The 72,089-nt window shown below is 42.1% G+C and overlaps 2 protein-coding genes and 2 long non-coding RNA genes across 5 annotated transcripts; 3 read left to right on the top strand and 1 right to left on the bottom strand.

Moving 5' to 3' along the window:
* Positions 1-7,678: 7,678 nt before the first annotated feature.
* On the bottom strand, positions 7,679-8,470 carry LOC124168737 (proline-rich receptor-like protein kinase PERK10). The gene has a single exon (XM_046547004.1). The coding sequence runs from the start codon at positions 8,468-8,470 to the stop codon at positions 7,679-7,681; it is 792 nt and encodes a 263-aa protein (XP_046402960.1).
* A 142-nt stretch (positions 8,471-8,612) lies between these two features.
* LOC124169702 lies at positions 8,613-9,033 on the top strand. The gene is made up of 2 exons (XR_006867208.1): positions 8,613-8,655; positions 8,762-9,033. It is a non-coding gene; the product is annotated as an uncharacterized LOC124169702 (long non-coding RNA).
* A 4,622-nt stretch (positions 9,034-13,655) lies between these two features.
* On the top strand, positions 13,656-14,447 carry LOC124168738 (proline-rich receptor-like protein kinase PERK10). The gene has a single exon (XM_046547005.1). It carries the CDS (start codon positions 13,656-13,658, stop codon positions 14,445-14,447), a length of 792 nt encoding a protein of 263 aa, XP_046402961.1.
* Positions 14,448-25,268: 10,821 nt separating this feature from the next.
* On the top strand, positions 25,269-36,632 carry LOC124169402. 2 transcript variants are annotated; one of them, XR_006867118.1, is made up of 3 exons: positions 25,269-25,358; positions 25,495-25,543; positions 36,543-36,632. It is a non-coding gene; the product is annotated as an uncharacterized LOC124169402 (long non-coding RNA). The 2 variants fall into 2 exon arrangements; XR_006867119.1 differs by having other exon boundaries at positions 36,560-36,632.
* Positions 36,633-72,089: the final 35,457 nt, after the last annotated feature.

The following is a 72,089-nucleotide window of genomic DNA, read 5'->3' on the forward strand; positions in this document are numbered from 1 at the left end:
TTAAAAACAGTGTTGCGTCATTTATGATCTGTACAGATTCATACAGTGATCTCCAATCCATATCTCTTTATTCTCCTTGTCACCCCATTGTTCAGGACATACAAAGCACTCTGTTATCCCTGAGTAAAAAAGGGACCACTATAAGCTTCGCTTGGATCCCTGGACATGTGGGCATACCAGGGAATGAGAAAGCAGATTCTGCAGCCAAAGATGCGCTCAGGTCTCCGGATACAGATTTTCAGTTAATGCCAGCGGAAGATTTAGGGAATGCCATTAGGGGTATGATTAGACAAAATTGGAAGACGCAATGGCTCGAAATCCAAAATAACAAACTTCGGGAAATTAAGCCCGTAATAACTGCGTGGCAGACCTCTATAAGAAATGTCCGCAGGGAGGAAGTGGTTTTAACACGCTTAAGATTTGGTCACTGCTTATTAACCCATTCATACCTCTTCACCGAAGAGAGAATACAGCCCCAATGCTTAAATTGCGATTGTCCACTAACAGTGCGACATATCCTGACGGATTGTGCAAGATATCGTACTGCACGGGTGAATCACAACCTCGGAGTCAACCTAGCTGAGGTACTAGGAGACACTCCCGAAAACATTTCCCGACTGATAGCATTCCTACACTCAACTCGACTTTTCAATAAAATATAAATGATACCTCTTGTAAATTATTGACACGTTAATTTCAGAACGGGCTAAATCCCCTTTATCAATACCAGTCAGTGAGTGGTGCAAGATGGCCTTAGCCGCCGACGCACTCAATAAAAGAAACACTACTACTACTACAAACAAATAATTTTTCATTCAGGTGATTCAGGGTATGCCTTGCAGCCATATTTATTGAATTCCATTAGACAGGCTGCCCCTAACTCCCCTGAAGAACGGTACACCAACTACCACTGCCAAACACGGAACTGTGTGGAGCGTTTGTTCGGGGTATTAAAAATATGTGGCGATGCTTACATAGGGAGAGAGTGCTCCATTACACCCCCGAAGCGGCTGCGAGAATCATTATCTCTTGTGCTGTCCTTCACAGCCTTATGATAACTCACAGACAAGAATTACCTCCGTATGAGGATCAAGATATGGAATTCATAGAGGAAAGACAACCAAATGTGAATGAGGATGAGTTTGCTGGGGAAAACGCCAGAAGATTTGTGATCCAGCAATTCTTCACATTTTGAATTGCTAACAAATGAATGCTATCATCTACAAAAAGTTGCAAAGAATGCTATCATCTACAAAACCTTTATGTTTAGTTCTTACAATAATGTGAAATCCTTTTAATTTGTCAACATGCCTTAGATTTTAGTTTTTTTTTCTTGCCATCAAGGAAACTTTCATTATTTATGTGCTTTTTACCTTACCTCTGACAGCAGTTTCTTATTTAAATTGCTGATATTAAAGAACATATCTCAAATGATGTTGCACCACAATTATGATCATGTTAATCCACATGTAATGCTTCATAATCCAAAAAATAAATTATTTATATCTACTTATTGCCTGCAACCCATGCTAGATGTTCTCCACCGCATAAGATACTTAAACAGTAGCAGTTAAACCGCTTATATGACCTCTTATCTCCTAACAATGTCTTGGGATAAATCCATGATTAATATTTACAGCTGAAAAAAATTGACTTTGCATTAAAGAACCGAACTAAATTTTATACTCACCTTGTTGGCCACAAAAACATTATCTTCAGTAAAATTTAATTGCCAATGAAGTGACATGAAGTCAAGTGAAAAAATATATCTTTAATTAAAAAAAATGCAATTATGGAAATACATATATCAGAACCCTTTCACATATACTAACTTTGATATGGAAGTAAACAAATAAATACAACTAAAAACAAAGAAATGATATATATTATTAAATAAGGAAATTCATGCTGCCTCACTTGCTTCACTTATATTTTTAGTGGCAAAACCTGTCTTCTTATCTGCTGCAGCTGCCCTTCGCTCTTCCGCAGCAGCTTTTCTTTCAGCTGCTGCAGCCCTCCTCTCCGCAGCAACTGCCTGGCGCGCTAAGGATTGGGCAATGAGCTCCAGGGCATTAACTTTCCTCATCATTAGACTTTCTTTTTCTGAGGCAGAGTATAGTGGAAAAAAGTATGATTATCTGTGAATGTCATATTTGAGGAAATAGAATTCGATTGATTGAACAGGTTTATGACTCATTACCTCAAATGGCTTCATGTGGTCCAAAATCATCTCTGTAACCCTCTGAAGGTCACCTTCATTCTTTTCTGAGGAGATAAAATTTTAATTTACTATTTTACCCAATTTTTTTGACCTCTTATTTCACAATTACCATGCAGTGCCATCTCATTCAATTGACAAAAGCAAGAATTGATGAAATGTATACATTCTTGAATATATGTCACAGCCAGTCCCAATTTTTAAAGGCAAAATAGTAAAATAAGAACTGAAATGCCACTCACGTTTGCCACTCCCCATATCCTCCTTCGGGAACAAATCTTCTACGGTTATTTCCATCTAATTAAAAAGAAATTAGAGTTAAGGCTAAGCATATGAATACAGAAAGTGTATTAATATGATATTTATGGGAACATGAAAAATTATAGTTACATGCTGCAGTGCCTCTGGAGGATTTGATGGCGTCTCCTCATCATCTTGTTCCTGACATACGAGAGAAGAAAACACCTCTAAGTATAAGCAATACCTACTGATATATTACTTGATTTCCACGCCAGCAATATTTTACATATATATGCAATGTTTCACACTGCTTTCGTACCCACCCTGGTTGTCTCCAACTCCTCAGCAAATGAACTAGAAAAATTGGCTGAGGTGGATGGGGCTGATGTTGAAGCAGCAGACGTGGAGGCAGTCTGTGAAAAAGGAAGTAATGGGGAGGGTCAGGAGGAAAGAGAGCATTAGTAAGACTATAGCATGTTTACATATTACTGCTGTCATCATGTAACTTAGCTTAATAATATATAATTTGATACTCACTGGAATACTCTCACAGAACTCAGGAATTGGCCAGCCAACTCCTTACAAGGCACTTCTCCTCCATCTCTGTTAGCATCTCTGCCACAGGCTTGTTGCCTGTCTCTCGACAGGCAGCATTGACTCCTGCAGCTTTTGCTCTAACATTCCTTTTCATGTCTCGCCAAGTCTGCTTATGACATTGTCTGATTAGTCTAAGAGGTAAATTATTAAAAAAAAGTTATCTTTAATATCTTTGCGTTACTAACCTTTTTCCGCTGCTCAATTTCTTTAAACCCCCCCAGCTCATTCAGCATCGCTGAGAGGGTCTGCCAATGGCCCTGAGTTTTTTCAAACCCGAGAGGTCCAGTAAACCTTCCGGCAGCAAAGCTGCTGTGGCTGGACATGTAATCCACGAGCAGCTTCAATTGCCGTTCGTTAGCGCGCCCTACTCGGACATTTTTCTTCCTGCAAATATAATGTCAACGTAAATGTCATCTCATGACAAAACTATAACATAAGTAAGAAAACAATTACCTTAAGCTTTCCTAATTATAGCAATAAAGGGTACCTAATGTCAATAAATTAACCGAAAAAGTAATCCTGATCATTTTCTTAAATCAAATTAAGGTAGAAAACTACAATCAATGCATCTAAATATCATATCTCTAGTGCCGCATTGTTTACTGGTCGAACATATATGAAGGACTTGGTGCTTTTCCATTGGATTAAGTATATGACATATTATCGATAAATATTTTTGACTAATTAATAGACGCTAAAAATCCCAAGAACATTTCACCTATCATTTACATATCGGCTCAACCTCATTTAATAACATAGCTCATGTCACCATCGAGATATATCGCACCTTAAGCTTCGCCAAAGAAGTTTTAAACAATTATTGATTAAGTAGCAGCTAATTTACACGTAATTAACTTCCTCCTTAAAAGTGTAATCATGGAAGAAGTCTTCCATGATTCTATTAAAAACTTCAAGTGATTCAATGATAAATTTACACCGTAATATTCTATTTGGAAATATTTCATACATATGAAGCAACCGTTGACCGCCAATTAGCATACTATCAACGCTGGATGATCTATGTAACTTCCACTTATAGTACTATTTCTTTACAGACGCTCTGCAGTAAAAGGTTATATCAGACAATTATTTTTAATGATCGAATGGATGTCACACCCGCAGAAACTCCCAGGCGGCACGATAATATTATAAAAAGCACGTGAACACACCCGAAAAAACTATTTCATTCATTAGATTAAAAACATGAATATTGTACATACGCTTGTGGTGTATCCATTTTGATGTTATTCGTGATTGTGCTGTTCAAAATACCGCAACCAACCCAACGGTAGTATTTGTCAAGGATTTTCATTGGCTCTTTAGATCTTCCACTGCTACCAACCTCCAAAAAAGTAGCGATGAGAGGGGAATTCGCATCTGTGAGTGTGACGTCACACCACGACAGTGATAGCGGTGACAGCCTTGGAGACGGTCCCTTACATGATCGGGCGTTGACTGAAAACGTGATAGTAGACCATCATCGCCATCGCTCGCCGTCGTCGCTGTCACATTTACATAATCAGGGTGCAGGAAAGGGGAAGACGAGACTACGACGATCGTAGTCGACCGTATAAGGAGTTTTTAATACATTTATCTCTTTTTATTAATCATGAATGTTATGTTTAAAACCTTACAGTGGAACTGTAACGGTATTTACCGACACAAGGAGGAGCTGTATGCTCTAATTAAGGATTCCAACCCATCCTGCGTACGTCTGCAGGAAACCCATCTCAAACCATCTGACAGAATGCCAATACAGGGCTATAGCGTTTACCGGGTTGATGATGCTAGTGGCAATAGAGCCCAGGGAGGGGTTGCAATAGCTGTCCGGGAGAGCATTTACTCTTCCCAGATCACGTTAAGAACCCCCCTACAGGCAATTGCAGTCTCTGTAGCTACCCCAGAGTTAGTTACTTTTTGTAACGTGAACTTGCCCCAGTGGGCACCAGTAAACAAGAATGCCCTTGAGTCGCTAGACGCTCAGCTTCCAAAACCACACGTGCTGTTGGGGGATTTTAATGCTCATGACTCCCTTTGGGGAAGCAACAGAGCACAAGCTAATAGTAGAGGAAAGCTAATAGCTAATTTTATTAATGATTTTAATTTTATTTTACTCAACAACGGCGAACACACTCGTTTCAATAGTCATAATGGAGAGTTCTCGGTTATTGACTTGTGTTTTTATAGTTGTAGCTTAGGAGCTAGATTACAGCTGTTAGTACATAACGACCTCTGCGGGAGCGACCATTTCCCGATTTTTATTTCAAAACCGAGTAGACGAATTTGCGATTTTAATGGACCCCGTACTTGGACGATTAAAAAAGGGGACTGGCCGCTTTTTAGAAATCTTTTCAATTTTAAATTTACTGACGACCGCAATGGAGCTGAAAATGTTTTAACCCTTACCAAAGCTATGTTGGATGCTGCCGAAGCTAGCGTCCCAAGGACATCGATAGCTGCAAGGCGTCCACCCGTCCCATGGTGGAACAACAAGTGCGCAGGATCTATTGCCGCAAGGAAAAGAGCGCTTAAGATCTTTCAAAAATACCCAACGACAATGAACCTGGCAGCTTTCCATCGACTCCGGGCCAAAGCTAGGCGAATAATCAAGGAAGCCAAAAAGGCTTCGTGGATTTCTTATGCGTCCCAAATAAACTGTCGGACTCCTATATCGAAGGTATGGGAAAAGGTGAATAAAGTCACAGGAAGCCGATCGTCCACTGCTATCGCTGGCCTAAAAGCGGGACCCAAAATTGTAAAGTAGTGGAAAAATGGGGATACTGGGCAAGTCGCCATCTTGGATTTTCCGCCATCCTGAATTTTTTGTCGAAGGTGCTGCCATCTGGTAAAACAAATGAATATCGAAAATGAAAAACGTCTCGTGGATGAACTGAGGATACTGGGACAGCCACCATCTTGGTGATGATGGTCTGAGGGTGTAGAGGTCAAGTGATAAATTAAAAGAATGGATAGCAATAATTATTTATTTTCAGAATATCAATAAAATTCACAAGTCTGCGTTGCAAAATCTCTCACATCCTTAAAAATTTTATTTCCCCCTAAAACTTCTTGCTAATTTTTCGTCGAAGGTGCTGCCATCTGGTAAAACAAATGAATATCGAAAATGAAAAACGTCTCGTGGATGAACTGAGGATACTCGGACAGCCACCATCTTGGTGATGATGGTCTGAGGGTGTAGAGGTCAAGTGATAAATTATAAGAATGGATAGCAATAATTATTTATTTTCAGAATATCAATAAAATTCACAAGTCTGCGTTTCAAAATCTCTCACATCCTTAACAATTTTATTTCCCCCTAAAACTTCTTGCTGCGTTGGCCATTCTCGCACATTTGGAACACTTAATTTTTTATGCACCACTCGCGACTTTTTAGAGGATGAGTAAATGTAGTGGCATTCGTTTTGAGGGTATCTGCTGTATTCTCCGGTCTGGGAATAATTATTCATGGAAAAAGTATGTATGGAATGCGTTTCCCACAGGCTTACGTAGTACGAGACTTGAATTGGCAGACAACAGAATTGAACAGATATCTGTGGTGAACCTTCTTGAGTAAACAGTTTAATGAAATTATGGGGAATCTGCTCATCAATAAAACGGGATGGGATAGGGAGGGATCGACAAAGGTTTCTCAGTTATGAATATTCTACTGGGTGAACTTCATAAATGTAATGCACAAGAGACTTAATCGAAAGCATTTTCAAACTCAGTGGGGTAAACTTCACTTTTGCCGGCCTGCACTCTGTGAGTATCTTGCTCACAACTGCGTTGAATTTCTGAAATAAGCGAGGAAAGAGAAATGAATTAAATTGTTTTTCAAACTTTTATTTCTCCATATTCCCACTTATTTTCCTCTTTTTCCGATGGGGATACTGGGAAAGCCACCATCTTGGTGATGATGGTCTGAGGGTGTAGAGGTTAAGTGATAAAAGAATGGATAACAATAATTATTTATTTTCATAATATCAATACAATTCTTCAGTCTGCGTTGTGGCATCTCTCACATCCTTATGTATTTTATTTTCCCACAAAATTTCATGCGGTGTTGTCCATGGTGGTACTTTTTGGAAAATTGTATATTTATGCGCGTTTCTTTGATTCCTCGACAATTTATAACAGACGAGGCATTCTTAATGGGGATAAACGTCTAGACCGGTCTGCGAATAATTATACATGGAAAAATTGTAAATGAAATAACTTTCCCACAAGTGTTGGTAATATGAGAAACTCATTGGAAGGCAACAGTATTGTACCAATATTTGCGGAGGACCATCTTGAGAATACAGAGACATGAGTATTTGGGAAAATTTTTTGTCAAAAAATCTGAAGGGGATGGGAAGGATTTGGCAAAGGTTCTCTATCCTTGGTAATGAATCTTCTTCGCGAACTTTATGAATGCGTCGCACAACACAGTTGACCGAAAGCAACTGCAAATTGAGTGGGCTAAACTTCACCATAGCTGGCCTGCACAATGTGGTCGTCGTATTCACAAATGTGTTCAATTTCTGAAATAATCAACGGAAAGAGAGGAATATGAGTAGGAATTTGAAGAAATAAAAGTTCAACAAAAAAAGATTGAATTTATTATATATTTTTCAAGAAAAATTATGAAAAAAGAGGAGGCTCCGAGGACGCACGCGAATGTGCGGGTGACGATGGGATCCACTGCACATCGTCCTCCGATGATATCGGTGACTGTATAACAATGGAAGGAGATCTCGGCGGTGGATTTTTAGGCTCTGGGGATGATGGAGGTGATGGTGAGCAAAGACCTTCGGTATCAGGTGGTGGCGATGCGGGCGACTCAACTTCAAGCTGTGGTGCTACAGCAAGAGGTTGAGTATCCGGCATCGGAGATGTGGGTGAATGTGCTCCAGGCAGGGATGGAGACGTCAACGGTTGCGAGGTAGGCTGCGGTGCTGGTGATGTGGGGGGTTGCGCCGCAAGCAGGGATGGTGATGTCGCCGGCTGAGTTGTAGGGTGTGGTGGTGATGGATGAGTTGTGGATGGTCTGCTCAGGCGAGATATGGGCGGTGGTGGTGTTGAAAGCCCCGATGCTGCTGATGCTGTGGACGGTAGAGATGATGTCTCCTCGTCGTAAGACCGCCCCATCCGCGAAATGGGGATAAGTGGAGGCGGTGGAGAATGTGATGACGATCTCCGCGTTAAATCAAGTGCCTCCACCCGCCCAATCTGCGGAATGGGGATAAGCGGAGGCGGTGGAGAATGTGATGGCAATCTCCGCGCTATATCAAGCGCCTCCGCCTCATTAAACAGCACCGAAACGAGGTCGTCAAATGACATATCACTCGGCGAATCATCCTCTGCATACCCCCAGTAGTATGGAGCTAAACAGAAGTTAACTTCGCTCCGCGATCCATTCCACACCTCAGCCATAGGCCTACACGTGGAGCACCTATGCGCCGGCTGATCAACAGTAATTAGAGGTCCATCACACAGATCGCAAACAAAGCGTGGAATACGTAGGCGCGACGAATAAATTGTGTGCCTAGTTTCCCTTCTATAGATATTTCAACCGATTTCCAACACCAGCAGTTACCCTCACAATTCTCAACGAAAGCGTGAGTAAAATCATATCATTAGTTTTTAAATGTATAAAAATTCAAGTCCTATGGGGATTTAGCTAGAAAAAACAGCTAAAATGCTCATTTATTCTACCTACTTCAGATGGACGCTCTGAAGATCAAGTTACTTACGCAGCAGGAGGGAAAATTCTTGAAAAAGGAGGAGCTTAAGGAGGGTCTGGCATATGAGGTGGAGAAACTTTCTCCCACTATTACAAAATATAGGAGCAGCATTATAGCGGAAATAATATATGAAAGTGCAAAGAGGAAAATATTCCTCCCCAAGCATTTCATCCTCACTCTTGACGAAATCGAGGCCTTTAATGCCAACGCATGGGGCATTGGGTTAAAAATATCCAGAAAGGATAATGCAATTGTTTTATTGTAAAAAAATTAAAGTAATACAGGTCTTTGCTTATAAATGACCATACTGAATAATCCTGTTTCATTTAAAATAACCCTCAAATATTCGTTAGGTTACTTATGTATAAAGCCTAATTCTCATATCATGAATTTCATTTCCACTGCAAAAACCAACCAGACGATAATGGAAGAGATGGTGCTATGCCCGGTATACTACGTCTATTACCACCCAAGGTACATAGACGGTCATGAGATGTCGGAGGTTGATCACCGCCATGCAATCAGACAAGTTGGAAGAGGCGCTGACGCTTCTTCAATTGTAGAGATTGAATCAGCGGTAAAAGGACGGCTTAAAACCTTTTGGGTGAGTGCAGGTGGGGAGCATACAGACCTGGTAATTTTTTTAAACAGCAAAAAGGATTTACTTTTAGAGAAAATTAGAATTTATCTCGAAGATACAGCATTAAAAATAAACATACTGGTGAAAGCTAAATTTCATAATGATAAGAATGAAGAAAGAGTTGAAACACAGGAAAGATGGTTTAAAACAAAAAATGTTAAAGTTTTTGAAGCAGATGATGTGAATGAAATTTTAGAAATGCTATTTGCGAAATTGTTGAAAGAAAAATCAGAAAGCTCATCTAAGGGATCAGGCTGGTCACTAAGTGAAATAATCGGCCTCGAATTACGGATAAATAGATACATCCCGCTAAGAGGGTCATCTTTCATTGACCTTCCTGCTAAAATTAAACTCACCCACTCAGTTATCAACGTAAAGAATGAGGATGTCTTCTGCATTAAGTACGCCATATGGGGGAAGAAAATAAAGTGTCATCCCGAACGCCTTTCAAAATATACTAATATAGAGTTTTATCAAGGATACAATTGGGATTGCATTGATCATCCAGTAGAATTATCAAAAATTTCAAAGTTTGAGCAAGAAAATTCAATTTCAATAAATTTTTTCGGTCTTGATGAAAAAAATAATGTATACCCAATTAAAGTTGTTGATCAGGAGTTAGATGACCACCGCGATCTTCTCTACCTTGTTGAGAAGGACAAGACGCTTTTCTGCTGGATCAAAAATTTCGGTAGATTGATTCGATCACAAATGTCAAAACATAAAAGTGCGTTACACGTATGCAAACGCTGTTTTAAACCTTGCTATTCGAGTGATACTCTCAGAGAACATAATATTGATTGCTGCAGAAATTCTCCAACAAAAATAATAGTTCCAACTGCTGATGACAACATCTTGAAATTCAAAATCTTCTCACATTCCGTCAGAATTCCCTATGTTGTATACGCTGATTTTGAATGTATCCTTAGTAAACATTTGAGTTGCTCTCCAAATGAAGAGCATTCATATACAAATAAGCAGCACCAGCATGAAGTCATGTCCTACAGCATGCTTATGGTATCAGATACTGGAGAAGTATTTGAACCATTTCTTTACCGAGGTAAAGGTGCGGTAGATATTTTTCTTGAAAAGCTGAAGCAAATGGCTCTCTTTGCACGAAATAAGTATAAAAATATAATACCTATTGATACTTTGACCGAGAGTGAGAATGTTGCTTTCATTTCAGCACAAATATGTCATATACGTCAAAATGAGCTCGGTTCGGATAGAGTGAAAGATCATGATCATTTAACGGGTAAATTTCGTCGGGCGGCTCATAAGAGTTGTAACGTGAATTTCCAAGTGCCTGACTACCTGCCTGTTTTCATTCATAATCTTTCAAATTATGATGCTCATTTGATTGTCCCATATCTCGGCTGTGATGAGATGAAAATATCATGCATCCCTAATAATGAAGAGAAGTACATTTCGTTTGGAAAAAATGTAGATAAGACTTTTTCATATCGTGTCATTGATAGCTTTAGGTTTTTAGGGACATCCCTATCTAAATTGGTTAGCTCGATCCCAAAAGATAAATTTACGAGATTATCCAAGAATTTTGGTGATAAAAGTGATCTCGTGATGCGTTACGGTATCTTCCCCTATGAGTATGTGGATTCGTGGGAAAAGCTTAGTGAGGATAGATTACCTAATATTGATGAATTTTACAGCACCCTTACCCAGGAAACTATTGGTTCAGATGACTATGAATTTGCTCAGACGGTTTGGAACGAATTCCAGTGTAAATCTCTGGGGGAATATTCTGACCTATATTTGCTAACAGACGTTTTGTTATTAGCAGATGTATTTGAAAATTGTAGAGACGTATGTTTATCTACATATGAGTTAGATCCCGGTTGGTATTACACCGCACCAGGACTGTCTTTTGATGCGATGTTGAAGCACACAGGGGTGGTTCTTCATCTTTTAACAGATTATGATATGATACTTATGATGGAGAAGGGAATTCGTGGCGGTATTAGCCAGTGTTAAAAGGTACTCCGAAGCTAATAATAAACATATGAAGGAATTCAACCCTAATTTAGATTCCAGATATATTGCATACGTAGATGCTAACAATTTATATGGTTGGGCGTTGTCAGAACCTCTCCCAAAGTCTAACTTTCAATGGATATACCATGTAGATGTCATGAATGTACCAGACAATTCCAACAAGGGATATATTCTAGAGGTGGATTTGGAATATCCTAGCGAACTGCATGACTTGCACTCTGATTTGCCCTTCTGTCCTGAGAAGAAAATTCCACCAACTGGAAAACATCAAAAGTTAATGACTACGCTTGATCATAGAGCGATATGTGATTCACTATAGAGCGCTGAAGCAAGCGCTTTCTTTTGGTCTGAAGCTTAAAAAGATACATCGGGTCATTGAATTTGAACAATCACCTTGGATGAAGATCTTTATTGATATTAATTCACAAAAACGCAAATTGGCCAACAATGACTTTGATAGATATTTTTTACAAATTAATGAACAATGCCGTTTTTGGAAAAACAATGGAAAATGTTAGAAAAAGGATTGACCTTGAACTTGTTTGCAATCCCAAAAGACTTGATAAAGTGATATCTAGTTCACTCTTCATTGATCGCACAATTTATTCAGAGAATTTAGTCGCGATTCATAAAAGGAAAAATTTTGTTAAAATGTATAAACCGTTGTATATAGGACATGCTGTTCTGGATCTTTCAAAAACACTTATGTACCAATTTTTTTTACGAAAATCTTACACCAAAGTATGGGAATAACGTACATCTCATGTACATGGATACAGATAGTTATATTGTTGAAGTAATGTCTGATGATTTTTATGCCGATTTGGTCAAAGACTTATCTTCCTATGATACTTCCAATTATCCTAGAGATCATCCATGCTATTCAGCTAACAACGCTAAAGTCACTGGTAAGATGAAGGATGAATGTGGAGGAAAGATAATGACTCATTTTGTAGGACTGAGAAGTAAATTATATTCCTACCGTGTTCAAGGTGATGTGGAAGGAAAGTGTGCCAAAGGTATTAAGAAGAATGTAATCGATAAATCCTTATCATTTGATGACTATGTCACATGTTTGAAAGAAAAATTTCAATTATATAGGAAAATGACACTAATAAGATCGCAGAAACATCTAATACACACCGTTGAAATAAATAAAACTGCTTTGTGTGCAAACGATGATAAGAGATTCGACTGTGAGGATGGAATAAACACCCTCCCTTGGGGTCATTATAAAGTAGACCGCAAAAGATCATATGGAGAGGCCTTTCCAGATTCTTGATAGGCAGCAAGAATTTTTTTTGTCTTTATCGCTGCTGAAATACTCGATGCTTGTTTTTTTCGCAACTCACAAAAAAATATGACCTTGTGAAGTTGCTATAAATACTGAACTCTCAGCGGGATACTCATTTACAATCATGAACAGCAACCGCTTTGATGGTGTTGGAAACCTACCAATTGATGGTGAGTTGGCTGATGAGAGAGCTAAAGCGAAGGTCTTCGAAACATTCTTGATGGAATTTTTTTTGGGAAAAATCATGCGGATATCCCACCATTATTGGATGAAAAGAAAATTTCAGAGGAAATGGCGAGATTTAGATTCAAAAGAAATATCGAATGTGGGAAATGCGAGTGTAAGCTGAATAATCCCCCTATTTTTAAAAAACCGGATAATGAAGAAGATATTTATAAATTAGTACAGTATAAACCAAAGCGTGCAAGCTCAGAAGTCGCTGAAAATGAGACAAAATGTCCTTTGAAACGTTCACATCCATCTACCCCCATGAGCAGCAACTATACGAGTAAGGCAGCAAACCCTTCAACCGAAGAGATTTTTAGCCAAGTGGATTCCACAATTAAGAAATTCTTGAAGTATCCTTGCGTTTCAAGATAACTGACGTTGAGATTGCCCATCTTCCTCCATCGCTGGTGTTAAAAATACCTCCAAGTCAAATGACGCGATTAATGGAAAGACGGGGTATAAGGGATTGGAGATATGAAAAATGTACGTAACATTATAACAAGGCAAGAACGCAAATAGATGGTGCACCACCTTTGCGAATGGATTGCTTAACTTATCGGTTGAAATATCTATAGAAGGGAAACTAGGCACACAATTTATTCGTCGCGCCTACGTATTCCACGCTTTGTTTGCGATCTGTGTGATGGACCTGTAATTACTGTTGATCAGCCGGCGCATAGGTGCTCCACGTGTAGGCCTATGGCTGAGGTGTGGAATGGATCGCGGAGCGAAGTTAACTTCTGTTTAGCTCCATACTACTGGGGGTATGCAGAGGATGATTCGCCGAGTGATATGTCATTTGACGACCTCGTTTCGGTGCTGTTTAATGAGGCGGAGGCGCTTGATATAGCGCGGAGATTGCCATCACATTCTCCACCGCCTCCGCTTATCCCCATTCCGCAGATTGGGCGGGTGGAGGCACTTGATTTAACGCGGAGATCGTCATCACATTCTCCACCGCCTCCACTTATCCCCATTTCGCGGATGGGGCGGTCTTACGACGAGGAGACATCATCTCTACCGTCCACAGCATCAGCAGCATCGGGGCTTTCAACACCACCACCGCCCATATCTCGCCTGAGCAGACCATCCACAACTCATCCATCACCACCACACCCTACAACTCAGCCGGCGACATCACCATCCCTGCTTGCGGCGCAACCCCCCACATCACCAGCACCGCAGCCTACCTCGCAACCGTTGACGTCTCCATCCCTGCCTGGAGCACATTCACCCACATCTCCGATGCCGGATACTCAACCTCTTGCTGTAGCACCACAGCTTGAAGTTGAGTCGCCCGCATCGCCACCACCTGATACCGAAGGTCTTTGCTCACCATCACCTCCATCATCCCCAGAGCCTAAAAATCCACCGCCGAGATCTCCTTCCATTGTTATACAGTCACCGATATCATCGGAGGACGATGTGCAGTGGATCCCATCGTCACCCGCACATTCGCGTGCGTCCTCGGAGCCTCCTCTTTTTTCATAATTTTTCTTGAAAAATATATAATAAATTCAATCTTTTTTTGTTGAACTTTTATTTCTTCAAATTCCTACTCATATTCCTCTCTTTCCGTTGATTATTTCAGAAATTGAACACATTTGTGAATACGACGACCACATTGTGCAGGCCAGCTATGGTGAAGTTTAGCCCACTCAATTTGCAGTTGCTTTCGGTCAACTGTGTTGTGCGACGCATTCATAAAGTTCGCGAAGAAGATTCATTACCAAGGATAGAGAACCTTTGCCAAATCCTTCCCATCCCCTTCAGATTTTTTGACAAAAATATTCCCAAATACTCATGTCTCTGTATTCTCAAGATGGTCCTCCGCAAATATTGGTACAATACTGTTGCCTTCCAATGAGTTTCTCATATTACCAACACTTGTGGGAAAGTTTCTTCATTTACACTTTTTCCATGAATAATTATTCGCAGACCGTTCAAAACGTATATCCTCAAGGTGAAACCCTACGCTGTTATTCATACTCCAGGAAGCAACGAATATTGCGTGAATACGCAATTTTCGAAAAGGTACCACCATGGCCAACGTCTCAAGAAATTTTGTGGGAAAATAAAATACATAAGGATATGAGAGATGTCACAACGCGGACTGAAGATTTGTATTGATATTATGAAAATAAATAATTATTGTAATCAATTCTTTTAATTTATCACTTTGTAACGCCATAATGTACCCATCTAACAACTACCAATGCTAAATCTCAGAACCCAAAAGACGAGGGTAGTACCGCGTTACATAAATTTACTCGCGACTATCTAGCAGTGGAGAAATCATTTAATTAAAACTAAAAGAACCACGAGGATTCGTCCGGGACACCTCACGCAAGGGATCAATAAACCAAAAGAAAAGATAATCACTTCTATAAAACAAATCGTACCACAACTTGGGCATTTATTTAACAATTGCTCCTTTTGAGTTTTCTACAAAATGACAGTTCCATTAAACAAAATAAGATTTTCCCTGATCCACACTAACGACTCCAATCCACTGACATCACAATTACCCCTGCACTCGACGAACCTCACACACGAATAAATAAATTGGAGACAAATGTCCACTGAATAGTCCCAAATATGGGTTCCCCCAAAATTACAACAATAAATTGATCTTTCCCCTTAAACCAAAATAAAACCAACAGCCACATACCTTACGCTAACACACACACAATCATACAACCCACATACTCCGAAGTCCATGCTTCATCACTGAGAATTACTTCAAGTCAGGAGAGTTCAAGTTAGGTGCGTCCAGCGGGAAGGTTGCAGAGCGAGAGAGCGGTTTCCTTCGCCACGCTGACTACCTAGCACCCACAGTGTTGCCGTTTTTCCCAACACCGCGTAGCAGACGACACAATTTGTCATCTGTTCGGCCCGCGCGCGCTCTTCTCCTTACGCGCGGGTCTTTAAACTGGCATCGCAGTTGGACCGCTGGCCGCCCGTCGCCCAAGTTACTCCGCCGTGGTCAGCCGCGGAAGTAAAGTGGCGATCTTCTTCAAGACTGCCCTCAGAGAGGACCAATCTCTTCGCTGCAGTCCTGCGGCATGCCTGTAAACTTCCAATTTATCTCCCTCTCCTCTCAACATTCATGCTCCACAAACACATAAAAGAAAACAAAGAAAACACATTAACACACATCACACACGTAACGTAAGTGGCTATCTGGCCTCAATGCTCCCCCCTTTTGGGACACGCGAGACGATACCGAAGAACAAAAGAAACAAGTGTAATGATTAATTACATAATGAAAGTAAAGTGGATTGAAGTCCCAAAAAGAACATACATATTCATAGTTTCAATTAATAATCTCTTTACATTATTTCCATACATAATATATACATATTTTTTTTATACATTAACTACTCCCACCTGCTCTTCGACCTCCAACCGCCCCGGACGCACTTTACACATTACAAATCCCCCCTTACTTAACAAAAAAAAATTATGTGTTAGGGCTCAGGTATGGCTTCAAATCTTTTACATGCCATTTTCCAATACTTTGACGTTGATCTGCCTCCAATTCATACACATTGCGAGAGATTGATCTTAAAATGCGATAGGGTCCTACAAACTTAGGCGAAAATTTAGACGAAAAGTTTTGTGCGGCTGAAGACAAAACGAAGTTTCGCTTCAGTACTAAATCACCAGGGAAATATTCGCGATCTCTACGGCGTAAATTATAATATTTACCCTGCCGACAGTAGGCCTCCGTTAGATTACTCTGCACCAAATCGTGCAACTCCTTTAAATTCCTTAAACGCCCAACCCACTCTTTAACTGGACGTACTACAACAGCATCCGTTACTTCTCGGGTACTCCTTTCCGACCTGCAAATGTGCAATTCTCGCCCAAAATTTAATAATGCGGAGGAATATCCTGTGGAAGAATGAACCGCCGAATTTATTGCATAACAAAAATCATTCAATTGTATATCCCACTTCTCGTGATTTTCTTTAACAAAAGACGATATCATCGTTTTTAAAACTATTAACCCGCTCAACGGGATTGGCTTGCGGGTGATATGGGGGAGTAAATGATAATAAAATGCCATGATCTTCCGCCAGCTGCGACATAATACTATTAACATATTGCGGACCATTGTCCGAAACTAAAAATTTGGGTGCTCCCCAACGCAAAATCACTAACTCTCGAAACGCAGCCTTGACTGTTTCAGCCGTAGCATGCCTAACTGCCCTTAACTCCACCCACTTAGTAAATAAATCCTGAAAAACGGTAATATACTGATTTCCCTTTGACGAACGAACTAAAGGCCCCATAATATCTGTAGCTACCACTAGCCAAGGTTCCTGAACCTCCCTGGTTCCCATCTTACCCGCGGGTCTTCGTTGTTCCACCTTGCATCTTTGACATATGTCACACCTACGGACATAACGAGCAACATCCAACACCAACCCGGGCCAGTAATAAAGTTGTTTAATCCGTGAACAAGTCTTTTCTACCCCTTGATGACCTGCTTGCGTTGTATCGTGATTTTCTTTCAATACTCCTCCGACTCTCTCTTTTGGTATACACAATTTCCACGGACAACTACTTCCCTCTAACAAATGATCTATAGCCTGTGCACGGTGGACATATAACTCCCCGTTTTCAATTTTCCAGTCGGGATAATTGGCTGGATTATTCTGCACTTGCCTAAAACGCTTATTATACCATGGGTCCGCACTAAGTGACTCCACAGCCCCTGAATTAACTAAATCGATACACTCCGGTATGCGCGATAACGCATCCGGTACCACATGCTCGGATCCTTTTCTATGTCGGACCTCAAAGTCATACCCCTGAAGAGATAATGACCAGCGCGCAAGACGGCCATTGGGATTATTCAACTTATGTAGCCACCTTAAGCTACTATGATCCGTTATAACCACAAAATGATAGCCTTCCAGATGCACGAAATTTTTCTATGCTCCATAGAACGCTTAAACATTCTTTCTCTGTCACCGAATATTTTTGCTCTTGCGCTGACAATGAGCGACTCGCGTACGCGATAACCCGCTCGGCTCCATCTAAAAATTGGGTTAACACAGCCCCTAAACCAACAGAGCTGGCATCTGTTTGCAAATAAAAAGTTTCTTTAAAGTCTGGACTAGCCAAAACAGGCGTGGTAGTCAGGTACTCTTTTATTTTCTCAAATGAACGTTGCTGTTCCTGACCCCACCTCCACTTCACTCCCTTCTTCAGTAATTGACGCAATGGCGCGATTATCGAAGAAAAGTTACCCACAAAGCGCCGATACCATGAAGCCATTCCTAAAAATCTGCACAACTGTTGTATATTTCGCGGGACGGGATAATTTACCACCGGACCCACCTTTTCCGGATCAACGGACAAACCATGTTCATTGATGATGAAGCCTAAATATCTAATTTGTGGACAGCTTCATTCGCATTTGTCCCTATTTATCTGCAATCCCGCGATCCTCAATTTCTGAAAAACTTCGCTTAACAACCTAAGGTGATGTTCGAAAGTTTCCGTGACTAATATTATGTCATCTAAATATGCAAAACAATGGGGTTCCATCTTCGGACCTATTAGTCTGTCTAATCTTTGAAAGGTTGCCGGTGCACCCGTAAGACCAAAAGGCATCCGTTTAAATTGGAACAACCCTCTTCCCGGAACGGTAAACGCTGTAATCTCTTTATTTGCCTCATCCAAGGGAATTTGAAAGTAAGCCTGATGCAAATCAATTTTCGTGAGATATTTCGCACTTCGCAATTTATCTAGAATAGCTGACATATAAGGTAAGGGATAGGCATCTTTTTTTGAAACCGCATTCACTTTTCTAAAATCAAGGCAAAAACGATACTTCCCGTCTCCCTTGCGTACTTCTACTACGGGACTAGACCAAGAACTTTGCGAAGGTTCAATAATGTCTTCCCTCAACAATCGGTCAACCTCCTGATTTATCACTTCCTGCATTCGGGGATTAACGGGATAATACCTTTGCTTTATCGGAATATTAGTGCCAACATCAATATGATGTGATACCAAATTAGTGCAACCCGAAATTGGATCAAACGACTTGAATTCCTTATCCAAAAATTGTTTTAATATTTCCTTTTCCCATTCATTCAATGCAAATACCCCCTGAATTCGCTCCGTCATTTTACTCTCCCTTTCAAAGGTATAGCGCACGCCAGGATCTGAACTAAAACTCCACGCGTTATCTCTCGTATCTATCAGAAGAGCAAATCGCGTAAGAAAATCCTTGCCAGCTATGCATGGCACCGATAAACATGGCAAAATATAGACTTTCATCACCTTCGTCTTTCCTTTTAAATTAATAGCCAAGTCCACTGACCCTAGAACACGCGCTGTAGTGCCATTCGCTACCGTTACCTTCGTATCATGCACCAAGTTGATTGATAACCCCAAATTTTTCATAAGGCTCAAACCTCCAAGACCCAAATACGTTTTTCCGGAACCCGTATCTACCAAGGCCCTTAACCTATTGGATCCTATAACTAAATCCAGATACCATCTACCATCACTCGAAACAGACGAATTGGAAAATTGACGAGCCTTGCGAAAGTCGGTATTAATTATTTTTTTTCTTTGTGATGACGCGAAGGGACACCACGGGTTGGAGCTCCTAATTCCCTTCCTATCGAAACTCCTTTCCCATTTCCCGACTGACAATCTCTACAAGAAGCTTTCGTAACGTCGCGACGACCGCAACCAAAACAGAAACGATTGAGAGGTAAAGAACACCGAGAAAATCTATGACCAACTCGACCGCAGTTCCAACATAGCAGCCGGTTAGACTCTAATGTGGCCGAAGACGTCGAGCCTCCCAACCCCTCCGTGGAGTTAGCCCTCACTAGCGATCGCTGCCTGGTCAAATCCTGATTCACGGCCGGACTTGCCCTATTCAAAGCGACTGCCTCAATAGCATGGCTATCATGCTTACTCTGAAAGGTTTTCTCGACCTCTCGCACCGACGAAGCACTTTTCCTCACAGTGGGAGGTTTATAAGCGGCCTCCGGAACCACAGACTGAGAAGCATTCGGTGGGGAACGAAAAGTGCTTTTCAACTTCTGAATGTATTCATATTCCTTCCCCAAACAAGATAGCTCCTCTAGTGTATTGAAGTCACCCCGCCTTATGAATAGCTTATACTCGGGTTTCATATTACGATACGCCCACTTCAACTGCTGCGCCTCGCTGGGCGTGTGCTCCAACCTATTTAACAGTGTACAAAGCCCTGTCAAATAATCTGCTAATGCTTCACTTGGCCCCTGAGTCCTTTCCCTTATCTCGCGTTCTAACTGCTCTTGGAAATCATAATCGGTAAACCGATCTTTCAACGCGAACTCAAACTCGGACCAGGAAATGAATTTGGATCTATTCAAACGAAACCAATAAAGAGCCGTATCTTTCAAAAGTTCTGGTAAACCCCTCAATAACTGATCCTGCGATACTCCATAACCTTCCCGCAATTCTTGCACTCTGATAAGAAAGTTTCCAACACTATCCCCTTTTACCCCAGAAAACTTCACATTCCAACGCCTAACAATATCCATAACGTGTCGGTTCTGACTCACGATTTCATTTGAGGGACTATTTGCTCCATACGACCTTACTCCACCCTCAGTCTCACCCAACTCTCCCCTCACATGAGCAATAAGACGAGCCCTCAATTCTGGCACGTTTCCGGTTGTAACTAAATTCCTTTCCAACAATTCCGCTACTAACCCACTTTTACGCTGGTGATACACCCAACTAACTTGAGGAATTGGGCCTACTTGGGCCGACGCACGCCCTTCTAAATCAATCAACTCCTCAACGCCACCCTCCGACATTACGCCAACAATTCGTAGCACGCAGAAATATAACAACTCCAAACGACGAAACAATAGCAAAGCTCCACTCTACAAAAAAATCAAATTCGAGACCCTCGGGCCCCTAAGGACCCCTGAGGCCCCACGTTGGGCGCCATATGTAACTCCATAATGTACCCATCTAACAACTACCAATGCTAAATCTCAGAACCCAAAAGACGAGGGTAGTACCGCGTTACATAAATTTGCTCGCGACTATCTAGCAGTGGAGAAATCATTTAATTAAAACTAAAAGAACCACGAGGATTCGTCCGGGACACCTCACGCAAGGGATCAATAAACCAAAAGAAAAGATAATCACTTCTATAAAACAAATCGTACCACAACTTGGGCATTTATTTAACAATTGCTCCTTTTGAGTTTTCTACAAAATGACAGTTCCATTAAACAAAATAAGATTTTCCCTGATCCACACTAACGACTCCAATCCACTGACATCACAATTACCCCTGCACTCGACGAACCTCACACACGAATAAATAAATTGGAGACAAATGTCCACTGAATAGTCCCAAATATGGGTTCCCCCAAAATTACAACAATAAATTGATCTTTCCCCTTAAACCAAAATAAAACCAACAGCCACATACCTTACGCTAACACACACACAATCATACAACCCACATACTCCGAAGTCCATGCTTCATCACTGAGAATTACTTCAAGTCAGGAGAGTTCAAGTTAGGTGCGTCCAGCGGGAAGGTTGCAGAGCGAGAGAGCGGTTTCCTTCGCCACGCTGACTACCTAGCACCCACAGTGTTGCCGTTTTTCCCAACACCGCGTAGCAGACGACACAATTTGTCATCTGTTCGGCCCGCGCGCGCTCTTCTCCTTACGCGCGGGTCTTTAAACTGGCATCGCAGTTGGACCGCTGGCCGCCCGTCGCCCAAGTTACTCCGCCGTGGTCAGCCGCGGAAGTAAAGTGGCGATCTTCTTCAAGACTGCCCTCAGAGAGGACCAATCTCTTCGCTGCAGTCCTGCGGCATGCCTGTAAACTTCCAATTTATCTCCCTCTCCTCTCAACATTCATGCTCCACAAACACATAAAAGAAAACAAAGAAAACACATTAACACACATCACACACGTAACGTAAGTGGCTATCTGGCCTCAATGCTCCCCCCTTTTGGGACACGCGAGACGATACCGAAGAACAAAAGAAACAAGTGTAATGATTAATTACATAATGAAAGTAAAGTGGATTGAAGTCCCAAAAAGAACATACATATTCATAGTTTCAATTAATAATCTCTTTACATTATTTCCATACATAATATATACATTTTTTTTATACCTTAACTTCTCCCACCTGCTCTTCGACCTCCAACCTTCCCGGACGCACTTTACACATTACAACTTAACCTCTACACCCTCAGACCATCATCACCAAGATGGTGGCTGTCCCAATATCCTCAGTTCATCCACGAGACGTTTTGATTTTCGATATTAATTTGTTTTACCAGATGGCTGCACCATCGACGAAAAATTCAAGATGGCGGAAAATCCAAGATGGGGACTGTCCCAGTATCCCCATTTTTCCTCTACTTTGTAACTTCCAGACAGGAAGTCGCAGAAGCATTTGTGGAGCACTTCGCTGAAGTAAGCTCTTCCAAAAATTATGACCAGGCATTCATATCAATGAGACGGATAGCTGAGGCAGCCCCTATGAATTTTGGCAATAAAGCAGAATTTCCATACAATGAGCCCTTTAGTCTATGGGAACTCGAAGCTGCAATCGCATGCTCGAAGAATACAGCTCCAGGTGGCGATAACATCCACTATGCCCTCATACGGAATCTCCCCGTTAAGGCTTTTGCTGATATATTGTCAACATTCAACCAGATCTGATATGATGGATCTTTCCCGGATGCATGGCGGGAATCTATAGTCATCCCTGTCCTTAATTAGGGTAAGGATCGCAGCGATACTGGGAGCTACCGCCCCATATCACTAACAAGTAGCCTCTGTAAAATAATGGAGAGAATGGTTAACCGACGCCTGGTTTGGTATCTGGAAAGCCGAGACCTTCTCTCCAAAATTCAATGTGGTTTTCGCCGCAACCGATCGACAACGGATCATCTCGTTAGAAGCACCAACTTCATACACGAAGTCTTTATGCTCGACAGCACGTCATAGCAGTATTTTTCGATATAGAAAAAGCTTATGAGCGATAATGGCGACACAGTTTTAAAAACTCTGCATGATTGGGGTTTTAGGGGCAACTTTTTAATTTTTATCAGGAATTTCCTAGAACGGGTCTTTAGAGTTTAGAGGGTCCACAACATCCTGTCAAGCTCCCGCACCCAAGAAAATGGGGTTCCTCAAGGTTGTATTTTAAGCGTCACGCTTTTTGCTATCGCAATTAACAGAATTGAGGAATGCATAATACCTTCGGGAATTGGATCCTTATTCGTCGATGACTTGGCAGTTTTTTGCCGGTCATCCACGCTCCATTCCGCTACGAGGCAAATTCAGATGACCCTCAGTCGGATCGAGAAGTGGTCCAACTGCAATGGTCTTCGATTCTCGACTGAAAAGACAAAATGCATGCACTTTTACCGAATACGTGGAATATTCCCTATACCATCCCTGTTCCTCGGCAGAAAGAAGCTACCTTTTGTGCAGACAACTCGTTTTTTAGGCCTGACATTTGACTTTCGGTTGAATTGGCGCGACCACATTTCTATTGGCTGGGACAAATGTTTTAAAAATTTGAACGTAATGAGAGTTTTAGCAAGTACGACATGGGGTGCTGACCGAACCACGATGCTCATGTTGTATAGAGCTTTGGTGAGGTCTAAACTTGAGTAGGGATCGGTTGCCTACTCTTCGACCCGAGAGTCCTATTTAAGACCTTTGACGACAGTACACAATGCTGGCCTCCGGCTGGCCACTGGTGCGTTCAGGACCAGCCCGATTACTAGTATTTACGCTGACTGTGGAGAACCACCGTTGTACATCCGGAGAAATATTTTAATGTGCAATTATGCTGCCAAAATTTTATCATTAAAAATCACCCTTGTTTTAATGCAATTTTTAAACCTAGATTTGTGGATGTTTTTAACCCTAGGACAAGATCTACGAAGCCTTTAGGCGTGAGATTTCGTAATTTTATGAATGAAGCTGAATTTCGGCTACCCGAGATCATCCTCCAAGGATGCTCAGCTAACCCGCCGTGGGTCATTCCACGACCAGATGTTATTTTTTCTTTAGCGCGGGGAGCTAAGTCCTTCACTTTGGATTTGGAGTACAAGCTCCTTTTTAAAGAAGTTCTCGACGGCAAACCGCGGCTTATACCCATTTATACTGATGGTTCAAAATCCGAATCAGCTTGTGCCTGCGCCGTCATTCCTTATTATGGCGGCACGATCCAAGCTAAACTCAACCCGCTCTGCAGTATATACAACGCAGAACTTCTTGCCATAAAATATGCTCTGGAAAATATATCTTTACGTAAGTCCTATTTAATCTGATCGGACTCCTTAAGTGCACTCCGTGCCATTTCAGATTACTACCCCTCTCATCCCTTGGTGCAGTCCATAAGATACCCTTTACTCTTTGAGCAGGAAGGGCATTACAATTTCTTTCATGTGGATCCCGGGGCAAGTCGGTATTCGAGGCAATGAGATAGTGGATGCAGCAGCGAAGAAGGCACTTAGTAAAACCAACATCGATTTTGATAGGATCCCCTCCGACGATCTGAGAGCCGCACTGAAGAGAAAGTGCATGGAGCAATGGCAAGAGGTGTGGAATAATATCGCCGGCAATAAACTAAGAAACATCAAAGTAGAGACGACCGCTTGGTCCACCTCAGCCAGGAATAGTCGTAGGGAAGAGGTCGCCCTCACTAGGCTTAAAATTGGTCATACCGCGCTCACACATGCATACCTCTTCACCGAAGAGAAACAACCTCCCCGCTGTTATAGCTGTGATTGCCTCCTTACTGTGAGACACGTTCTGGAGGAATGTACAAAATACTCTCATGAACGTAGGGAACTAGTTGGAAACCAAGATATACGATCCGTTCTGGGTAATAATCTGGATAATGTTAATAATGTAATGCAATATATCATCAACACAGGCATAATTAAACTCTTGTGACTTCATACAATGGGTACCCCTTTTTGTTGACAGCGCTTAATAGAACTCAATAAGCTTCCTTAATGTAAAGGAACTATGAGCGGTGCAAATGACCTTGCTGTCGACGCGCCCCTAAAAACTCATCTCTACTACTACTAAGAGCTTAGTTCTCGGAACCCATCTCTTATAATATCGATAATATTGATACCAATCCACTCGGGCAACGTCAAAAATTTTTCCGTCCACTACTGTTATCGCGGGTAATAAAAGTGATAAAAGCTGAAAGCAAAGTTTGGGTGAGGTTATCGGAGTGATTTTGACTGGCTAGATAGTTGATACGCAAACCGTTCACTGAAAACGTAGGTTTTTACGGATACGATATTCCACGCCGTTGTGTCCACGCGTTTCAATCGCGGAATACTACATTCATCTTCTCTTATTGTGATTGCTGTGACATTTTGTGGTCAATTAAAATACGGATTTGCTTTATGGGAGTGACGTTATTTTCATGTATAGCTTAACACATGTAATTTTTATTCTTTTCTCGATCGCCGCCTCTGCATTGGAACGTGGATAGCCGAGAAGCAAGCAACTTCCTGCCTCAGCCCGACTGCCTATCCTATTGGGTAAGTAGTTCCAGTAGGCTATAATACATGGTTGCCTTTAAATGAAGCATTGTGTTTGTCATTGTTAGTTACTTTTTTAGTAATATGCGTCATCTCGTATAATTTGGAAATAGAGATTTCCTTAGAATATTCTTTATGAACAATTACGGTCTAATATTAGGTTTAGAAAGACCTTAACAGTATTTATTTACTCAAAACAAGCAAATAAATGCATAATAACAGTGCGTATCAACAGATTTAATTTTTCAAATAGTTTTCAGCATGCTACGTGAAAGAAGAAAAGCCGAAGAGAAGGGTGCATGCTGATTATTCATACATATCAACCTGATTATTTAACCGATTGAGTTACGATTACTTTTAATTAGCATGCTTTTTTATTGATACGCTTTTGTATTAAGCCTAAGTTTATAGTAATGAGGTTTGTGAGATGGTCCTCAGTGTCCTAGAATCTTCCTTGGGAGAATCTACGAGTTCAATTAATGGGAAATAAGGGCTTACAAATTTTGGCGCGTGAAAACCTTAAAAAATAATTGGAGCCTATATACTTCAAGTAGAACCACATGATAACTTCAGCAATTTGGTACGAATTTGTCTGTCAATGTTATGCAAATTAATTCATCCCCAGCAGGGGATAGAGTTGTTCATCCAATCATAAAGTTTACAATTTATGTTAAACGGTTAATTGGTGGGGAACACGAGCTTTTTGTATTGTATAAAAGGAAAAAGTGATGTTTCAACCTTAGAAACAAGGCAAATTAAGTTGGCCTTCAAAGACTCATCTGTTTGAAATTATAGATGAAACTGACTCAATATTGGGAATGACTACTAAGGAGAAACAGAAAACGTACAATCCGGAAGATTTGTAATTACGATAGCGGCCATTATTTTGGGTGTGTACTTTCTATTAGGACATAATGAATTTCATTTAAATCACTTCATTTTTTCTTTTCCCTTTAATATCAAGTTCTCCATATATTATCCACTATCTTATTTACTTTGTGCGTACACTCCTCAGAAGTTATCTCCAGATAACGAAAGTATCGGTCTCTTATTTTTTGATACATTTCGGATTCATAATAAGCGCAGCGGGGCACAGGCTTCGGCGGTCACTTGCACATAAATCTATTTAGTAAATTATAAATAAATTAATTTATGATTCTAGGAGCCTGAACTCCTTTACAATATAGTATTAAATTACAAGGTATGCGTTCATAATGGTCATACGGATTAAAAAGGAATCAAACAACAGTGTTTAAAAAACTGAAGTTCTTCTTCTGACACTAAAAGGACATTAAACCTTTTCACTAATAAATCAAATAACTCAGTTGACTATGGACTTATGGCTAATTAACAAATCTTACAACAATACGAAAAAGAGGGGGGGGGACCTAGAATCCTTTCTAGGGGACCATCCTACCAATTTAAATAATAACCTTCGGTTCCTCTAGGAAGCAAGTATTTTTAATGAAATTTAAGTTTATACTCACCCATTTTAGGAAGCCAAAATTTACAGTGGCATATTTTTATTCTATATCCATCGAAATATCGGAATTTAATGATATTAAATGAGTGTTGCAAAGTGAGCTAGCCGCCGACGCACCCTAAATCGCAATACTACTGATATGAAAAGGCTGAATTTCTTCTTCTAGTGGGTCACTGGAAAGTGAAGAAGTGACGGTCTTTCTTTTAAACATTTTAAGTGAAGCTCTGCCTTTTGTCTGTTTAGGCAAATTGTTCCTCAGTTTTGAGGCAACAATTGTAGAAAAAAAATTTCGAACGATATGAATGATGATACGACGAATTCCATGAAAAATCAAAAGGGAATTCCCCGCACGGGGGGAAGAGAGTAATCTCTTCCTTTGGGGAGTCGCGCCCCCACGGACCCGAGCCCACCGGGGAGACAACCTCGTCAAAAAACCCTTCGTACGCTAGGATAGCGTCCAGACAGCATGTGACTCTGCTGTGCTGAGTAGCCGAAACATCTGGCGTCCAGATTCACCCACGTGTTTGCCGTGCGTGGAGACCCGTACAAGGGGGAGAAGGGGATCCTGGTGGGTGAGTTCTCCGGCACCCAGCTGGGCGTCGGAAACCCGGTATGGGCCGGAGTTCAACACCCCACTTCGGCCCTGGATTCCCCGAAAAACGGGCGGCCGAGAAGAGCCCAGCTCGGTCAATCGGCTCCTGGCGGCTGGGGAGCTTGGCGGCTCCTTCCGAGCGTACGCCAGGACGGGTTAGTGCTGGAGATATGGGGATCTCCGGAGGGCGGCCGAAGGTGCGTGGGTTCGGAGGGCCCCCGCGCTGGAGGTTCTAACCCAAAAGAGATCCCCTATCTAAGGTTCCTATATCCCTCGGGTAGCCCTGGCGACCACACCGGATCTCGGTGTGGCGTCCCGAATGTGTGGCTCCGTGGTGGGTGGGGAGCCCAGGGGATGAATTTCTGTTTTGAGTCCATGGATAACAACTTTCTTCCTCCAACGAAAAGACCCCGTCCGGAAGTGGGCGGGGGAGAAAGTAAGTCTACCGCATGTCGGAAATTCCTTGTTATGAGATGTGCTAATGATGGTGAGACCCTGACAAAGGTATCTCCCTTTCTAATAAGACGAGTTCTGTCGGCAGCGATACCCGGTGACTTAGAATCGGCCAAAAAATTAAGGGATGAATCACTGTTAATTAAAACCAGCAACGAAACACAAAGCGAAAAGTTATTGAAAATGACAAAATTTAACGAAATACCGGTTAAGGTCCAGGTGCACCAAACACTCAATACATGTCGGGGAGTCATTTCGCATTACGACCTACTCTACGTCTCTGAAGATGAGATAAAGAGTGAGATGGCGTCTCAGGGTGTAATAGACTGCCGCCGTCTAAAGACAAAGAGGAACGGTGAGCTGACCAACAGCACGTCCGTCATCCTCACTTTCTGTCGTGACAAACTTCCTGACAAGGTCTATGTGGGATACGAATCTGTTTCCGTAAGGCCATTCATTCCTAGCCCCATGCGGTGTTTTCAATGCCAGCGTTTCGGCCACATCGCTACCAGATGTGAGGGCAAGGCCACCTGCCCGCGCTGTGGCAAAGATAAACACGAAGGTGACGCGTGCACCTCTGCACCAACCTGTGTGAATTGCGAGGGATCACATCCGGTTTATTCTCGAGATTGCCCCAAGATGAGAGAAGAGAAAAAAATAATGGAGATAAAGACCGTGGAAAAGCTGCCATATCAAGAAGCACGAAAGAAATACAGAACACTCATCGCGCCTACGTTCTCCCGTTCGTATGCTGCCGTAGTAGATAGTGAGAGAAATAACAATACTGACACGCAAGAGAAAAATAAGGACGAACATACTATTAAGAATGCAAAGCAAGCCAAGCCGGATAAGGCTACCAAGCCGGCAACGAAGAAGGGCACACCGCCGGAAAAAAACGATGCTAGTCAGGGCTCTTCAAAGAAGAACCCAACCACAACACCCACCGTGGCCACGCAAAGCAGGCGTGGAAAATCTCAGTCCCCGGGACCATCTGGTTCGCCTACACGTAGCCAACCAGAGTCTATGGAAGAAGACGAATATATATCCGAGTCAGAAATCATCCGAGCGAAGGCTAAGGAGAGAAGACGCATTAAGCGTTGACTCTCCCTTTGGCAGTTTTAAATTAATTTATCTATTTATTTATTTATTTATTTTTTATCAATTTTTAATGGCTTTTATCATACAGTGGAACTGTAACGGTTTTTATCGGCATAAGGAGGAGCTAGACATTTTAATCAGAGATTTTAACCCGTCCTGTATATGTTTGCAGGAAACACATTTTAAGGACACGGACAAGGGATATTTAAAACATTTTAACGCTTTTAGATTGGACGATACCAGCGGCCAACGAGCCCATGGTGGAGTGGCGGTTTTTGTTCGGGAGGCACTTTACACCTCCAGAATAAATCTTAACACACCGTTCCAAGCGGTAGCGATGACGGTGCACGCTCCCGAGGCGATAACGGTGTGCAACGTTTACCTGCCGGAGGGTGCACCCGTCACACGTTTTAATCTAGAATCCCTTGTTCACCAGCTACCTCAGCCTTTTATTTTACTCGGAGATTTTAATGCTCACGATCGGCTACGGGGAAGCACCCCGGGACAGTGCAACCGTAGGGGACGTATTTTATCAAGTTTTATTAGTGATTTTAACCTAATTTTGCTCAATAACGGCGAGAAAACCCGTTTTAACTCTTGTAGCGGCGATTCTTCCTCCATTGACTTGGGTATTGTATCGACTAGTTTGGTCAATAAAATCAAACTCTCTGTGCATAAGGATCTTAGTGGGAGCGATCACTTTCCCCTTTTAATCAAAAGGGAGCGAAATTTAAACCCCGATTTTATTAGACCAGGCTGTTGGATTGTCCGGAAAGCTGATTGGCATCTTTTTAACTCAAATTTTAACTACGTGTGGGATAAAAACAACGACTGTGTAACAAACGTAAATCTTTTGACATCCAGCATCATTCAAGCCGCCGAAATTAGCATACCACGATCTCGAAGCATCCTTCCAAGAAATGCTGTGCCATGGTGGAATGAAACCTGCGCAGAAGCCATTAAAAAACGTAAGAAAGCTCTCCGAATTTTCAACAAGTATCCTACAGCAAATAATCTCTCCGCTTTTCGGCGACTAAGAGCGAAAGCGCGTCAGGTAATAAAGGACGCAAAGAGGATTTCTTGGATGAATTTTGTCTCCGGTGTCAACCACAGGACTCCACTTGCACAGGTATGGCGTAAGGTGAGGAGCATATCGGGTAGCAGCCAGCATCTAGGTATATCCTTCCTAGAAGTCGAAGGAAAGGTTATCACTTCTCCAGCTGCGATAGGGAACGTATTCGCCCAATTACTCGCCAAAGTGAGCAGCGACGAATGCTATGAACCTTCTTTTACGATCCTCAAGAAAAGGCTCGAGAACGTCCCTATATCCTTTATGGAGCCTAAAACAACGGCAGACTACAATATGCCATTTACCATTTGGGAGCTGAAATCTGCCATCCATGACTCCCACGACACGTCCCCAGGACCCGACGAGATCCACAATGCCTTCCTCCGAAATCTATCGGAATCGGCGTTGCTGGAAATCCTTGAAACTTTTAATCAGCTCTGGGCCAATGGGGATTTTCCTCCGTCCTGGCGGGAGTCCGTCATTGTTCCCATCCCAAAACATGGAAAAGACCGAGCTGATCCGAATTCTTACCGGCCGATTTCTCTCACCAGCTGCCTGTGCAAGTTAATGGAGCGAATGGTAAATCGACGTCTCATTTGGTGGCTGGAGCGTCGAAAACTCCTCTCTAGGATACAATGCGGATTCAGACGGAACCGTTCCACAATGGACCACTTGGTTAGAATTGAAAATTTCATCCAAGAAGCCTTCCTTCTCCGCCAACACGTAGTCGGTGTATTTTTCGACTTAGAGAAGGCTTACGACCGGGTCTGGCGACGTAAGATTCTACGCGTATTACGCGAGTGGGGTTTTAGAGGCTGTTTGCCCATTTTTATACAAAATTTTTTAACCAACCGTGTTTTTAAAGTAAGGACGGGACAGTTGTTGTCAAATTTTTACCCTCTTGACAACGGAGTTCCCCAAGGCTCCGTTCTGAGCGTGACGTTGTTCGCTATTGCGATCAACGACATAGCTCACTGCATTAAGGAGCCAGTGTTAGGGTCACTGTTTGTGGATGATCTCGCGATTTTCTGCAGATCATCTAGGGTCGTGAATGCATCGCGTATGGCGCAACTCACCATCAATAAACTTCACAAATGGACCCAAAATAACGGCTTCCTTTTCTCTTTGGAGAAAACAAAGTGCGTTCACTTTTCTCGCACTCGGGGCGTCCATGTAAATCCCACGTTACACCTAGGTGGTAGAAACCTCCCATTTGTGGAATCAGTCCGTTTTCTGGGGATGACCCTCGACCACAAACTCAACTGGAAGGAGCACATTAATTCTGTCAAGGTAAACTGTTTGAAGTCTTTGAACATTTTAAAGTTTTTAAGCCACGCATCTTGGGGAGCAGACCGCACCACCTTAATTTTACTTTACCGCACACTGGTGCGGTCGAAATTAGACTACGGCTCATTCGTGTATGCGTCAGCTCGCGAGACGTATTTGAAAGCACTTAATTCAGTGCACAACGCAGGTCTGCGACTATGCACTGGGGCGTTTAGGACCAGCCCGATTCCCAGTATATATACCGACGCAGGCGAGCCTCCTCTATGCTACCGAAGGACCTGGCTTCTTTGTAGCTACGTTTCCAAAATTTTAGCAATGACGAGTCACCCATGTTATAGTTTACTTTTTAAACCCCGTTTTATTAATGTTTTTAACCAAAGGACTAAAGCAACCAGACCAGTAAGCGTTCGTTTTAACGATTTTATTCGCGGATGCGAATTCACGCTACCTGAAGTGTATCCTGTTTCATTCTCGGAACACCCCCCTTGGATCACTCCCACTCCGGTGGTGAATATTCTTTCACGATCTCGACCGAAGTCTTCCACAACTCCCTCGGAGTACCAGCGTTTGTTTGCCATGTTCCGATGGAATCACCCTAACCTTACCCCCGTTTACACTGACGGTTCGAAAGATAACTCTGCTTGTGCATGTGCAGTGTTCTCCCCTATCCAGGGAAACATCAGAGCAAAGCTTCACCCGATGTGCAGTGTGTACACGGCGGAGCTTTATGCCATAAGGACAGCTCTAGAAGCCCTAGGTGACCACGGTGGCTCCTTTGTCATATGCACTGACTCCAGGAGCTCGCTACAAGCCATCTCTGGCTTCTCACCCGTGCACCCGATCGTGCAAGAAATACACTCTCTCCTGCTGACCCTTTCGAGAAAGGGTTTGAATATCCATTTTCTGTGGGTACCGGGACATGAGGGGATAGCCGGGAATGAGATAGCAGACGCTATGGCCAAGGAAGCTCTGAATAACGAAGTTCTTGTCTCAACGCTGGTTCCCCACGAGGACTTACGAGCATCTCTAAGAAACGTGGTATTTGGAAAATGGAGGGAGTCATGGAGGATTCTAAATAATAACAAGCTCCGTGGCATCAAGGACATGGTAGCAGCGTGGCCCTCCTCAGCTCGTAGTAATCGGAGAGAGGAAGTAGTACTTACACGATTGAGGATAGGGCACAGCCCCCTGACCCATGCGTATCTCTTTACTGAAGAGAAGGAACCTCCCCAATGTGGGGATTGTAAATGTCCATTAAGTATTAGACACATCATGCTAGATTGTGTTAAGTACCGCGAAGCGCGAAGACGAAATAATCTAGGGGGAGACCTAAAAACCCTTTTAGGAGACTACCCTACCAACTTAATCTGTACATTTCGGTTTCTCAGAGAAATAAACATTTTTAATAAAGTCTAATTATGTACACTTTCAACGAAGACATCAGATGCAGTAGATTACTTTATACATAACTTTTGTAATTAAATAGCACAGTAGTGGTGCAAAATGACCTTGCCGTCGACGCACCCTAAATCCAAATACTACAACTACAAAAGGGAATTTGACGGCGTAACCAAGGTTTCGAGGGGATCGGGTTGGTGTGGTGGCTATAATAATAATAATGTTATTTGCCAGCCGACACAATACACTGATATGAACAGGGCAAGTATATAAGGCACGTCAAGAAAAAACTTAAAGTACAAACCCAATCACTTATAATCACAGAGGTTCATTTCAATTTGTTGTAAAACACAGATATTCGTCTATCCTATAGAAACATTGATCAATGAGAAATGAAAATACTGCTTTTTTAAATTGAGGCAGTCTACTTTCATTCTTAATAATCAAGGGTAAGTTAGAGATTTTTGTACACATTACCCTGGGTCCACTTAGTGTCAAAGATAAGTTAGATGGTTGGACATGCGCATCATTACGCTTCAGAGGGTAAACTTTTAAACAGGTGCAACTTAGTTACATGGAATGATTTATAAGTTTTAGATAGTCTACAGTAGGGAACATTTAGAGTCTCCCTGTTCCTGGTGAAATGCTGGTGGACATTTCCTCTTGTCTCCAAGAAGTTTTGATTGATCTTTACATCAAAAAGACACTTCTAATAAAAAGTCAACCATTTGCTTATTAAAATATACTACACAATAATGTAAATACACACATGGAATTGGAAGTATCTTTAAGTCTTTAAAAAGTGGTCGGCAATGAGCTCGATAGTGTTGATTACACATGGTCCTTATCATTGTCTTCTGCATTCGAAAAACACTTATTAGTGAGGATGAAGATCCCCTTATAAGGAAGTTTTCCATAAGTTATTCTAGAGTAAAATAGACCAAAATATAAGGTTTTTAAGACAGTAAAGCTTGGTATATGTTTTAGAACAGATAAAACTTAAAATACAGAATTCAGTTTTTTACACAAGTGAGAAATATGCACATCCCACTTTAGGTGGGAGTCAAAGTAGATACCTAGGAATTTATGTTGATCTACTAACATGAAATCATTATGTATAAGCTGAATGGAACTAATGTCAGAAGAGTTGGTCTTTGTTGAGTAAATTGCTGTTTGCGTTTTCTCTCTATTCAAAATCAGGTCATTACCGTTACACCAATTTGACATAAGTTGAATTATAAGTTTTCCTAGATCTGGTAAACTGCACAAGAAATTGCTAGATGTCAACATACTCGCATCATCTGCAAACATAATACATTTGTTTACATTATCCATGAACTTATTCGGAAGATCATTTATAAATATCAAAAACTGTACTGGTCCCAGCACTGACCCCTGTGGCACTCCTTTACTTACTACTTGGGATGAAGAGAGGTAGATTTTGCCATTCTTACGAAAGGCCACTCTCTGGTGTCTGTTTGCAAGATTTGTTTTTGTAACCAATGGAATGCAACTCATCTGATACCCAATAGTTCACATTTTGAAAATAATTTATCATGTTAACCAGCATCAAAGGCTCTGCTCAAATCAAAGAATAAGTCCATTACCCTGTGCTTTATATTTATCTCTTGAATATTATAATCCACGGCTTCAAAGAGAGCTTGTTCAGTCGACCTTCCTCGGCGGAAGCCATACTGAAAATTAGTTAACAGGTTTTGACTTTCGGGGAAGTCTAAGAGGTATAAGTCGTTTGCAGTTCACATATTCGAATATTTTACCAAATTGAGGATTTATTGAAATTGGCCTATAATTGCAAAGATTGTTTCTGTTTTTATACACTGGTACAACCTTAGACATTTTCAGGGCATCAGTGTAAACACCATAAATCAGGGACTGATTAACCAATGACAAGAGATGGGCTAATATACAGTCTCTGCAGTCATTGATTATATTGTGTTATAGTGTTGGCTTCCCACCTCGTCGGCTCGGGTTCAAATCCCGGCGGTGGCAGAGAATTTACAGTGACTGCCCTATCCCTGCCTGAATGCTATGTGGAGGACATTTCAGGCGCAACACTCCGTCCGTCGGATGGGACGTTAAGCCGTGGTCCCCTTGGCGCCTTTCGTTAAGAGCAAGCTAATGCCGAAGCCGGGTTACTCTCCACCATTCCTTACCTACCCTTTCATCATGGCGCAAATGACCTCAGCTGTCGGTCGCCTCCTCCAAATACCATACCATACCCAAGGTTTCGAGGCATAAGGGGGAGCTAAGAGCGGCAGCGACTCTATACTAAATATAATATTCTGGAAGCGGTCCTTCACCAATCAATTTCCTACTGATCCATGGGTTTCCAAGTGGTATGAGGTTGGCTGTGTTTAATACTAATAATAATAATAGTTGCCTTTATATGCATTCAATTCTTGTACCTACTAAGCTATGATAAGGATTGTCAGAAGGTTCCATTTATTCTACACAGTGGCATATTGCAAGCACTAAATTTATGTAACATTTAAAATTTCGAATTGTTGAAAAAATACCACAGCAATTGACGCTAAAATTTTAAGTAACTTTGAAACAAAAATAGGGGAATTTAATATTATTTCATATTATGTAAAGGTTCACAGTTTCGCTAATTATCCATTGTTACACTTTTCTTTTAATTTCGGGCAAGTTTACATCATCTTCTTTAATCTTGGTAACGAAAACTATTTATTTTCTGCAATTAATAAGGAATAGATCTAGTTTCCTTATGTTAAAATTGCTTGCTATCGAAACAAAATCCTAGGGAATACCCAGCACTCAAAATTGGGCCAAGCTATTTCTCGCGAAAAAAAGCGGTTTCTTTCTTGAGAAAAAACAAGCATCAGAAAATACCGCGCAAAGGATTTTTTCAGGTATGCGATAAAGAGTAAAAAGTCCGATGGATGCTTTTTTCCCATTGAAGTGGCTGCGCTAGTGCTCCTTAAACTCAAGTGTATTGCATTTTTACCGACGCTAGTTTACAACTGGAGATTCCTCTATTGTTATGTTTTATCCGTGGCTGTTACCATGCTTACAAAGGCGTAGTAAGTACCAACTAACGAAATCCCGCCTGTAACGTGGTGAGTTTCAGCTCCCTTGGACTTTCCTTTGGCCGCCAATGTTAATTTCCCCGCAAGTAACGAGTTCGGTTGATAGGAAATCTCACTAATACGAACTATTCTTTGGTTCGTTGGGGAATTATTGAATTGATCTTAAAATCCTTCCCGTTACAGGCGTTCGATGGAAATGGTGGGACGATGATTAATTGTTACGGATCTGCTGCTTAACTAAAGACGATTTACGGAATATTCATCGGCAATCCTGAGATGTATAGGAAAAAAAAGACTTTATTATTGATGTAAAGAAATAAAATAATGGATACCAAAACACCGTTTGTTACAAATTAGAACGATAGTCCCATGTTATTCATTACAAGCGAGTTTTACTGTGGTTCCTACGTAATAAATAGAATTATTTATATCCCCAGTTTCACTACATTTTTATGTCTGTCATTTTATAGTAGTAATTTCAGTTACTGTTGAAGTAATATCGCGTTCTTTTTCTCTTTTATTTTTTGCAACCAACATTCGTCAATTAGCTCACACGACGAGATAGTTCGTCGATACAGCCCGACGGCTTTTCATCGGGACGACTACTGGACTCCATTTGGCTGAACCCATCACGCGCATTGAACGTAGGTTTTCGCAGCGAGGGGCATCGTTGATAATGGCTTCCGGGTGCAGCTGCGTGTTGCGCTTTGTCGTGCAAGCTTTCGCGACCGTTGCAGGACGCATCATCAGGCGATGAATGAAATTACGGAAATCGGTGGTCAATTAATATACTCGTCCACCTCCCCCATCCACCGGAGTAGTGGGGGAGGGGGGCGGAGTTGACGTCAGCAGAACTCTCACCCCTGTCCTTGAGCGACGAGCGGACTCTTCTTGTCTAGCGCATAACCTTGTTGGTAACATATTCGTCGTCTTCTCTTTCGGAAAATCGTTTTCCACGTCTGGCTGAGTTTAACGCCGTCCACTCTGTTGAAATTTTGGGGGCATTTTTCAATTTCAATAGCCTCCCGAATTAGTCGTCGATGATAAAATTTTTCTTGGGCTAACACCTGCGTCTCGTCGATTAAAATTCGATGTCCATCTTCTGAGTAGGCATGCTCCGCTATCGCCGATTTCTCCGTGTCACGATGTAATATCGCACGGCTGTGTTCTTTGAGACGAGAAGTCACGGAGCGCCCTGTCTGCCCGACGTAAGATTTCCCGCATGAGCACGGGATTCTATAAACGCCTTCCACGTTGAGGGGATGTAGTCGGTCCTTGGCAGATGGAAACAAGTCGCTCATCTTCTTTAATGCTCTGTGGCGTGTCACGATGCCTGCTTTTCTCAGCACACGCGAAATTCTCTCAGACGTTCCAGCGACGTATGGGATGGTGGCATAGGCCACTGGCCTGTTTTTCTCTCTTCTCTCCGCGCAATCAGGTAGGCGTTTATTCGGAATTCTTGCCTGGCGATGGATGAAGGCTTCCGAATATCCATTCTGTCTGAAGGTTTCTTTCACGCGATCCTCTTCTTTCTTCAGAGCGCCATCGTCAGAAACCACTCTGGCCCTATGAAGGAGTGTTTTCATAACAGAAAGCATCGGTCATGAAAACACTCCTTCATAGGGCCAGAGTGGTTTCTGACGATGGCGCTCTGAAGAAAGAAGAGGATCGCGTGAAAGAAACCTTCAGACAGAATGGATATTCGGAAGCCTTCATCCATCGCCAGGCAAGAATTCCGAATAAACGCCTACCTGAAGATTGCGCGGAGAGAAGAGAGAAAAACAGGCCAGTGGCCTATGCCACCATCCCATACGTCGCTGGAACGTCTGAGAGAATTTCGCGTGTGCTGAGAAAAGCAGACATCGTGACACGCCACAGAGCATTAAAGAAGATGAGCGACTTGTTTCCATCTGCCAAGGACCGACTACATCCCCTCAACGTGGAAGGCGTTTATAGAATCCCGTGCTCATGCGGGAAATCTTACGTCGGGCAGACAGGGCGCTCCGTGACTTCTCGTCTCAAAGAACACAGCCGTGCGATATTACATCGTGACACGGAGAAATCGGCGATAGCGGAGCATGCCTACTCAGAAGATGGACATCGAATTTTAATCGACGAGACGCAGGTGTTAGCCCAAGAAAAATTTTATCATCGACGACTAATTCGGGAGGCTATTGAAATTGAAAAATGCCCCCAAAATTTCAACAGAGTGGACGGCGTTAAACTCAGCCAGACGTGGAAAACGATTTTCCGAAAGAGAAGACGACGAATATGTTACCAACAAGGTTATGCGCTAGACAAGAAGAGTCCGCTCGTCGCTCAAGGACAGGGGTGAGAGTTCTGCTGACGTCAACTCCGCCCCCCTCCCCCACTACTCCGGTGGATGGGGGAGGTGGACGAGTATATTAATTGACCACCGATTCCCGTAATTTCATTCATCGCCTGATGATGCGTCCTGCAACGGTCGCGAAAGCTTGCACGACAAAGCGCAACACGCAGCTGCACCCGGAAGCCATTATCAACCATCACGCGCACTTTTAAAAATTATTTCATTGTTTCGCAACAATGGTGAGCGACGTAACCACTCCCGGTGCCGTGGGGTCTGTTGTAGAGAGGCTCCTTGCTGGAATGAAGGCTGATCCTGTGCTCCAGTACAAAGAGCTCCTGGATACGCTGGAAGACGTGGACTCGAGGTTGGCGAATCGGAGAACGCTGCTGCACGTCGCGGTCAATCTCGGGAAAGCGGATTGGGTGAAGGAGCTCTTGTCGAGAGGCGCGGACCCAGACCTCAAGGATGACAGCGACGTGACCGCACTGACTTCGGCGATTATCTTGCTACGACGGAATCGTGGAGATTCCGATCGCAGCCTAGTGTATCGGTTGATAATGTTGGAACGCCGAAGGAACTATGTGACACCTACTGGCCTCGAAACATCTTCCGATGGGAGGAATTTCTATGAAATATCCCTGGCTGAGACAGAGCAGGACGTGAGAGCTTACAAGTCATCCAAGAGTGCCGTGGGGAGTAAGATGAAGTCTCTGTTGACGATTTGTTCAGTCAAGTGAGCCCTACGGATGATTTAATTTGTTTACCCGGCCACGATGAGGCCACATTCCGGCCCCTTCTTCGTCTGGGACAGAGTTCTATTTTTACCAAAGTTATACATACGGCAGTAAAAGAATACAGGCATCAGACAAAAATAAATTTGTTGATATGTTTACAATTTCATGTATTAAGGCCACGCTGTAATTTTGTGCTTGCTATAGGATCATCTTCGTCCTTGACCAGCCGCGTCTCTGGTCATCCGACATGGCGTTAAATGAGCGGGCAATAGTGGGTCATTCTCCTATGATCGTAAAAAATTATGTTCACGGACTCCCATAGAAAAACTAAGAATATTAAAACAAAAATAAACTGGCTTTTATTTTCAGTACCTTTTTACTTCTTCTAGTGACAAATTAGTTAAGATAAAAAATTATATTTCCCAAATTTAAAGTCCTCAAACTATGATTGGTCATGTCCGTGGACAGTCCCACTTATATTTTCGGAAAGGTTGTTGTTTTTTTAACACTTTACTAAATTATTTAATATAAAATCTAATCTCTCCTCCCTCTCCATCCCTAATCTCACTACCCATTGGAACACATCTGACTTAAAACTTATTTGTAAGATTCTCAATTCCACCATTGACTGCCCTGAATTTCGCTCTTTTATCAATGTTAAAGTGTAGCCCCGCCCCACCCGTTCTTATCCCCTATACCACTTGCCCATTCCCAGGCTTTCACATACTAAATGTTCGTTTTTCTACCGTATTAATTCCCTATTGAACTCACTCCCTCCGCACACTGACCCCTCTGCAATACAAGCCTTTCTCTATCCTATCTGTCACCGAAGTAGCCTGCACATGCAGATTCATGTTGTCTTTTTTGTAAATCGAATTCTTGTTTCTTCTTGTTATTCTGCTTGTTTGTCCTCTAATTAATGCATTGTTACCTGGCCACTATAAAATGGCAACTGTACGCTGCTGTATGAGGTTCTCTTTATTTAAATTGAAAATTAATCAGGCTACTTTCCTGCGTTCTCGAATCTAAAAATATTTCGTCACTTCTCTAAAAGTTGGTGACATCGATTTGTTTAACGCCGACGAGGAGCCAAATAAAGGACAAGTCGTCTCACTACGCATCCTTTCATACCTTCTACCATCTTCCGATTTATATTATCAGAGATGAACGCCCTCCTAGCAGCACACGCGGGATGAATTGTGCTGCATTCGAGGCGTGGGAGTGGGAGAAGCGAGCGTAGAGGGGACGGGATCGGCCTGCCGCTCTTGCATCCGCGACGCTGCGTGGGCGTTGGAATGTTTTCTTCGCGGACGCTGACTCAAATGTGGCATTTTGTGGCTAAACGATGGCAGAGGAGTCAAAATGCACGAAATATTTGTTTCAGAAGGGCAGTAACTCGGCAAATCTTGAGGTAATGACCATAAAATATTATATTTTTCGAATTTTCACCCTCCCCCCACCTAAATTGTGGTTGAGCGAGGGTCCGGGGTTCACGTAGAGGTCTCAAATTTTTCAAACGTTATTTTTCATCGGCCCCACAACTTTTTTCATTGGGCCTGATGGATTAGAAAAAAAATCAATTTTCCGATCCGCCCTAGTGTGGGATTTTGGAAAATGGCAACAGTACTCCAGAAGGATTAAGTTATCGGGCTATTTGAGTGAGCTTCGAGCATGATTTGGCTTACTTAAGCTGTTTATTGCCCCGCCGAGGCTTCGACTATTTTACTGGAGAAGTTGAGTTACGAGCGCAGATTTAAAATTGACATTCTTGTTTTCGGTGATTGATGGATTTGTATTGGATATATTATCTCGTTCCCAGGAACGAAAGGTAGAAACGAAAAGAAAAGGAGTTAAACCCGGGGAGATAAACTCAGAGTCGAAACGAAATCGGAGTCAACACTACTTCGGGACGAAACTAAAATTCTTGGACGAAACGAAACACGAATTATGTTCCGCACCGGAGGGACCACGTGATTCACCTGCGAACGATTTAGTTTGGACCAACACACCGAGTACTGATTTTTGATTTCTCTGACGCAGTTATTCACTTTTTCGTGCTGTGACCTTTCTTAAGGTACACTCTGTGCAATAGGATCTCTGCATTCCCATGATATCCTGAGTTAGGCTGTCACAATTTTTTTTAAATTTTAAAATCGTCAATCGGATTTCGATGACCGTCGGGTATACAATGATAGGCAAAAAAAGATTTTGGAAAAATTTTGAAGAATTAGTTAGAGAGAGGCGCCTAAATACCAACACCCTCAATTTGTCGTACGATTTCACAAAAACTGCCATTGTAAGGGTAATCAGGATAAGTTATGATCTGCTGGAAAAATTTCGTCGGTTTTTGTGTATCTTTCACCGCTTAAGCTTTGCGGCCGGCGCAGCCTGGCGCCGAGAGTGGCGCTAAGCGATGCGGCTCGCGCGACACGGCGCAACAGACGACTGAGGCCGTCCCCCTCCCGTCCCCATCCTCCTCACCTACGGTCGCCAGCCATGCTCACATGCTTCTGTGACTCTCTTTCTCTCCGAAATTCAACTCGTTTCGTAGACCAAATATTGTCGACACGTATATTGGTATCCCACCCCTGACTCGCCCGGATACCAAAATAGAACTGGGGGAGATTTCGCACAAAAACAAAAGAAAATATATAAATCCGCGTGGATCCCTCCCGCATGGGACCTACGGGACAAACCTATGCCACTTTCTTCGTACAATTCACATAAATTAAAAATATTCCCCTTTGGAAATAATTGCGGGTGGGGGGTTCCCGATTCAACCTGATGGGTAACGTTCGGGCGCTTATGCACTCTTCCAACACGCATTCACGGAAAGAAAAACGAACGGGGCGAAAGGAATGGCGAGGGATATTTTTCCTTAAGATGACCCGTGAAGTAATTAAAACAAAGCACTTACTCAGCACTTTCAGCGGAACAAAATATAATTCAAACAATAAGGTTGCATATGACAAAACAAAAGAAACCCTCTTATACACTAGTGAAGTATGAATTGGTGAGAGCAATTTATGAAACATCAATGATTTAAAAAAAAAACACAACAATATAACTTGATTTTCAAGATGAAAATCAGAATAGCAAATGATAACAACAAAATATAGTTCGGTTATGAACACGTAAATAATGATACACTTTTCAATTATTTCTTGACGGGGGAGGTTAATGAAAGTCCATCCCAACGAATGTTAATTTTACTCTGGTGATTAATTTCACTTTCACTGAGTAACGGGTGCGTTTCGTGACTTTCCGTCTGGACACTTGGCAGAAGACAAGAGGGGGCTTTTGGGTGGGGGATAGTTGCGATCTTACTTTATCGTTGTCCGAGGTTAGACCAGGTTGGATCCAACAAACTCTCGTTCCATTTACTGCACTCCTTTCTCCCTTGTTGGAGGAAGCTGCATCCGGAACGGAGGTAATGCGTCCTCTTCAGGTGGTCCTTGCTCCTTCGGACAGGGGGAGGGTCTCTTATTTCAGACCAATCAGTCTCGTGATCTGTTAGGCCCCTCGTCTTCTCTGCCGTGTGTCGCACCCAAATTCGGGCATGGGCTCCGCCCGACATTCACTTAAAAATTATCTGCTTCTTCTACGCGCACCACCTTTTTATTATTCCCCAACTTGGGGTGGGGTAACGCACAAGGAAAAGGGAGGAGGAACACGCCATTCATGGGAAAAACCCGAGTTCCCCTCCTCCCACACACACTCACACACAACCTTACATAATCGGCATAACCACATTCATCCCCACTTACACATTCACGCTTTCCTCCACGGGCCGTGGTCTTGGAGGGGTTTGGGAAAGTTCTGTGGAATGGAGCGGTAATTGGTAGGGAATAAATGCGCCGAGTAAAATGCACTTCGTAATGGGGTCTGAACCATTACAGTATGGTAAACAATCTTTACTTTATTTTGGACACCAATAAAAATTTATTAACCTACTGAGTAAATAATTATTTAACAAACCCAGGTTTCAGCTGATTAAGCTCTTTCTTCGTGCCCTCATGCATAATTTTCCGAAATTGCGAAACAATCTGCAACAAATAGTACTGTTTTTCTTCGTCGTTCGTTATTATGTTATTGAATTCTGGCCACCCCCCTCTCGGCCACATTTTTCACCACCTTCAACTGTTTCATGTGCTTCCGAGCTGCTTGGAAGCTTTATATCCTTTCCCACCCATAAGGATCTTTCTTGAGAAATTCATGCGGTAGCTCAAGATATTTTTAAAAAATCATGGAACTTGATGACACAAAAAATGATAAGTCTTTACTGTGAACGTTTTTAGGCACGGTCACTCTTTTCAGACACTGTTTGGAATCATTTTCACGTCCAAACATTCGTTTCACCATTTTTCTATTTATGTGAAAAGGTACCCTAGCATCAAAAAATGACAAGCGCATTAGCTCCTCGCTTAAGTACTACAAATGGTTAGAGAATTTTTCTTTAGCAATGTTGAGTAACTCCTTGAATTTCGGCCTCTCATTAATGACACTCTGAGACTTGAGAAATATCAAGTCATTAAGTGGAGCCATAACCGCCACTGGTGTTGTAAACCAATATCGCAAGTACACTTTCACTATAAATGCGCATAAGAATTTCAGCTCCATCTTGTTTTCTGGTTGAACGTGCAGGAATTGCCTGCCAAACGTGAACATTAAAAGAGCGTATATTGTGCGGTTCATCCTCCGAGCTTCGAGGGTGGGAGGCGGGACTGTGAACTTGATGCCCGGAACTCCGCCAAGGAAGATGTTGGTAATATTTAACAAATATTTGTAGTCCCCTCGAGGTTGATATTCCTGTTTGAAAGGGAAAAAAATCTTTTAAGAAGCTTGCTCCAGATATTCGAAGTCTATTCGTCCGAAAAAAATACCTGCAGCTGAGATGAACAAAATTGGATTATGCTTTGAGATTCGCGGTCACACTTATTGTCCCTGCCGATGGCGCGTCGGTAAACACTGTACCGGCGAGTCAACCTCACTTCAACCAGTCAGACGGAATCACAATTTTACAGGTGTCGTGCGCCTATGTTCTTTTGTTGTTTGAAGTGTTGTTTGTGTGAAGAGGAAACTTAAAAACTAAAATAGTACATTTGCAAAGAGAGATTAATACAATAAATTGAATTCTTTTTATTTATTTATATTTTTATTGTTATATATTTTTCATTATCTTAATTTCATTATTTAATTGTTCTGTAATAACAATCGATAATCTTTTTTAATTTTTAATTGGATTTTTTTGCGCAATAAGCACTTGCCATTGCATTGATATCTTTTTATTTATATTTTTTTGATTTTTATATGGCAAGTCAACAATAAAGAAAAATAAGGAAGTGAATTTACATAACATTTCAAATGACCCTGTGATTTGAAGAAGGAAAAGGCGTAGAAAAAACTCGTGGACGAGTGATTTCTTGAGGGAGTGCATATGTTGTTAGGACACTTGGGTCCTAGTCCCGTGAATCTATAATTGGTGTATTACCTGTGCCCTTCAGCCTGGACTTAAAATTACTAATTAGGTAGGTGATGAAGTATCCGATGATACGCCTTATATATACCCACATAGCACAAAATATCTTCTAGATGTCTACAAAATATCTAAAACGTCTTGAGCTAATGTCTAGAAAATATCTTATAATATCTTCTAGACATCTTCTAGATATTTTGTAGATATCTGAATGTCCGCTTTTCTGATATCTACAAGATATCTTTGAGAAGATATTTTCTAGACATTCATATTCAAATTCAATATATTGGAAAAAATCAGGATAAATGAGTAAAATACAATATTTTCCGGTATAACAACAGTTCATTTTCAACTGACTGCCTACTGGTGGAGCATGAGTTGATATGGTAGGATGCCTTCTGGGGATTCTTCCTGAATATTGGGAATATGGAACCTCTGGCATTCACTTCTTTCTAATAGGGGCTTCCTCCTCTGATTCCAAATTTGAAGTTAGCAAAGCAGCTTACAATTTCCTTTTAGATTTCTCAAAGGAGTCTGCAACATTATCAATTAATGTTGATTCAGTGTCTTGCAATATAAGTCTTGAAGAATTTTTAATGCAAGTTTTTGCCAACGTATTTAAACATCATCAGGGCTATGAATGAATGATATTTATATGAATGAGTACATATCTGTGATACGTAAAAGGTTATGGCAATATTTGTTAGGATAGTAAAAAAATAGTAGTAAATCAATTATAATTAGCATATACTAGAATATTGACATGCCTTTTATTCCGTTGAATTGGATTTGTTTACTGATGGTAACTAAGCTGAGACATTTCATAGTTACCTATCAATTTTGACTACACTGGACATATAGAAAAAGAGTCCCCACTCAAAAAGACGTATGCTTGACATCTAGTAGATTTTTATAATATCCACTTAATTGAAAACATTTTCTAGACTTCTAGTAGATATTTAAAATATCCAAGACATGGAAGATATTTTCTAGACATCTAGAAGATATTTAAGATATCCAAGACATTGAAGATATTTTGTAGATATCTAGAAGATATTTTGTGCTATGTGGGTATGGATCAGAAATTCCTGTGTCAGCTAATTCCTGTGTACACGGACGGGTCGAAAACATACTCGGCATGTGTATGCGCCGTGGTTTCAAGCCACCACGGAGTAATAAAACGAAAGCTCAGCCCTTTGTCCGGTATTTTTACGGCCGAATTGATTGCCTTACGTACGACCCTGCAGGGGATCCGACACGATGACGTGTCCGCTATCATGTGCACTGACTCAATGAGCACTCTCCAGTCCATCAACCGTTTTTCTCCGTCTCATCCCATTGTACAGGAAATCCATGCATCCCTAAGCTCCCTCCACATGACGGGTGTAAAAATAATTTTTATGTGGGTACCAGGGCATATGGGAATAGGTACGAGGAAATGAAAGAGCAGACAGAGCGGCGAAAGAGGCCCTATCCGATTTAGAACCTGACACATTGCTGGTACCTGCCGAAGATCTGAAGGTAGCATGGAAAAACGTCGTTCTAAATTAGTGGAAAGAACACTGGAATTCCCAAACAAGGAACAAACTATAGCGTGAAACCTGACGTGTCAGGGTGGGCCTCATCTGTCAGGGGTACGCGGAGAGAGGAGGTTGTCATTACACGGTTGAGGATGGGACACTGCGCCATGACTCACTCTTATCTATTCACGGAAGATAAAATCCCGCCTCAGTGTAATGTATGTGACTCCATTATCAGTGTAAGACATTTCTTGACAGAGTGTGATCCATACCGGGTTTGGCGAAATAGAATGGACCTTGTCGGAGGATTAAAGGACATGCTCCGTGACGACCCTGAGCAACTTAGCCAGGTAATAAATTTTTTTTAAGTAACTGGCCTTTTCCACAAAGTTTAGCATAAATCCACCAACTTTTTAACATGAGATGTGGTGTGGTGAAAAAAACCTCAGATGTCGACGCACCCTTCAAACAACATTACTACTACTAATTCCTGTGTCGAAATCCTGATGATCGAGGCTGGGCCATTTCTTGAGGAACAAATAGGAAATTGACACCTCCGCAGATTTTCAGCGCCCAAACAGTATTCGAACACTGCCTTCAGCACGATTTCTGCCCCATGGTGGCGACAGGCCAAGGGTAGTAACGTTATTTTCAGTAAACGTTCAAGGCAAGCCTCAGCGCCGTTATGAATACCAGTATTTACGGACGTGGTATCAAAAACTGCGCCCCTTGTCATCGACGTAGGTTAGGTTCCACGTTGACAGGAGGTTGAAGATAGCCTCAGCCTCCAGTTTCCCAGTCTCAGGTAAAACTTAAGGTACAGCCAGCAGTTTTTCACTTCCACCTGCGGAAAAAAACGAAATGTCCTACGTAATTACCTTTTGAAGTGCAGAATGAGGTTGAATAATTTAAGTACTCATTAATTACCTCCTGATACAAGAACGGCGGCTCTGTCAACCTTTCCTTCCCCTGTGAGGTCTGGCAGTATTTTTCAGTCAAAGGGAACAATCAGAGGTGTGTCCTATTTCATATTCTCCTTTATTTTGTCACAAATATCGGAGCGCGCCTTGTTGCGAGCTCGATGCACCGTCGACCGACTCAGTGCACAATCCTCAGGGTTCTCTCCGTTGGAAATAAGGGTAGTTGCCACAAGAGTAACGACCTTCCTAACGCTCACCTTGACATAATCAAGCGATGCAGCTACAAGAGGCGTTATCACTTCATTTTTCTTCGTGCGTGCACTTACTGTAGGCTTGAATTCATCGTCCTCACCATCGGAAGAAGTGTCCGATTCGTCATCAGGGTCGACTACTGTAGCCGTTTCCTTTTCTGCGCGTTGCTTCTCCTCGTATTTCTTGGCTTTGGCCTGGAAATAGCCTCTTTCTTGGCCAGCACCTTATCGAGAACTGAAACGTAGCCGATGCGCTCTGGAAGGGAAAAATCAGCATAAGCTGCTTCATAATTTCTTGATTAAATAATTTTTTTTATTCAGACAAACACCTAATTGTTAATAACTTACCTGGAAGCATTTGATGTCGCACGAAAGCCTTGTCTTCATCAATTTTGATCAACTAGTCCCAATCATGATGCCATAGTGGTAACGTATTGTCCAGGGCGCCAAGAAAATCACAAACTTTCTTGTCATGATTAGCACTAGTTCCTGGCTTCGTTGTTTTTAGTTTGTTCCAATGTTCGAACTGCCTCTTGAGACTTCGGATCGCATTCCACTTGTCCATGGTTGGTATCCGAGCTCTAGCGTAAATCATGAGAGCGGTAGTTACCACTTCTATAGCACTGACGCTTATGGTGTGCTTCAACTTTCTCATTCGGAATAATAACACTAATAGTAGATCACGCAATGTCGGTAGGCTCTTGGTGTCCGAGAATTCAGATATCTCTTTTATTCCGAGGGCGAAGATATCACGGGCCCTCCCTGACCGCCTTCTTGGCGCCATTTTCACAGCTCACACGCAAACCACTCTGTCCCTAATATACACGCGCTTGTGCACTCTTGATAACTATCAGCCGCTGACTCGCTGATATCGATTCCCTCAAAACAGTGTCCTGTTTTTGGAATTTTGGCCCAACAAAGTAGAGCAGATTCTCCAGCTCTGCAGCAGACATCCTGATGAAATTCCTAAACTGTTGAGTCCTCCATTTGTAACTCATTTACTAAAGTCGTGAAAGCTCTCAAATGTTGCCTTCTATCAATCCATTCCTTAACCCTGATAATCCTCTTCCTTTTTTTCTGTTTATGTACTCTATGCCAATAATCAAGTAACACTAGTGTAGCGGCAGTTTGCGCACGTCTACTCCGTGGCATTGTAAAAAGCTACTGACCACGTCACGGGAGGGACCACCTCCGCGAGTTGAAATTGCACCGAATGCTGTCACTTGTAAACGGAATTCATACCAACTGTCGAAACCAACAGTGACAATGGATCGCGCGAGAGCTCGCAAATAACTCGCGCTCAACTCTCGGGAAAAATTGCATCTGTGAGTTTACACTGTGTGACATCACTCAAGCAACTGATGTCGCAACTTTTCTCGCAGGTGTAAACCTAGTTTAACAAAGAAGGTGGAGCTGCAAGTGTTAAGGACGTATTGCAGCACAGAACAAGAGCAGAGCGCACGGAATAACGGAGCGCACGAATCAGTAAACCCGAAGCTGCCCCCACAGCGAACGGACTTCGCAATTTGCAATGAAGGGCCGAAAGAGGCGGGTGGTGAGAAAATACAACAGCATGCAACGCGCTATAAGGAAATTCTCGGTGAGGACCAAAAACATAATTTGTTGCAGTGTGTACTATCTCATTTTCAATCCATATCAATTTTTTTATTCTCTTCGTCAGGAACGATATTTACGGCCTAGAGGAACTCTCGAACATTAACGAAAATCGTTTGTGTAGTGAAAATCGTTATCGATTCTTCCACCTCAGTCACCTATTTGGTCTGAAATAAACAAAAAACAAACTTACTAAAAATTTCAGAATAACATTAAAGGAAATATCCGCTATTCGCTAACAGATATACTTTATGGACTCCTTATGAACCTAAAAGTGAGGGTCTAATAAAGAGCAGTAATCTCAGCAAGATAGAAATGAAGAAGTGTAATACGTTGGTTATCAAAAATGCCTGAAACCTAAATTGGCAGCGTCACAAGAAATGAGGAATTGTAGGGGACTAGAACCAATTTAACATACCTTACACATAAATATAAATACATTTAATATATTTCTTACGACATTATGATGGCTTGATACCAACAAAATAACAACGGAAGAGTGAATATACCAAAAAATGCCAATGATTTCTCAACGTGGTTTCCAGTCGTCGTGGTTTACCGCCAAGGGCAATGATAAATTGCAGAGGTCAAAATCAATTAAAAGACTTCACACTTATGTACAAATCCATAAAATACATTACTTACGAAGTTATCAAAGCTTGATGCAAAAAATGTATCCAGATAAAACTGAATACACCCTACAATGCCTATCATTTCGTAACGTGGTTTCCACATTACCAACGTCACAGTAGAGTGACGAATTGTAGCTATGAAAAGCAACTTAAAATCCTTATACACAATATTAATGGATAAAATATATTGCTTAAGACGTAATGATAGCTTAATGCCCTCAAAAAACTAAGCAAATCAGAAAATACCGAACAATACCAATGCTTGATCAACGTGGCTTCCTGCGGTAAATGCCTAGTCACCGTTGGTTCCCTCGAAGCTCGACTTACGAATTTGGCCGATAGTTGGCGTCTCCCTGGTCTGGATTCTCGAATAAATGAAAATTAAATCTATCCGCTCTCCAATCTAATACGCTGCATTTTTACTTAATGTGAAAGTAAAGCTAATTTTTTTCAAGATCCATCATAAATATTTTCACATTAATTCATAATTGATGAACTTTTAAAAATTAGGGTCGCGTAAATGCAGATTAATATCAAAGTATGAACTGGAAACAATAATCCTCTTTGCATTTTTTATTTTTTCGCATTTAAAAGTTGGTAACTGCCAGTGAAAAGGGAATAATGGTGTGTATGAAAAATAACGATACATGAAATAATGATCGATGTGAGAGGAAAATAATTAAACCATGTGTCAACGTATAAATATTTTTTTAAACATAAAGCTATCTGTGAAAATTGCATTTCACTAGAATACAATGAAATAGCAACTAGTGTACAAGTATGGATATGCTAATCCGTATGAAACAAAGATAATTCTTTTTAAATTTAGAATTCTTAATATTTATATACTAACTCTCCTAAAACTGTAAACACTGAAATTCTAAGAGTGGCAGAAATGTATGAAATTTCATTAATGGTAAAAACTTAGATATTTATATTAGACATTTAAAAATAAACTAGCAACACTTCCGTGAAACATCGTGGAAAAATTAATTTAATGACAAGTTTAAGAACAAGTGTACAAAATAATATAAGTTTAAGAACAAGTATACAAAATAAACATACTTGTATTTTTATCACTTATTTTGTTAACACAGACCATGCATCTATATCTCCTATTGAGAAAAACATCAGGTAAATATTCGTAGCATATCATAAATATTATATTTCGCTAGATAAAAGTATATATATGCAAAATTCGGATTAACATGCATGGTAAAAATGATAGGGCCCCGCTAAGCCATATAAGGCTTGTCAGCAGGTGCCACTTTTAACCTAAAGATCGGACTATTACATAAAAAGTCTGGTATTAACAACTGGTATTAGGTGAACGGAAAATTTTACCAGTGTATAAGATAGTTTGTATAGAAAAAAATACAAAGTTACATCAAATATTTTTCCACTCCCACAAGAAAACTCAAAAATAAATTAAAAAGAATCTGTGACATACACGGATACATTCACTCAAGAACCCAAATATGCACATCACATACAATTTTGTGTATGAATACATATGTAAGTACATAGATATACATCATCCCGATTATGTCCAAAGTACATGTTAGAGCATATAATTCTCATACAACCAATTTCTTAATTCTTCTTTCAATATTGACATTTTTTCTATAGACTCGATATAATTAGGTATTATGTTAAACAATTTAGGAACTGTATATTCTAAAGTTCTCTTTCCGTGGACATTATAATACCTGGGAACCTCGAATTTCTCACATTTTCTTAGTTCCTTATGATGTACATTTCTTTTTCTTTTAAACTTATTGCTAAATTGATTATCACATATTACAATATATTTAAATAAATCCGTCAAGGGAAGTATATTGAGTTTTTTTAATAAATTTTATACAAATTTTTCTCTGATGGATCTAATTGCTTTACCATCTTATGTTGAAGTTGTTCCACATTGTTCCATAATCTTTTATTCGTGGTACCCCATATTTTAATCCCGTAACGCAATAAGAATTCAGCAAGACCCTGATATATCATTTTTTTTGACAGGAGTTGGCAGGGTATATTTTAAATAATATAACTGAAACAAGATGCATCTTAGCCTGTCACATAGGGAATTTAAGTGCAATCTAAATTCTAAATTTTCGTCTAATATCAGTGCTAAATATTTAAAATCATTGACTTGAGAAATGACGAAACATGAAAGTAAATCACAACTTTTCCTTTTGTCGCGGGTCCAGCGACATCCGGAGGTGGGAGGGAGACCCACCCCGGCCCACGAGATCGGGTTATCATGGTGGAAGGAAAGACTTGTTGAGGTGAAGTTTAAAACACCCAGGGGGTGCGTTTATTGGTTACTTTCCCCTACAAGATTGAGTGCAAAGGTGGGTGGCTAGGTCCGTGTCGCGGCTACTGCTTCCGCGGGGCTTGGGCTGGATCGGTCCGGAACGGCCTCTGGGGATCTCCGGGGATCCACGACAGTTCTGGCGGGGGTTCCGGCGTTGGCGGCGGGTCCACGAGCCGCAGGCGGGATGGCGGCGTCAGTGGTCTCCGGCCACGTGCTCCGTCTCAGCTCCGATCATCTGGCTCCGCGGGCGGCTTCCGGCTGAGGTAGGGATGCCTAAGCCCATAGGGAAGAATGACCGACGAGGGTGTCAATCGGTTTCGCTCCCTTAGGCTCCCTCCTCAACAAGGAAGACAGGCCGACGAGGGTGTCAATCGGCCTCTTTCCGTAAGGTTACATCAAAAAGGGAGGAAGACCGACGAGGGTGTCAATCAGCTTCCTTTCCCTAAGGCTCCCTCCTCCACACTGCCTTCCTTGGTCTCGGGCACCGCCTTTTATTTTCAATTTTGAAAAATTGTATACAATTTAATGTACAAATATTGTCGCCAGTGGCGAATGATTCTCTTTCAAAATAGAAAGGGATAATTCCCTAAATGTCTTTCTAAGTCATTAGTGTCACTGTCACTCTGGTCAATAACTTAGGGTTTAAAAATAATTTTACACAACATACATTTCTTGTCTGGCACTGAAACATAACATATACACAAAAATAAAAATCACTTTCAGCACTTAAGTTCGCATAAACTACTCTGGCAACTTCAGGTGCTTCCTGTATATGTCCGTTGAAAATGTAATGGCCGTGGAGCACATTTTCTTCCTCAGCGACCGGAGTTTTCGAGGGGCGATGCCAAGGCCAGTTAAGATAGGGTCGTTCCTGCTGTCCCAGGAGCCTAAGGCGCCTACAATCAATACTCCTAGCCTGACCTAGGTTTTGTATCCCCCCTCCGCACGGAGTTGGGATGCGAGGTCGCGGTACTTTTCCAATTTGGCCACACGCGCCCCACGGAAGGCTTGGCGCCTGTTCTCGAAGGGAACGGTGATGTCCACAATGAACACCCTGCCTGTTAGGCCTCCGCGAGCCACGATGTCCGGTCTCAGCCTCCTGTCGGCACCCGGCACCGTTTTGTCAATAGTCACCTCCCACGTTCGCGGCAGGTGCTCGACTAGGAGGTCCTGGATTCTATTGTGCCGGGCTATCCGCAGCTGCCGATGGGCCAGGCACTGGTTCAAGACGTGGACGAGGGTCTCGTCCGGCTCCGCAGATTCTGCATCGTCTGTCTTCCGGAGAAAGTATTGAGAAAGTAATGCAAAGCATATTCCGGAAATGTTATGGATTCAGCGAGCCAATTTTTGAAGCGACACAAAAATCGTTCATTTTTTCGTTCCCATGGAAATACCTCCGTTAAGACGGCCAAGGGCTCCGCTCCAGGGTGTCATAAAACGACCTTTTTCGAAATTAGAATCCTGAGGGTCAGGGATCGGTGATTGAAGAAGGTATAAGGGTCTCAGATGGTATCTTTCTGGTAGGTCTTTTTGTATGAGTCCCAGGAAAACAACTCACTTTGTCGAGGTTTGAACGCTTTTAATAGAAGCATGGTCTTTGATCGTATCCAAAGGTAACGAATTGAACTTCGACGGAACGTGCAAGTACATCGCATGAAAAACCTCCACTGTCTTCACCATAGACCATTTGAGAATCGGTGTCTTGAAGCAAAACATAAAAATGGTGAATGTTGAGCGTTAAAACCCATACAGCTTCAATAACCTTACCGCGGCGCGGCTAATTCAACTCCCGACGCGCGGAGAAGAACCCTGCCGCGCGATCGAAAAATCAATGTAATTTCCGGCGACGCAAACTTATTTCAAATAAAACTGCATAAAAACCTCAAGAAATCTTCAAACAATGCTCTCATATAAGTTACTCTGCGCCTTGCCGAAAACCTATTTGAAACTCTACCTAAATGTAAAACTTCGTCGAAAAACAGTATCCGCCATTTTGTTACTGCACGGTAAAAATTTATGGGCTGTATTCTTTAAGATTACGGAAAATTTAAGAAAAAACACCATGCTAACAGATTATGTGGTTTTTTATTCGGCAAGAATCCACCCATAACTTCACCATTCACTTACTATGGAAGATTTTCAGAGACAATTGAAGACGGGCGTTTTTATGGAAATTTGCTCACGTTTGAGCCTCTGTATCTCAGTAACGGGTAGGATCTATGTCAAATGAAGTACATATCAATAAATTTCAATCATTTTTGAGTATACCTGCGAAGTTTCAAGTTTATAACTCAAAAAAAAAGCCATTTTGTAATTTTGTCCGGCTTTTTCCGATTTCCGCCCACTGTGCGACGTTCCGATTGCCACTGGTGCTCATTAGGCACTAAGAGGTCGGCAAGTTTCAGAGGTAAGCGTTGATCTTGCAGCACTTTGGGAACTGGGTGGCGGTGCACAGGGAAGTGGGTCACAGGGGAGGGGGCTCGGATTACACACGGGGGAGGGGGCACGGTGGCCCACAGGGGAGCGGGGTCGGCGATACACGGGGGAGGGTGCACGGTAACACACGGGGCGCGAGGGCGATGAAGTGCGCGAGGGCCTCTGCCGCACGCTTCGTCCAGCAGCCTCTGGTCTCGGATGAGGGGGGGATTTTTCGGTGGTCAACCACATGGTCGTACGCCGGGCGCTTCTGGTAGCGCCTATTCCTTCTGCGTCGACGGGGTGGATCCTCCCTTTCCCTGACTTCGTCCATTCTCTGCTCGCCAGTCACCGGTGGTGGGCATTGAGGACCTATTAAGTGCTCGTGAGGCTGTACTCTTTGCCTTACGCTTCCCACACATGTGCATGTATCGTGGGTGGCACTTACGGGTTCCCTAACGTTGTGGGTTTGTATATTAGCACTGGTGTCACTCGGGTTAAAAACTGCGATTACACTGTCATTTTCTCTACATGTTATATCACTAGCACCCGTGTCGATGGGTACATGGTTAACATTGTCACTTGGGGAAGGTTCACTAAGATCACTTAATGGCAAGTTGGGGGATACGATCAAAGTAGAGTTATTTTGACTTACCGGCTCAAGTTGAACCTCCGTCCTTTCTCCAGGCTGTGTGTCGTTAGCCTGCCATTGAGATAGATAACGCTCATCTCCCTCCTCCGTGGCAGCCAAGGGGGATAGGGGTTCCGGTGAAATAGGCTCCAGAATCTCCGTGTTGGCAGCAGTCTCCTCCTCTGTTTGCGTGCCTTTGTGGATAAGGCGAGGCACTCTATATGGCGGAACGCTGCAGCCTCTTTTTCTGACGACTGGCCGCCTAACGGTCTCGCCTACAGCCGACAGGGCGGTTTCTTCGCCAAATAATTTCACCCATTCTTCGGCTATCCATTTGTCCACTTCTGCCTGATCGATTGACTTCAGCGTTGTGGATGCTGCTACTTTCCTTGCCCTTGCCGTGCTGCGCAGTTCCCGTTCTCGGGTCACCGTGGGCGGAAGTTTATGCACCGCCGTTGCCATCAGTCGTTGCTACTCCCACACTCAGCGTTAAGCGAATAAACCAACTGAAGGGCCGGATTACCCGTTCCAATGGTACTTGGCACAGCTCACCTCTCAGTGGTTTTAAATTTCGAGGCTGAAGGCCCTTACGTCTAGGCGACACAGAAACACTACTTTAGCGGACTTACTTTTACCTCCCGATCGTCGGCAGTCAGCAGCTGTCAGCTTCCTCATGATTCAGGATTCCAGGTACTTCATTTTCACGGTAGCCGCTGCGCCAGGTAAGCCTCTACGGTAGCCCCTACGCCATTTACATAATATAAAAAAGCGTACAAGAGTAAAACATGATAAATGCATTATAAAATTAAAACAGATAGTTAAATGTCAACTGACAATTAACTATAGTTAAATACATACAGAAATTTGTACTAAGGCATGATACAGACTAGTTAGGTAGGCAATAAAAAATGGGTCTGTAAGGAATTTTTAAATGAAAATTTTGATTGATGAAAAATATCAACACCTGGGCATATATTATTAAAATCTCTTACTATCGTGTACACAGGTAAATAAAATATGTAATTGCAACTACTATATGGGAGGGAGAATAAATTCTGATATCTTGTGTGTAATGCAGGAACACTTATATCAATAATATCTAACAAATCAGCACATTGGACTTGGTTATTTAACAATGGATGTAAGAACATTAAACCCAATTGTTTTCTCCAGTTATAAAGTGTATTGAGATTAAGTAAATTTAACAATTCATGGTATGATCCACTCTTTCTATCAATTCTAAATCTAAAAGCAACCAGTCTTAAAAATATATTCTGGACCCTTTCAATAGCGTATAGGTCTAACTAAAGTAATATACAACAATCGGTCTACAAGAATAATGTTATAGGCTATTATTTCATTATTTTTGAATAATTTATTGCATCTGGCTAGCAAAATGTCTTCTGCCACTTCAGGACATCTTCACTTTTCCTGGGAGAGAGCGCTGAGAACGAATTTTAAATTGGTGAAAATATGCTCAACACTGACTTGCATCATGGGAAGGGTTAATTAATGCTACGGTAGCCAAGTCATATAACTCTGGTTTCTTTGCCTTTTTTTAAGATTCCCAAAACAGTAAAATATTGTCGCTTTTATTAATTCTTGGGACCCCACCCCTGAAGGCGCGACCAAGACGAAGCTCTGTATGGCCCTTCCCTTCTCTATCTCTGATAACAATACTTGATATCTTGGATCCAAGTAAATTGCTCCAACAATAGTGTCTTGATGAAATAATCTTTTCTCTGCCTTCCATGGCGTCATAAATATCTTGCGCCAGTTTTATTGAGCTCATGCCTGCTGTCGTCAACTTACATCGGAGCCACACTTCAAGGAAGTCACCCATTGTCAACTGTTCAGCGTGTAGTTTCTTAATACCTATCTTACATGGAATTAAGGCGGAACTCATATCGAACAATTCATTCCATTCGGTCTTCGAAAAGAAAACTTTTCTATGACATTTTTTCGCTGCCTCTACACTTATATTTTTCAGACTTTCTTCTCTTATATTTTTCTTTCAATGTGGACTCGAACATGTCAGCAGTAGAATGCCAACGAGTTTCGCAGTTGATCATAGGCGTTGCGACCCCTAGCCCACGGAGGAATTCGGATGACGAGGGATTTCTTAGCGATTTGCACATGGTTTGTGTGTGTGTTTATTACTGCCTTGTGACTTTACAAAGCGTCACCTACTGCCAGCTCAAGGGTATAGGCCGCACACCGTTGACCCATAAAAAAGGGATGGCAAAAATATTATATTAAAAGATTAATCTATATATCATATCGAAGACCCGAACCCGGTTATCCTGGGTGGGAGTCACACACGCTACCACTATCCCACCTGACCCGTCTGCTGAGTGGTGCGATATCATGAAACTATATGCGGCTTGTGAAAAGTACCTCATGAAAATTAATTAATTACAGCCAAACTAAGGCCCATTCAACAGAACCACTACTAGTTCAGGGATGTGTTCACCATTCCGAAGGCCATAAAAAATACGGCATTGAAAAAGGCGGAGCAGGTTTCGTGGTCTCCCCTTGTAAGTGAATTAATCATTCAGTTAATTGATTACCTATTATCATGTCATTAATCGATTAATCGAAAGAGAAAAATCGATTACTTCCATCAAACGATTAATCGTTGTCATCCCTTTCACATAATGTCACATTCTTTAAGAGAGTGGTGGACATCATCAATTGGTTTAGGCCACAGAAATATGGATGAGCACGCATTATCTGTGGACTCACGGCAAAGGGAAAGTCACGTGTCGAGAAACTTTCCTTCTCCCCTTTCCTCCACCCGCTTTAGCCACACCAGCCACCCGCAACGATTTAACGAACAGAGTTTAGTGCCATGGAAGTACGGCAAAAATAATTCGATTGCAGGGGAAATGTTTTAACCCCATCTTTCTCACTGCGGTCAGTCATGCATGGGTCAAAAGTATTCCCTGTTTTCCCCCTCCACTCAACGTTTGGGGTCGAAAATTAATAATGAGCAGCGGAGTTTCGATTACTTTAATTTAGTTTTCGGGAGTAAAGTTTCGTTCCGACTAAACTTGGTGAATTTAATTTCGTGCCGGAACGAAACTAAACTTAGGTCTCGTATTTTCGTTTCCCTCCGGGTCGAAATGAAAGATTTTCTTTTCGTTTCACTTGCCGTCCCTGCCATCTGGCGACGAAAAAGTTATTCTCGTTCTGTCTGGCGAGTGTATATAGCGAACGTAAACATTCGCTAAGAGCGAATTTCGCTAGCAACGACACTGAAATCGCTCTAGCGGCTTAGCGAAAGAATTCACAAGAGATTGACTCGTGATTTTACTATCGCTTTACATCATTATTATGTTGTATCTTTGATCCCAATGGGTTTAATTGTAATTGAGGTATTTTACATACAACCTGTGTTTTATTTTACTCGTCTTGTCGTTCTAAGTAATTAAATAGATGGGATCAGGAGTGGATTTACATTTGAACGTACCGCGAAGCTTTTGTTTGACAAGCGCATTGTGTAATCATGGGAGAGCTGTTATTCTGAGCATGTAAATGTGTTGGATTGCTTGAGAAAAGTTGTTTGGGTTCTTATGCTCGTGAACGTTTCATCGGAAAAATGAGAGAGCGACTTCCTAGAGCTTTGTCATATTTATTTATTTATTTCGGCATTTGACATAGTGATAAAGTGAATAGCATTGCTAACTTCATATACGAATGTCATTAGGTCGAATCCTCCCATAATAAGTTTTTTATATCCACCAAAAGAAAAATGTACGCATACAATGCTTGCCATCATCGCCAACAAGTGCTTTGGGTTGTCAAAATATTTTTCAGTGCAGGAAAATCTCTTATCAGTTGTGTTCAGCCCTTAAAAAGATTCACTGAATATCACTGGTAGGCCTTTAATTCATGTCTTTCAAAGCTCTAGACAGCATAAGATGTGCAATACACTGTTCTGCTATCTTTAGTATCCATCCAGTGGAAGCAAATGATGCTATCATGAGGATATTCTACTCCATTCCTTGCCTATTCTTCTCTAAAATCTTATCCTTGCTTTACGTAAGTTAGCGTACGATAAGCTTCTTATGATTTATTCCGTTGGAAGCCCATAAGAAACAGATAACTCTCCTATCGTGTGCTCTCCGGTTAGGTTAAAATTGAAAAACTATTTTACCCATGAGTTTCACCATTGTGACTTTTGGACTCATCGTGTTCATCTACGAAAAAGGCGAAGAACAGAGAGATAGGTTTTATGTTCGACAACGGAAAACAACTACTGAAATAGCAATTTTATACAATAATACTAATAATACATTAATGTAGCAATTTGATAGTTTCACGCAATGAACAAAACAATGCATTATATATTTTGTAAATATTATTTGAACTTACCTACGTGCCTAGTGCTGTTCAACTGTTTCGGAATGCGGAGGAGGGGTTGATCGCTGAAATTTACAGAAATTATATTTTTTTCAAAATTTAATATTTATGAAACAGAAAAATAATGGCTAAACATTGCGTAAAATGAGTCTTTCACAAATTTTGTCCCTTTTTGTATGAGCAGCATCTTAAGCGTTCACATGACCTGCTTGCAGTTCAACATATGGTAGAGCTACCTCTTCCTGACGAGGTTCTTCAGTGAATGCCTCATTTAAATCATCTCCGTGCAATATGCAGATGTTGTGTAGCACGCAACAAGCAAGAACGAATTGCAGTGTCAGTCATTGGCAGACAATGCAGCAAATTGCGGAAGCTACCTTTCAGGAGCCCAAAGTCCCTCTCAATAGATATCCTAGCTGACGATAAACAAAAATTAAAATTATTCTGACACTGTGTCAGGTGTCTATTATCTCGGTAGGGGACCATGAGGTTTGAGTGCAGCTTGTAAGCAGCATCGCCTACTAAATGACTGTCTCTTGGAAATTTTGTTGCTTCACGAAGAAAGTCTTGCACTTCCGACGGACGGAAAACTCGTTGATCATGAAGTGAGTCTAAGTGCCCAACATAGGAGTTTAGGACACGGGCTTCATGGTCACATATTACCTGTGAGAAAGAATGCTATATTGGTAACTTTGCATCGTTCGAATTGAAATTTGACCAGGGTCAGTTTACTCAGTTAATAATTACCTGCAACTGAATGGAATGATATTTTTTCCGATTGATATAGGCTTCCGGGTTGTGCTTGGGAGCAGGAATTTGGATGTGTGTCCCATCGATAGCTTCCAAAACTTTAGGAAAGGCACTGATGGCCTCAAAATCTCTTCAAACGACCTGCACTCCATCGTGCATAGGCCATCGAATTACGACAGGTGCTAGTGATATCAACGCCTTTGTTACTCTCCGCACAGTCAGCAAGGCAGTTGCACGGCTGACGTCAAATTTTTCACAAATTGACCTGAAAAGAGATCAATAAAATACAGCGATGATCGATACATGTACAGACAATCCCCGAATGAAGCACTAGATATTTTCCGACAAATATTGGGTTGTAATGACTAACGATATTATCAATTTACTAACGTCAAATGATTAAGCACTTACTATTCAGTTTCTAATTCACTTACATCAAAGATGACTACTTGAGATTGAACGTTAGATATAAGAATATTTCGCTCATGCGTTCGTTTTCTCAATTCTCTGCTGGTTCTAGAATGTATAGACTTAAAAATTATTGTTTGCACCGTATTTCCGCCAGAGAGTAGGAGGGTTCAAGGTGAACCCTTCAGGGATACAACACACCGGGGCCGGGAACCAAGCCCGTGGCTTATACGCCCGATCACCCGGGGAGGGGCTGGAGAGGAAGGGAAAAGGAAAGAGGCGCCGCCGCGATAGGAGCCCGTCGACGCCCCTGGGGTAGGATAGGGAAGGATGGGATGGGGAAAAACACTTCAACGCTATAGTAGCGAAGAAGGCTCACTAAAGAGCGAAACCAAGCAAAGCTATTAATGTTCTAACGACTTTGGAGGATCATTCTATGAGGAATGATCAAATATTCATCCAACGATCAAATCGTTAGATAGCGTATTCCCGCCAATTCGTTCCTAGTTCCCCAGACAGTCGCGAGCCGCGCTCAGCAGGCCATTCTGCCACAGATGTCCTCTCCTTGGGGTACATGAGGAAACTGAGCCGAAGTAGTTCCTCCTAGGTGACCTGAGACTTGGATGCTGGACCAGAATAAGGGAGGAATAATGAAGTGTGAGGTGCTAACTGACTAAATTAAATATTCCGAGGATGGTAAATCCGAATTCAACAAGTTTTTATCGTGCATGTAGCAAGAATTGGCTAAAATGTATCCTACATATTCATCTACATAATCACCTTCGAGCGACCTCTAAGAGTGTTTGGCAGGGGGTGGTTAATCACCAACATGCAGCATGCCGTAAACCGCAATATACGCATCGTATGGCCATAGAAATATTATGAAGCGAAGTATATGTCCACATTCATGCAAAGACAAAACTTTCTAATGATTTGTAGTTCCTATAGCAAATCCGTTGCAAGGTTAGAACTATGGAGGAAAAAAACATGCAATGAGTCGTCCCAGCGAATGACGCCATTAATTCTATTAATTGAGGCACCGTTGCTACCCGTAATAGTACGAAGAAAAATGAAATTTTAAGTCTCTCTGTTTTGCAGTGTCTTTCTTTAATTCTCTTCTCGCGATCACGTCTACCATAGTACGACGCTAAACGTCATCCTAACTCCCATGTATTTGACTTCGTCTAACACCATATTGTTTAAGGACGTAGATACGAATGCATTCGTATTGTGCGACGCCCTACGCCAAAATTTAGTCCTCTGAATATTCTGAGATTCAGTTCTCACCACCTCTCTGTTTCCGCGTATCAACATTGGTTTTGTGTTGTGAGCAACAATGAAAAATTGCTTTCCCTTCGCAACGAAAACCTGTTGCAATCTAAACGATACCTCCGTGCCGTAAAAGCTTGCCCTCCGTGCAAAAAAGGGAGATTCAATGTCTGTAGTGGAAACCAACCTCGGCATCGTGATTCCTAAGGCACCCAAAGAATAAATGCAATTTAATTTGTTTTAATTTAAAACGAGGGACATGAAATTATTTTTGAGTTGTAAATTTGTGCATGATTTTTTGTTATCTTGATCGTAAAATTCGCCTAGAAATTTAAAAATGGGCAGAGAACATGCAATAGTACACAAAACAGCCAATTGATGAAGCGACAGGGCATGCCTAAAATTGAATTAATGGCATTATGGCGTAATAACGCCACTATAGTGCGTAGAGGGTGGCGCCCTGAGACACTTTCCCCACCCTCGTCCTCGCCGACGCTCTTTCGCCACCTCCCCTTAGCCACCAACTCACTCCCTGCCTTGCTAGCCCAATGACGCGTAAACCGAAACTCACCCGTATGACTTCGTGATGCACTGTGACTCAAAATCAGTTCAGTACTTTTCGACTCTGCATTGGACTATTCGTGCCAGGCTACATTCCTTAGCAAACCCCCTACATTCCTTAGCAATTCCTCATCCTCCAAGAGGGAAAAGTAAGAAGCATTGCAACCGCTTTCGGTTTTTCCACTCAGTCCTAATTCTGTTATCGTGAAGTCGGAGTCTCACAGCTGTTCAATTGGTGGTGAGAGACGGATGGTCTGCTGCCGAAGAGTGGAGGTATGTCTTTACTCGCACCCGTTATTCTATGCTGTTTCTGCATATTAAATCAATGTTTTGCGAGTTTGGTACCAAATAATAATGTACTATCTGGCAATAAGAAATAGTCACAGTTAATGTAGTTTTTTCGACTTGCATTTTTGAGGTTTTACTCACTACATCCTGCCGGAAGGACTGTTTACGCGATGAATTACAACGTACCCCCTGCCAAACACCCTAGAGGTGGCTCGCAGGGTATTATGTAGATGTACAATTTTATATAAGAATGTATGAGAGTAAAATGTACGTGAAAATTTACCTCTTACTCGGCCATATTTCACAAATGTATGATCAGAATATTGAATCTGTTCTAATTTGGTTCTCCAATTTGGTCAAATTTCCTTTCAGATAAATAACGTCTATTCTTAAATATAGATGAACTTACAATACCTAATCTATCATGAAAACAGGTTTTAAAGAATGGCCTAAATACGTATGCATTACATGCATTTCCGCTGTCAACATACCTTCTTTTCGTATAAATGGATGTATAAGTGTCCCCGGTGAAATTTATTTTTTGGGTTATAACTCTTGAACAATTTCTTGTTTTCCAGATTTTTGCGAGAAAGCGGTGAATAATTCAATTAATCAACCTTTTGGATGATGATACATGCTACACTCAGTCATCATAATACGAGTCTCAAAGAAATAATGTGAATATTTCTGAGTTACCCAATTCCAGGAGCAAGTGCTAAGTGAAGCTACAGTGAAGTGAAAGTGTTAAGTTTAATGGAAAAATTCATGGTCCGTAGCGTGTTGAATGTGTAGTGTTGGTGAATATGTGTATTTACGGTATTCGCCTGGACAGCTGAGTCCTGCCGCAGATGGACGTGTCATGGAATGAAAGGTAGGGAGCCTTCTCCCCTTGTACTCAAATGTGAAGTTTATAAACATTTTGACAAAGAAATAATTGAAACCAAAGCAGATTTTGTGCCCATTTTTTTCTGGCGAGGATGTGAATTTTTCACTTGACGGCCTCTTTTTGAAAATGTAAAATTTTCAGAGATATTTGGATTTAGCGTTTGATTCTGTACTTATGTGGAATAGAATAGAAAAAAATATAATTCTAAAATCAGGTCAATGAATGCAAAATGCAATATTTGCCCTCATACTTTTTAGTGAGAAAACGCTAATTCATATAGGTTCTAATTAGTTGAGTAACGGTGCCATGGGATAAGTATTAACCTTAGAAATTTCCGAAATCATGTATTTTACGCTCTAAAATATTCAGCTGCCATGCGTCATTCCATGGAGAAAAACGGTTATTTAACTATAGGTAATGTTTTTACTGCGATTATTATATTATTATTGATGGTGGAAAAAGAGACTTACTGAATCTGTCTGTTCTACAGTCTATCTCTCTTATTTTATGTACATCATCTGATTTTCCGTTGTATGTTGGCGTTAGCAAGATATTGATAACTTCGTTAGAAAAGACACTGCTCTTGAATTTATCCATAAGTTTTAGTCTATTTTTCAATCTGCGATCTAAGAGAGATTCCCAACAGAGTTTATCTGAGAGGTCAGTTACACTAACACGACTATCGTAACGACTTGTCACGTACCTGGAAGCCCTCCGTAGCACGTGTTCTAACCCTGTTATTAAGAATTTTTCCTGAGGGTCCCAAACACTGGCAGCGTATTCTAAATGGGGTATAACGAGGGAGAAGTAGCTAATTTCTCTCACTTTGTCGTTGCACTTTCCTAATATTCTTTAACAAAACCCGTTTTACGATTAGCTTTACCTGTTATATCCCGAATATGTTTATTCCACGATAGAGTATAATCGAGTCGAACACCTAGATATTTCACGGATTCAGCAGTCTCTAATTGAGTACCTCGAATGATATAGCTATGTTGTGGGGAGTTCTTTTTCCATAAATTCATTACTACCCATTTTTTTTCAAATTTAATTGTAACTGCCATGCATCGTATAATGCTTGAATAACAACAAGGTCGTTCGTTAGTTCATCCCTATCTTTACTGGAACAAATTTCCCTGTCAACTACAGCGCCGTCTGCAAATAATCGTAGCTTACTGTGCATTAATTCACCAATGTCGTTTATATGGAGAAGGAATAGGAGTGGGCCAATGACACTACCCTGAGGGACGCCAGAAGTGACTCTAACCTCGTTGGAGATTGCACCGTCTAATAATACTCTTTGCTCGCGGTCGCTCTAAAGTTCTTGTATCCAGGAAATGACATCTTCATCTAGGCCATAAGATTTCAGTTTTATTATTAACTTTCAGTGGGGTACGTTATCAAATGCTTTTTTGAAATCAAGAAAAATCGCGTCCACTGGAATGTTGTCCTCTCCAGAGATTAAAATATCGTGAGCGAAAAGCGCTAACTGGGTTTCGCATGATATACTTTTACTGAATCCATGTTTATTTCTCGTTTGCAAGTTTTGTGCGTCTAGGTGTTTCATTACTGAGCTGACTACACTGTGTTCAAGGACTTTACATGAGATGGACGTTAAAGATATCGGTTTGTAATTAGATGGCTCTTCCTTGTCTGCTAATGTAACGCCAACACTTTTGAATGTTGGCGTTACATTAGCAATTTTCCAGCCATTAGATACTTCGTGTTTCTTGATGGATTTATTGAATACTAACTGTAATAAGGGTGCAATTTCTGGGGCTAGTTCTCTATATAAGCGAGAAGGGATTTCGTCTTAACCAGGTGATTTGTTTGTACTGAGCGATTTCAATATATTTTCTATTCCGTGCGCATTAATGTCAATAGGCGGCATCTTACGTTTGCAGAGATTGTCAGCTGTCTCGGATGAGTTCTTGGAAAGTTGGGGGAACACGCTTTTGAGATAGGAATTTGATAAATTGGCTTTATGGGAACTATTTGTCAACACATCTCCATTATCGTTTCTCAGCGAACATACGATAGATCGTTTACCTTGAACTTCCCTAAAATAAGACCAAAATGCTTTTGGGTTATCCCGTAACTGCTCTACTAATGTTTTTCTTTTAAAATTCGTGAATGCATTCCTGAACGCTTCCTTCGTGGCGGCTTTAGACAACCTTATGCAATCGCTCCGTAGGGACATGCGTTCCGACTGGTTAATACGGGGTTTTAGGGACGGTTTCAGCGACGGAAAAAGCGACCGGACGAGTGATGAAAAATAGTGATGGGAATCCTCATCATTGGAGTGATCGCGAAAAACAATTGCCGGCGATGATGACGGATAAAATTATCGTGTGATTGAGGCTTAAGATTCTTAAAAACGCGAAATCATTTTGAAATCAATTTTTATTGCGCTCGTTGTTCATTGCACATATTTATTACTCAATGATTAGGTAAATAATATAAGGACTTGGCTCCCATATTCCGATATTCACACTTCCGTTCGTGGATTTCTTTCGAAGGATTCATTGGCAAGATTAATATCCCCCAAATTAGCCAATAGTGTCATATCAATCGTTTTCTCGTTGCTACTTATAATAATTTCCTCTTGAATTTTTCCTTCTTCCTCAGTATTCTTGACTCCACCTTCTATTGCATTATCCTGCAAGTCTTTCTCCTCCATTTCATCTTCGTCCTTGTCAAATGTTCTTTTATTTCTATTCTGCCAGTAACAGATAGCTCCGATTACCCCTGCAGTTATGAATAGCGCCCCCGTCGCGAAGACTATGGCAGCGGTGCTCGACGGCCACTTCATCTTGGAGTATCCTTTTAGGATGGATTGCAACCTTAAATGACTGTGCAATAACAGAATTATCACTATTAATTACCTATAAGTCACCGCTTTCGTGGAACTAAGTAGAATAATATTAATGTGTAGCCCCCGCACGGGGGGAAGAGAGTAATCTCTTCCTTTGGGGAGCCGCGCCCCCACGGACCCGAGCCCACCGAGGAGACAAGCTCGTTAAAAAACCCCGTCGCTCGCTCGGAGAGTGTCCAGACAGCATGTGACTCTGCTGTTCTGAGTAGCCGTAACATCTAGCGTCCAGAATCACCCACGTGTTTGCCGTGCGTGGAGACCCGTACAAGGGGGAGAAGGGGATCCTGGTGGGTGAGTTCTCCGGCACCCAGCTGGGCGTCGGAAACCCGGTATGGGCCGGAGTTCAATACCCCACTTCGGCCCTGGATTCCCCGAAAACGGGCGGCCGAGAAGAGCCCAGCTCGGTCAATCGGCTCCTGGCGGCTGGGGAGCTTGGCGGCTCCTTCCGAGCGTACGCCAGGACGGGTTAGTGCTGGAGATATGGGGGTCTCCGTAGGGCGGCCGAAGGCGTGTGGGTTCGGAGGGCCCCTGCGCTGGAGGTTCTAACCCGAAAGGGATCCCCTGTCAAAGGTTCCTATATCCCTTGGGTAGCCCTGACGTCCATTCCGGCTTGCGGGTGGCGTCCCAAATGTGTGGCTCCGTGGTGGGTGGGGAGCCCAGGGGATGAATTCTATATACTTGGATGGCTGAAGAAACTTTACCTCCAACAAAAAGATCCCGTCCAGACGACGGGAGAGTTAAAGTTAAAGGCGCTAGTCAGCGCTACCTAGTAATGAGGTGCCAGAAGGAAGGGGAGAACCTAAAAAAGGTGTCCCCCTTCCTTATTCGTAAGGTTTTGTCGGGTTTGGTTCCATGGGAGCTGAAATCAGCTAAAAAGCTTCGCGATGGCACACTGCTCATTGAAACTGAAAATGAAGCCCAGAGCGAAAAGTTACTTAAGGTTAATAAGCTGCATGATATTCCCGTCAGGGTCGAGGTGCACTCCACCCTAAACACCTGTCGGGGAGTTATAAGCCACTTTGATCTGCTGTACGTTGAGATCGACGAGATCAAACGTGAGATGGCCTCCCAAGGAGTCTCTGATGCTCGTCAACTCACTACAAGGCGCAACGGAGAGAAAATCGACTCGACATCAGTCGTACTCACGTTCGCGCGTGACAAACTCCCTGACAGAGTGTTTATCGGATACGAATCGGTCCCAGTGCGACCATTCATACCGGCACCCCTGAGATGTTTCCAGTGCCAGCAGTTCGGTCATATGGCCACGAGGTGCCAAGGCAAAGCCACCTGCCCACGATGCGGCCTGGACAAGCATGAGGGTGAGTGCAATGGTGACCAGCGTTGCGTCAACTGCGAGGGTGCTCATCCCGTGTACTCCCGCAAATGCCCGAAGCTGATAGAAGAGCGGAAAATAATGGAGATCAAGACGGTAGAAAAGATCCCGTACTTTGAGGCGAGGAAAAAGTACAGAGCTCAAGTAGCTCCTACTTTTTCCAGATCTTTCGCCCAAATAGCTTCCGCTCCTATCGCCAAAATCACCATCTCGACTCAGACGGAAGAAAATTTGAACAAGAAGGCTGGAGAACAAAAATCGGCCGCGCCGGCTAAGGCCACAGATCCGGCAAACAAGGATAAAGTCGTGGGAACGAAATCTCCAAATAAGAAACCCAACAAAAACAACGCCGGGGCTACACAAACCAAACGCGGGAACTCTCAGTCCCCCGGCCCCTCTGATAAGGCTCCAAAGAGCCAAACCAATTTAATGGAATTGGAATACCTATCCGATACGGATATTTTAAAAATTGAGAGCAAAGGGAAGAAGAGTCACGTCAAGCGCCTCAAGCGCCCTTCGTGACTCAACTGCTCCTTTTAGTTTTAATCCTCTTTTAAATTTTAATCATGGCTTTTATCGTGCAGTGGAACTGCAACGGTTTTTATAAGCATAAGGAGGAACTTGAAATTTTAATAAGAGATTTTAACCCTTCCTGTATATGTTTGCAGGAAACGCGTTTTAAAGATACAGACAAGGGATATTTAAAACATTTTAACACTTTTAGACTGGACGATACTAGTGGCCAACGAGCCCATGGTGGAGTTTCGGTTTTTGTCCGGGAGGCTCTTTACACCTCCCGAATAAATCTTAACACACCGTTCCAAGCGGTAGCGGTGACGGTGCACGCTCCCGAGGCGATAACGGTGTGCAACGTTTACCTGCCGGAGGGTGCACCCGTCACCCGTTTTAATCTAGAATCCCTTGTTCACCAGCTACCTCAGCCTTTTATTTTACTCGGAGATTTTAATGCTCACGATCGTCTATGGGGAAGCACCCCGGAACAGTGCAACCGCAGGGGACGTATTTTATCAAGTTTTATTAGTGATTTTAACCTTTTTTTACTCAATAACGGCGAGAAAACCCGTTTTAACTCTTATAGCGGCGATTCTTCCTCCATTGACTTGAGTATTTTATCGACTAGTTTGGTCAATAAACTCAAACTCTCTGTGCATAAGGATCTTAGTGGGAGCGATCACTTTCCCCTTTTAATCAAAAGGGAGCAAAATTTAAACCCCTATTTTATTAGACCAGGCTGTTGGATTGTCCGGAAAGCTGATTGGCATCTTTTTAACTCAAATTTTAACTACGTGTGGGATAAAAACAACGACTGTGTAACAAACGTAAATCTTTTGACATCCAGCATCATTCAAGCCGCCGAAATTAGCATACCACGATCTCGAAGCATCCTTCCAAGAAATGCGGTGCCGTGGTGGAATGAAACCTGCGCAGAAGCCATTAAAAAACGTAAGAAAGCTCTCCGAATTTTCAACAAGTATCCTACAGCAAATAATCTCTCCGCTTTTCGGCGACTAAGAGCGAAAGCGCGTCAGGTAATAAAGGACGCAAAGAGGATTTCTTGGATGAATTTTGTCTCCGGTGTCAACCACAGGACTCCACTTGCACAGGTATGGCGTAAGGTGAGGAGCATATCGGGTAGCAGCCAGCATCTAGGTATATCCTTCCTAGAAGTCGAAGGAAAGGTTATCACTTCTCCAGCTGCGATAGGGAACGTATTCGCCCAATTACTCGCCAAAGTGAGCAGCGACGAATGCTATGAACCTTCTTTTGCGATCCTCAAGAAAAGGCTCGAGAACGTCCCTATATCCTTTATGGAGCCTAAAACAACGGCAGACTACAATATGCCATTTACCATTTGGGAGCTGAAATCTGCCATCCATGACTCCCACGACACGTCCCCAGGACCCGACGAGATCCACAATGCCTTCCTCCGAAATCTATCGGAATCGGCGTTGCTGGAAATCCTTGAAACTTTTAATCAGCTCTGGGCCAATGGGGATTTTCCTCCGTCCTGGCGGGAGTCCGTCATTGTTCCCATCCCAAAACATGGAAAAGACCGAGCTGATCCGAATTCTTACCGGCCGATTTCTCTCACCAGCTGCCTGTGCAAGTTAATGGAGCGAATGGTAAATCGACGTCTCATTTGGTGGCTGGAGCGTCGAAAACTCCTCTCTAGGATACAATGCGGATTCAGACGGAACCGTTCCACAATGGACCACTTGGTTAGAATTGAAAATTTCATCCAAGAAGCCTTCCTTCTCCGCCAACACGTAGTCGGTGTATTTTTCGACTTAGAGAAGGCTTACGACCGGGTCTGGCGACGTAAGATTCTACGCGTATTACGCGAGTGGGGTTTTAGAGGCTGATTGCCCATTTTTATACAAAATTTTTTAACCAACCGTGTTTTTAAAGTAAGGACGGGACAGTTGTTGTCAAATTTTTACCCTCTTGACAACGGAGTTCCCCAAGGCTCCGTTCTGAGCGTGACGTTGTTCGCTATTGCGATCAACGACATAGCTCACTGCATCAAGGAGCCAGTGTTAGGGTCACTGTTTGTGGATGATCTCGCGATTTTCTGCAGATCATCTAGGGTCGTGAATGCATCGCGTATGGCGCAACTCACCATCAATAAACTTCACAAATGGACCCAAAATAACGGCTTCCTTTTCTCTTTGGAGAAAACAAAGTGCGTTCACTTTTCTCGCACTCGGGGCGTCCATGTAAATCCCACGTTACACCTAGGTGGTAGAAACCTCCCATTTGTGGAATCAGTCCGTTTTCTGGGGATGACCCTCGACCACAAACTCAACTGGAAGGAGCACATTAATTCTGTCAAGGTAAACTGTTTGAAGTCTTTGAACATTTTAAAGTTTTTAAGCCACGCATCTTGGGGAGCAGACCGCACCACCTTAATTTTACTTTACCGCACACTGGTGCGGTCGAAATTAGACTACGGCTCATTCGTGTATGCGTCCGCTCGCGAGACGTATTTGAAAGCACTTAATTCAGTGCACAACGCAGGTCTGCGACTATGCACTGGGGCGTTTAGGACCAGCCCGATTCCCAGTATATATACCGACGCAGGCGAGCCTCCTCTATGCTACCGAAGGACCTGGCTTCTTTGTAGCTACGTTTCCAAAATTTTAGCAATGACGAGTCACCCATGTTATAGTTTACTTTTTAAACCCCGTTTTATTAATGTTTTTAACCGAAGGACTAAAGCAACCAGACCAGTAAGCGTTCGTTTTAACGATTTTATTCGCGGATGCGAATTCACGCTACCTGAAGTGTATCCTGTTTCATTCTCGGAACACCCCCCTTGGATCACTCCCACTCCGGTGGTGAATATTCTCTCACGATCTCGACCGAAGTCTTCCACAACTCCCTCGGAGTACCAGCGTTTGTTTGCCATGTTCCGATGGAATCACCCCAACCTTACCCCCGTTTACACTGACGGTTCGAAAGATAACTCTGCTTGTGCATGTGCAGTGTTCTCCCCTATCCACGGGAACATCAGAGCAAAGCTTCACCCGATGTGCAGTGTGTACACGGCGGAGCTTTATGCCATAAGGACAGCTCTAGAAGCCCTAGGTGACCACGGCGGCTCCTTTGTCATATGCACTGACTCCAGGAGCTCGCTACAAGCCATCTCTGGCTTCTCACCCGTGCACCCGATCGTGCAAGAAATACACTCTCTCCTGCTGACCCTTTCGAGAAAGGGTTTGAATATCCATTTTCTGTGGGTACCGGGACATGAGGGGATAGCCGGGAATGAGATAGCAGACGCTATGGCCAAGGAAGCTCTGAATAACGAAGTTCTTGTCTCAACGCTGGTTCCCCACGAGGACTTACGAGCATCTCTAAGAAACGTGGTATTTGGAAAATGGAGGGAATCATGGAGGATTGTAAATAATAACAAGCTCCGTGGCATCAAGGACATGGTAGCAGCGTGGCCCTCCTCAGCTCGTAGTAATCGGAGAGAGGAAGTAGTACTTACACGATTGAGGATAGGGCACAGCCCCCTGACCCATGCGTATCTCTTTACTGAAGAGAAGGAACCTCCCCAATGTGGGGATTGTAAATGTCCATTAAGTATTAGACACATCATGCTAGATTGTGTTAAGTACCGCGAAGCGCGAAGACGAAATAATCTAGGGGGAGACCTAAAAACCCTTTTAGGAGACCACCCTACCAACTTAATCTGTACATTTCGGTTTCTCAGAGAAATAAACATATTTAATAAAGTCTAATTATGCACACTTTCAACGAAGACATCAGATGCAGTAGATTACTTTATACATAACTTTTGTAATTAAATAGCACAGTAGTGGTGCAAAATGACCTTGCCGTCGACGCACCCTAAATCCAAATACTACTACTACTACTATTAATGTGTAGCGCATTATTTTGTTTGTCATGAGAAAATAAATTCGTCTACATAAATGTTATCAATATGCAATATATGTACGTACAAACGCTATTTTTCTTTGTATTCTTCCTTATAAA

The sequence above is a fragment of the Ischnura elegans genome, chromosome 12 (assembly GCF_921293095.1).
Source record: "Ischnura elegans chromosome 12, ioIscEleg1.1, whole genome shotgun sequence".
Taxonomy (NCBI): Eukaryota; Metazoa; Arthropoda; class Insecta; order Odonata; family Coenagrionidae; genus Ischnura; species Ischnura elegans.

Bases quoted from the DNA above. Each gene is read 5' to 3' on its own strand.
- LOC124168737 (XM_046547004.1), bottom strand. From the start codon at position 8,470: ATGGCTGAGGTGTGGAATGGATCGCGGAGCGAAGTTAACTTCTGTTTA.
- LOC124168738 (XM_046547005.1), top strand. From the start codon at position 13,656: ATGGCTGAGGTGTGGAATGGATCGCGGAGCGAAGTTAACTTCTGTTTA.